General features: G+C 42.9%; 4 protein-coding genes across 4 annotated transcripts; 3 read left to right on the top strand and 1 right to left on the bottom strand.

Annotated features, from left to right (window-relative positions):
* Positions 1 to 5393: 5393 nt before the first annotated feature.
* Positions 5394 to 11347, top strand: LOC307233385 (metalloreductase STEAP4-like; the record flags this gene model as incomplete). The annotated part of the gene is made up of 10 exons (XM_080004712.1): positions 5394 to 5594; positions 6078 to 6185; positions 6273 to 6343; positions 6466 to 6553; positions 7364 to 7642; positions 7787 to 7881; positions 8404 to 8514; positions 8758 to 8800; positions 8897 to 9061; positions 11087 to 11347. 10 exons carry the CDS (start codon positions 5394 to 5396, stop codon positions 11345 to 11347), a joined length of 1422 nt encoding a protein of 473 aa, XP_079860838.1.
* Positions 11348 to 19688: 8341 nt separating this feature from the next.
* LOC307233384 (uncharacterized protein) lies at positions 19689 to 28667 on the top strand. Its single transcript, XM_080004711.1, has 11 exons — positions 19689 to 19731; positions 19873 to 19930; positions 20883 to 20985; positions 22292 to 22589; positions 23091 to 23301; positions 23877 to 23884; positions 24709 to 24771; positions 24929 to 24986; positions 26937 to 27039; positions 27123 to 27420; positions 27896 to 28667. The coding sequence occupies exons 2-11, from the start codon at positions 19876 to 19878 to the stop codon at positions 28124 to 28126; spliced, it is 1428 nt and encodes a 475-aa protein (XP_079860837.1). The 5' UTR covers positions 19689 to 19731; positions 19873 to 19875; the 3' UTR covers positions 28127 to 28667.
* Positions 28668 to 37059: 8392 nt separating this feature from the next.
* Positions 37060 to 42841, top strand: LOC307234281 (C-reactive protein-like). The gene is made up of 5 exons (XM_080005922.1): positions 37060 to 37100; positions 37249 to 37306; positions 38196 to 38298; positions 41346 to 41643; positions 42203 to 42841. Exons 2-5 carry the CDS (start codon positions 37252 to 37254, stop codon positions 42431 to 42433), a joined length of 687 nt encoding a protein of 228 aa, XP_079862048.1. The 5' UTR covers positions 37060 to 37100; positions 37249 to 37251; the 3' UTR covers positions 42434 to 42841.
* A 4583-nt stretch (positions 42842 to 47424) lies between these two features.
* On the bottom strand, positions 47425 to 53759 carry LOC307233383 (metalloreductase STEAP4-like; the record flags this gene model as incomplete). Its single annotated transcript, XM_080004710.1, has 9 exons — positions 47425 to 47688; positions 49505 to 49675; positions 49810 to 49963; positions 50080 to 50174; positions 50319 to 50597; positions 52371 to 52455; positions 52826 to 52896; positions 53047 to 53154; positions 53538 to 53759. 9 exons carry the CDS (start codon positions 53757 to 53759, stop codon positions 47425 to 47427), a joined length of 1449 nt encoding a protein of 482 aa, XP_079860836.1.
* Between the last annotated feature and the right edge of the window lie 12257 nt (positions 53760 to 66016).

Genomic DNA, 66016 nt, shown 5'->3' with positions numbered 1-66016 from the left:
TGTGTGTGTGTGTGTGGGGGGGGGGGGGGGGTGTTGTCTAGGCCCCTTGTCCTCTCATGTCCCTGCCCCCTAGGAGTGCTGTTTTTAGACACGGCCTTTCAGGTTGTGTTTGGTCATGGACTGTTAAATTGAAAACATAACCTCAAAAAAAAGTAAGCTGGGGGGTCGAGGCTTGGGAGGACGCTCGGCGCCTGCGGGGTGGGGGGGGGGGGAACATAGCGGCTGCGGCGACACGGAGGTGCTGCAGCAGGGAGGAGGAGAAGTTCAGCGTACCAAAAAATGCAGACAACACCAACCCCCCCCAGACCTCAAACCAGCCGCTCGGTTTCCTCTGGGGCCCCGAGCCGCTCCCACCCACCTCCACCCACGGAGGCACCACTGCTTACCGCCCTCCCCACTCAATTATACCCTCGTCTCCATTTTTCCCCCTTTTCCTCGACATCAAATAGCACTCTGGAAGAATTCTGTAGCCTATGAATAATTCACCTCCATGACCATGCACTCGGTTAATAATTTCTGGGGTTATTCATGTATCTGATAATCCCTTACCTTGGGAGCATCTGAACTGATAAATCTATTATCTCGGAATATGGTTTGAGAAATTTTTTTTTTCACCTTCTCCGGTTTCCCTGCGTTTTCGCCAGGCTCTCTGGGCCCCGGCTCGGAAAAAAATGTTCATTTTCCCAAATATTGGTTTATCTGACACGACGGAGCTGAAACGCACACCTACTGTAACAATTTTATTATAAGATAGGGGGGAACATCCCCGGAGCGTTCTGATTACAGACAAATGACTGTGGTGATCTTGTAATAATGTGTTTACACACAAAAATAAATAAATAAATAAATATATATATATATATATATATATATATATATATATATATATATATTATGGGATTACAATAGCTTAAAAAAAACAAAACGAACACGTTTCTGTTGCGGGGAGTCTCATTTGGTGCAGCAGAATACATTAGCATAGACGAGTGGGCTCCGAGGCGCCCCCGTGTTTTGCTGAGACAATCAGATATTTGCTCTGAGTAAAGCCAATCACGGTAATGGCTCCGGCTTGGGAAAACCGGAGGCTACAATCATCACCCTCTCCTCCAGGAGCCGTTTTCTGCTCTGACATTTCTTATGTGATTGCTGCTTCATTCTAATACCGTCTCTCTCTTCTCCTCTTTTTTTTTGATCTTACCACGTCTTCTGAAGGCCGGACTGGCCTTCTGGTTCCGAGGAAGCCGCCGAAAGTCCGAGCTTTGTTCTTGGGGCCGCGCCGGGACGTGGAAACCCGGGGTGTTCGCCGCCGCCCCTCCGGGTGGGGAACTCTGGGATGGAGGGGGGAAAGCGGGATCTCCGGCTGCCGACGGCCCGCCAATTACCAGAGACATATTACCTTTTACCTCCGCACCGTTTTCATCGATCGTACTTAGACGTTTGCTTCCCTCGTGTTCTGTGATGATTAAGCACAAACGTTTGTTTGCTCATCAAGCCTGAAACACGATTTACATTGAGTTAAAAAGATGGTTCAGTAACAAGCGATTAATTATCCACGATATTGAGTAATCAGTATGCAAATTATCAGATGAGGAAACAATACTATCTGTTACTGTCTGTACCTTGTTTACTCTTGTGTGTGTGTGTGTGTGTGTGTGTGTGCGTGTGTGCATGCGTGCGTGCGTGCGTGTGCGTGTGTGTGTGTGTGAGAGAGAGAGAGAGAGAGAGAGAGAGAGAGAGAGGGCGCTTTTATACAGAGATCCCACAATACTGCCGTAAAGGACACCGGTCAATATTGTGGCTTTGCTTTTCTATACCGAACAAACAAACATAATGTGTGATTTGAGATGGCATGCCGGCTTTCCAGATCAGAGGCCTGATCATGGGACGTGACGTGTAACACAACGCCAGCCTCTAGTCTGATACTGTACATACACGTCGGGCATCAATGATGGAAACCAGGTGATCGATAGCCGATCACCAGGGGTTGCCAGTGCTATAGCCCCGTTTACCGTTTCTCCAAAAGAAGAAAAAAATCTCTGTGCATCCCGTGTCAGGCTCCGCAGAGCCTTTGACACCCTTCGATGGGAATCGGCATGAGAAGTACAGACAACGAAAAAAATTTGGTTACAATCATCCACTTAAAATAATCAATTTCGCCCAGACAGTCGTGACCAGGGCCATTTCCAGCTTTTTGGGGGGCTCTTTGCAAAATGTTGATTGTTCACTGTTGTCCCCTTTCTTGGGCTCCGAGTGACCTGGAGGCGTTGGAAAGCTGAGACTCAAACCCATTTGAGCTGCAGCTTGACACCATATGTCAATCTTTTCTATTAATTACAAGGTGATAATTATATTTATAATTGCGCCTGTTAAAATCATTAATATTTTGAGGGTTAAGGGGCTTTGAACATTATACTCATGCTTAATGACGGCCATTCCCTTGCTCAATTATGTGTGATTAGTGGCTGCACCAAGTTGTGGGTTGATACCATTAATTACACAGCTTTGGTACACTTTATAGCCTTTTTTGACCACTCCAGAATGGGGGAAAAATGGTCAAAAATGTCCCCCAAAAGGACCGCATGGAGACCATAACCTTAAAAAAACACTTTGGAAAACTTAATGCTGTGTTGCAGTATCAAAAACTTTGATTAGTGGACAGCTTTGTGCGACTATTTTCGGAAAAGGGCTCAGAAAAAACCCCATTTATCTTCAATGTACCCGTACATCCCATACATTCCTGAATGGTCTAGGTGTCTAGATTCTGGGTCTAGGGTTTCATTAGGCTGTGAGGATCCTAGAGGTCACAATAGGTCATTTTATACAGTGAGGTCCAGTTTAAAAAAAATGCTCTCATTTTTCTACAAGTCATGCTGTAAAGTTGAGACTCTTTCCGTTCTAATGAGCCCAATTTCATTCAGATACCTTGATGTGAGAGGTCAAGGGACCCGTTTCATTCTTGCCAAAAAAGATGGCCGATTTTGTAGCTATGGAATAAGCTTCCACAGGTTGATATCGGTGGAAACCTCAAGGTCTCTTTCCCATTCCATGCTAGGCAGAGATAGAGTTTTGTCTGTTTGCAATAAAAGTTTGTTTATTCTGGAAAAGGGATTTTTTTTTAAATGACCTATACGATGAGATGTTCAATCATCGGAGGTGGTCGTAGGATGTTGTTCATTCATTTCAGTTTTAACTTTTAGAGACTGCTGCAGGAAACTGTGGCCGCCGATATTAGAATTTGGGTTAAGGCTAGAAAGGATTTAAGATGGTTGTAAGATGGTTTCAAAAATGTGTTTCAGATGAGTAACTCCTTGTCTTTTCCAAGACCTGGAGATTTATTGCTCTGTTTTTAACCGCAAAATCCGGGATGCGCCAGATTGAAGCGAAAAAATTGTGACTACCCCAGCTGCCGGCTCAGCGCCGGATCAACAAAGGGGCTGCAGAGAGAGAGAGAGAGAGAGAGAGAGAGAGAGAGAGAGAGAGACAGAGCGAGAGAGAGAGAGAGAGAGAGAGAGAGAGAGAGAGAGAGACAGAGAGAGAGAAAGGGAAAGCAGTTTGAGCTGTACTTGTCTTTGCGTAAATATATATTTTGACTTCATTGAAAGGTCCACACATGTACAGACCACACAAACAAACAAACACACACACACACACACACAAGCACGCACACACACACACGCGCGCGCGCAGACACACACAGACACACACGCACGCACACACACACACGTACATGGCCGAGCTGAGGGAGTAATTACACCGTAGGACAGGCCAATAGGCCTGTGGTCGACCTCAACCCCACAACACTGGAGCTATTCTGGAACTCTAGGAGAACAGGAAGAGATCAGATCCATCCACGGCAGAGCATTAAGTGCAGCTTGTGAGGTCAAACCCGAGAGGCTTGGATTAGTCTTTAATTGGGGGGTTTGTCTGTGCACCCAGATGAATCAACTTCGACCGGCCACCAGGTCAGTGACGCGTCGTGGTCGAAGGTTGGCGTCGACGCCGTATATTTCTACGCGGTTTGTGTGCACACAAACCGCGAGGAGGGGCTCTGCTCTTGAATTTCTAAAGAAGCCTAAGTTATGAAACCCGTATTTGGAACACACACACACACACCCACGCACACACACACACACACACACACATACACACACACACTGCACGCTCCATCACAAGTATGTTCTAATCCCTTTGTTTTGCTGCTACTTGTCTAAAATTGAACAATTGTGAGCTATTGTTCACAACGTTTTACAGGAAAAGTCATTTTAGTTCATATTCATGAAACTGGGAAACTGTGAAATGAAAGTGTCTAAGCACACACACACACACACACACACACACACACACACACACACACACACACACACACACACACACACACACACACACACACACACACACACACACACACACACACACACAGGGAGGAGTGGTTTAGTTACCCAATCTATTTACCCATGACCTCAACTGAGTCCAGATGTTCACTGGGAACTCACATCTTTCACAAGTTAAACACAAAAAAATGTCCCGCTCTGATCTGCTTCATGGTACGTTGTGCCTGGTTGGTCCCATGAGGCAGGTTTTTTGACAGAGGATACGTCTTAACATGTCATTTGTTATCACTGTGACAGGGTCACGACTGGAAACGGTTAACACAAAGTAGAATAGAGGAGGGAAAAAATATCCTGGCCTGGCTGAGGAATTTCTGATATGAATGTGTTTTCGCATTTTCTTGCCAATATTTTAATCTTCCCTCGAAAATAACGGAACAGGTTGGGTTATTCAGGAATTGCACAACCAGAGAAAAGTTGTTTGTGGAAATAACCTTCCTCTAAGACCACATTCAAGTTTGGCAAGCTGGCACACACACACACACAGCACACACACACATACACACACACACACACACAGCCACCCCCACACACACACACCCCCCGCTCTCCCCCCCGCACTCCCCCCGACACAACCCCTCACACACACACACACACACACACACACAGCCACCCTCACACACACATGTCCCAACTTTCCGCGGGGAGTTTTCCAGTCTGGCTGAAAGTCCACCCCTCTCGCGGGTGCATAAACTGAGCGAGTCTGTCAGGCACCGAGTCATGAATAGAGAAGAAGAACAAACACAGTCGCTCCAGAGGCAGACAGCCGATTTGCTTTTGCTGTTTTTTTTTCTGGGAGCCCAGAACAACAGTAGCTTTTGAAGGGTGTTATTTTAAGACAAATCTGCTGTGGATCTAAACACGTCACGGCGTTATATTTGAACGCGGCCGCTCTGGTTTTAAGTTCCCGGAAGAGTCCGGTATTTTGTTTTGGGTTTTATTTCATGTTTTGACCACAGAAGATCTTCCAGCCTGTGACAGTGTGTGGGCACGACAATGAGTGTCATGTCAGGTGAGATGAAGCCGGTGAGTGTGCCTCTGTGTCCTCTGGCCATGGCCTCCAACCCGGAGAAGGAGCTGCTGTGTATCTTTGGGACGGGGGACCTGGGTCGCTCTCTGGGTCAGCGTCTGCTCCAGACGGGCTACAAGGTGGTGTACGGCAGCCGAAGACCGCACAGCTGTGGCCCCCTGCCGCAGGGAGCTCAGGTACACAGCAAATCAGGAGATGATATTCCCGGTGTCTTTCGGAAAAACTCTTCATTTCGATTTTCTCTCAGACTGACAGCTGCTCCTGTCCCCGGTGTGTAAAGTGTGTTGCCAGAACTGGGACCAGGCCAGGAAAACGCAAGGCTAAATGTCAACATTATTTATTTATTTTTTAGAAGTGGAGGAATGATCCCAATCGTATTTGTTGAAAATTACCTCAGCGGAAAATTATTGTGTGGCTATGACATGTGGAGCTTAACGTTGGTCAACACCAATTTGATCAACGCCGTGAATCTGGATGAGTAATGATACAGATAGTTTGTGTGAGTGAAAGTATCTTCGTCAATGGGGCCATTTAGCCTGATATTTAATGGTCCTTCTAACCACTGTCCATGTGTGTGTGTTTGTGTATGTGTGTGTGTGTGTGTGTGTGTGTGTGTGTGTGTGTGTGTGTGTGTGTGTGTGTGTGTGTGCTGTCAGCAGGTTATGAGCCATGCAGAAGCCGCCCACTTATCCAGTCTAGTTGTGATTTGTATTCACAGAGAACACTATGACTTCCTGCAGACGCTGGCACCTCAACTGAAGGGGAAGGTATCTTCACATGCACAAGTTACTGATGAGTTATATCGTATAGTGTTTTACTTTTTATGAGCAGCGGTTTTGGGTGTGTTTTGCCAGGTGCTAGTGGATGTCAGCAACAACCACAAGACGGGTCTCTATTCAGAGGCCAACGCTGAGTATCTGCAGAGGTGAGGGGAAAATATATAATGATGGATGGAGGAGTGTTGAGACATCCCTTGGGACACGGGTAAACTTAACCCTCCTACAATGTGTAGAAAGTGGAACAGAAAAGCAATTGTCGTACCTTTAGGCTGGTGCCAGGAGCCTCTGTAGTGAAGGCCTTCAACACCATATCGGCCTGGTCCTTGCAGAACGGACCGTCAGATGCAAACAGACAGGTACTGTCTCGTGCTAAATCCGCCTGCCTTGAATTGTGCTTCTTCAGGGATGGATAAGGTATTTAAAATTAAATTGAATAGCTCGATGGTTACTAGGCTCCTGTATAAGTATATAGTGTATAAGTATGTATGCTGTAAAAAAAGAGCAAGGGAAGAAGAGGGAATACGCCGCATACCTACGTATACCTTCTTCTATACCACTGGATCAAACTGAATCCAAGCAACAACAGCAAAATTCAGCCTCGTGATTTGTAGAACGAGCGCCACTGAGGCGTCTTAGTGCTGTATCTTTGATTCAATTAACTCCAGCGTCTCTCTGAGATCTAAGCTTTCCTTTCTGCGGTTGCCTCCTCCCTCTCCACTGGAAAGTAGCTGCCTAGAATTTCCTGTTTTAGTTTGATCTGTTTGTGAAATCCCAGAGGGCAGTTAAACACAACAGAAGTCTCTGTGTTTGGGAGTGTGCCATGCATTTGCGTGCATGTGCACGTGTAATATTATGTGTGCGTTCTTCTGCATGCTTGTGTGCATAAGTGAGTCTAGCTGTGCGCATATCTGACACAAAAGTGTCATATACTGTATGCACATATGTTGACTGAGAATTTACCTCTCAATCCCAGCTAAACTTAGACTGCTTTACTTTACGAGCTCACGGACGCTGCGGTGTGGTAGCATGTTCAATCCTCCTGAGTCGAAATTCTCCTTTCATCTTTGTTCATGTAATTTCATGAATATAAATATGATGAAGACACATGAGCCACACACGGGGTTTGGGAAATGCTTTGGCAAGCCTGTGTGTGTGCATATTTCCAGGTCTACCTGTGTGGGGATAGCAGCGAGGCCAAGCAGGCGGTTGCAGAGATGGCCACTAGGCTGGGCCTCAGCGTCCTGGACAAGGGCTGTCTGTCGGCAGCCAAGGAGCTGGAGGACTTCCCCCTGCAGCTCTTCCCCGCGTGGAGGCTGCCGCTCTGCCTGGCCGTGTGCCTCACCGCCTTCTTCTTCTTTTACCTGCTCATCCAAGACGTGGTCTATGCATATGTGGAACAGGACAAGGACATCTCCTTTCGGATCATGGTGTCCCTGGCCAACAAGGTTTCACAACTTTGCATCTCGCGCACTGTAGCCTGTTGCTCTGTGTCTTGCACCTTGGACCCGGTGTTCCCTTGAAATAATGAAAATGGCAACCGTCACATTCCTTGGCAGCAATCTGTTCCCTGTTTGTCCTCCATCCTTCAGGTGTTTCCCATCGTCTCTCTGATCATGCTGTCTCTCTGTTACCTGCCTGGAGTTCTGGCCTCGTTCATTCAGCTCTACAGGGGGACCAAGTACAGGTCAGCCAGCATACAGTAATACACTAAATCTAACATTAAATCCCTTGAACTGATGCTACATACAGAAGCCAAGTCCAGCCAAACAACTTCACACACCTGCCCCTACACTTAAGGAGAGTTTACCTCGGACAGCGCCGCCATTTATCTCTATGAACCAGATCCAGAGCTACCAAGCTGGGACAACCACCACAAGTATTTCACTGAGGTTATCAAGTGGGCAACCTCTTTGAGTGATGTTGTGTTGAATTAGGCCCGCTACACCTCCAGAAGGTTCTACAGTGGGTTCTGGCAAACCCTCAGTCCCTAATTACCACCACCAATCCCAAAAGAGCCTGCACCACTGGCAGCTTTAAACCTACTGAAAGGCACTGTATGGAACAAACCACCATTCATCACCCGAAACAGATGCATTAAAGGGCAATAGAGGTGCATTACTATTTTGTTTTGTGTCAATTGTGTATTGTGTGTGTTTGTGTTGTAATGAAGACATCACACAATGTAAATATAACAAATTGTCTCCAGGAGGTTCCCTGGTTGGCTGGACCACTGGATGCTGTGCAGGAAGCAGATGGGGCTAGTTTCTTTGGGTTTTGCTTTCCTACATGTGCTCTACACACTACTCATCCCTATACGGTACAGTATGTCACCCTGGCATCACACACTCAAAACCATGGAATTTTTTTTCAATCACAAGGCACCATAAGAGGACACCTGTAGATGAAACACAGCATGTCTGTAATGTTATAGCAAAGCCATGTTCATTTTTATTGAGTTGAATTATTCCCTCTCAGGATATCATAGATCCGGTGAAGAGACTGCCAATGCATTTTATGAATACAAATTCCTCCAAGAGTAAATTAATCATTTTGTCTCCAGATACTACGTGAGATACAAGGCTGGGGAGCGCGTGGTCTCCCTGGTAAGTTTGCGACCGTCATCAATATTATGCGAGTGCAGAGAAACAACTTCGTCCCAGCCTTTTTTTTTGGACACCCTCTCCGCCTCTCGTTGTCAGATCAGAGGCAACAAGACGACAGAGTTTGACACCACCGCCGCCTGGAGAACAGACTCCTACTACTCCATCGGGATTCTGGGATTTGGTCTGTACGTCCTGTTGGGAATAACTTCTCTTTCCCCTGTCAGTAACGCTCTCAGCTGGAGGGAGTTCACCTTCATACAGGTTTGTGTGTGTGTGTGTGTGTGTGTGTGTGTGTGTGTGTGTGTGTGTGTGTGTGTAGGTGTGTGTGTGTGTGTGTCAGTGGGTCTTTGTGTGAGTGTATTCTGTCCGTGCATGGGAGTGTATCAGCACATTTACAATAATGAGCGGAATGAGTTGGATGGGAACCCTCCCTTGGTGTACATGCTTGCAAAAAAATTATGAGAGGAAACATTTTAAAACAAAGACTTTGCAGATCAAGCCAATTCTTTCGACAAGCTTCCATCGTGGCTACTGAATGCATTATCGCATTATTGGTTGAATTTAATTATTGGTTGTATGAATTATTATTGATACACTTATAAATTATATAACCTTATGCATTGATATAAACAACGTTTGCATCTTGCTCCCGTTTGCCTATTTCATTCAGGCTCCAACTAAAATGTTTTAGTTTCATTCTGCACTTCAAACCAAGTCATTCCCAGCTGTCGAAATAGCAGGAAAGAATTCAATTAAAAAAGGTAATCAACCTGACCGAAGAAAAAAGCCGGAAAACAAACTAAAAAAACAAAAAACACCCAAAACCTCTTCAATTAGTTGTGTAGTCTTTTTTTTTTACTAATCTGACCAACTTAGATTCTTTGTTTTCGTTGTCTTGCCTTCAGTCCCCTTCTCAGAGAATGATTTTCACTCCTCGGCGTTTCTCCAGACATATTAGTGAGGACTGTAGACTCGACTTTGGCCTTTGAAGTTGTATTGACTTTATCGTCCTGAAAAGAAATTAATCAACTTAGCATTCAACTTAAGCACAATATTTTACCCAGGAATTTGCATTTATATTTCATTCGAAGTGGTATTCACCTTTGGAAATGAACTTCCTAAGAAAAATGTTTCGCATATGCATATCCGCCGAGCTTATTTTCTGCATCAATCCAAAACCTAATGGGAAAGACTTTTGGCAAGGGAACCTATGACAGCGCTATCTTCTGGCCACCAAAAACACATTATCAATATGGCTTGGACCCCACAAACTTTAATCAATCTCCAACACAAAGCGTCTCTGGTCTGAGTTCAAACTAACCGTGAAAATCACAGAGAACACCTCAGATGGACGCTGGACTCTCTAGTCTAGTTTGCTCTGATTTCGTCCAACTTTAGTCTGAATTCCATCGCTTCTGGCTTCACTTGAAGTTTTGAGTGGCGTCGCCTTACTTGAGAAGACATGAATGTTTTGTTGGTTGTCCATTTATTTTATTTATTTTTATTTTTTTCTGCATTGGTCGCTGAAAAATGAACTCAGATTCACTACTGGGAACACACTCATTCATAAATGTAACTGGGTCATGACAAGCTCATTTTCGAATTCCATCACCCCTCCTCCCCCTGAACTCCAGCCCAAATTAGAGCAGTGCTTTAAATGTTAAGTTATTCATCAAATGTAATTTAGAGGGCATACATTATCCTTGGCCATAAGTCTTGAGATTGTGGTGTTTGTGTGTGCGCGCGCACATACGCCCGTGCGTGTGTGTGTGTGTGTGTGTGTGTGTGTGTGTGTGTGTGAAATCTATGTGCCCATTGGTGCATTAATGTGTGTCCATGCATATTAATGTATGTGTGTGTGTGTGTGTGTGTGTGTGTGTGTGTGTGTGTGTGTGTGTGTGTGTGTGTGTGTGTGTGTATTTCATGTGTATGTGTATACACCTACATACTGTTAGTGTTGGTTGCAGAGATGAATATGCCTACGCATGCACATGCATTCATCTCTATGTATTTGTGTGTGCGTGTGTGTAAGTAGGTTCACAGTTTGTTTCTTTAAAGGTCAAACTTCCACACACCAGCTCATTAAAGCTATTACACAACAATTATGATTGTGTTGTGTGTAGGGACCTGGAGTGTGTATCTTAGTGTGTGTATTGTGTGCACATGCCTTGTTCCGTGTCTGGTCTCCCTTTTCCCTGCTCCTGATTCTGCTCCTCTGCTCTCTCTTCAAACCTCCTCCTCCTCCTACTCCTCATCCTCCTCTTCCTCCTATTTTTCCTCTTCCAGTCCAAGCTGGGTCACCTGACGCTGTTCCTCTGCACCCTCCACGTCTATCTGTACGGCTGGGACCGTTTCCTCAACCTCTCCACCTACAAGTGGTGGACCCCGCCCGGCTACATGCTGTGCCTGGTGGTGCCGTCCGTGGTGCTGGTCCTCAAGCTGCTGCTGCTCCTCCCCTGCGTGGACCGTAGCCTCACCCGCATCCGGCAGGGCTGGGAGAGGAGCGAGCCAGGAGGGGACGGCAGCGGCAAACCACTAATAACATAGCGGGAGCATTCAGACACACACACACACACACACACACACACACACACACACACACACACACACACACACACACACACACACACACACACACACACACACACACACACACACACACACACACACACACACACACACACACACACAGTGGTGTACATAAACAAAGCAAAGATATTTTGTTACTGTCACAGTAGTGAACTGTTTTTTTTTTTAGGTAGTGTGTAGTTTTGGTTTTGTCCTATAGATGTCTCCCTTGTTTTCCTGAGTCTTCTTGTTTTCCTCCTCCCAATTGTTCCATGTCAATTACTTCATTGTGTTGACCTGTCTTTAGGTACTTAAGTCAGTAGTCGGTTTCCTCTGTGTCAGTTCATCTTCGCACTTGCTCTGTCAGTCTGTTCCTCGCGGCGCTTGTGTGTATTTGTGAGCAAGTTAAGATTTCCTTTTAAGTTTGATCGAATTCAAGGCCTGCCTTTTTTGCCTGCCTGTTCGTCTGCTCTGATCCCCCTGATTTTTCTTTTTTTTTAATCCTGCACCCACCTCAGGGTCCTAGTTGCATGGTTCTGCATTTGGGTCCTAGTTCTGAACTCTTCCATTATGAACTGACCTGACGCTGATCAAGGAGTCACCATCGGATGGCATGAACAGCAGCTCAACTGTATTGCCAAGGCACTCCAGGAGATGGCAGAACACCATGACTTTGTTTTTCTAGACATAATGGAGCAATTTTGCAGCCTTGCTGACACCTTCCAGCAATGTATAGTGCCCCCCCCCCGGTTCCAGCTACTACATGTTTGTAGTTGCCCTGTTGGACGCCTTCTACCATGTGCTGACTACATCGAAGACAAGCTTGCATCTCGGGAGCTGCCTCCGGACTTGGGCTCCCTCACCACCATAGCCATCCGCGTAGACGTTCGGAAACGTGAGCGTCAGAGGGAGATGAGACGGAAATTCCCACGGGCTCAAGGATCCCCACTCTGCCAGGTTATCAATCCAGCAACCCCTCGATTTTCGTTCCTGCGTCCTCTCGCCCTTCCTGCCCTGTGTGCCCACCCAGAGCACATTCAACTGGGAAGGACCAGTCTGACTCCTGCTGAGTGACATAGGAGGGTCCTGAACAAGTGTTGCATGCACTGTGGTCAGCCTGGTCACTTTGTGTCCACCTGCCCCGTAAAGAGGGGGCTCGCCAGTAGAGGGAGAATACTGGCAAGCCAAACTAGGTCCTTTTTGCCTGTCTGCAGCTCTACCCACCCAGACTCCCTCTTCCGGCAGTCTCTCTAGAGAAAATGCACTACTCATGATCCAACATATTGTCCAAATTCATGGTCTCCCCACCGACACCTTCTCAGATCATGGTCCTCAGTTTTCTTCTGTATTCTGGAAGGCTTTTTGCAGCGTTCTCGGTTCATCCGTCAGTTTACTGAGTACCGGCGGCAGGCGGTCCCAAGCACCTTGGCAGAAGGTGCGGCTTTCAATCTGGATCTTTGCGAGGAGTCACTGGAAACTGACATCCAGGTTCATTGGTCCCTTCCCCATCACTGTCCATGTCATCAATCCTTCTGCTGTCAAGCTCCAGCTCCTCTGCACTCTCCGTATGGAAAAAGTACTGGAAAGCCTTACATCGGAAACTCCATCACACTGAACATGAACAAGAACAAGAGGTCACCACAACTGAAGCAACTGTATTAGAAATCAGTGTTTCAACTTTGCAACAAGGACCCATGTTATAATTAATGATACTTTAATTCATATAAGTTGAATAATTTGTGGTTTCTCTTCAGAAGGAGTTGGTTTTCCAAATTGCAAGAATCCAGCCTTGCTCCTTATGGGCAGAAGACAAGTCGTGCAATGCTGAATAGTCTTGTGTGTGGTCAGCTTCACAGATAGGTTGCAGACAGCTGGGAAGGATTTCAGCAAGTCCATGTGATCTGCTGAACAGGCCAAGTATCCGTCCAGTCGTTTGGTGCTATCTTGTGTGTGACACGTCTTCAGAGCAGATAAGAAGTCCTCTTCATGGACGGCGTCACCGAGCTGCAGGGAGGGTTCTCCCACGTGCACTTTGATGTATTTGATTCCTGAAACGCAGGGAGGATGAAAATATAAATGATGCTATCAGGAGAACTCCCCCAACATATCATGACCCCAATCTAAGGTTTTCAAGGGATAACACACGATGTCTTTGAGACGGGTTGTGCTGCTACTTCGTTTTGGTCATGTTATTCTAAATTTTGGTTCAAATGTGTGGTTCTCCAAACTGCAAAGTACAACATGTACGCCAATAGACATATTTTGATTGTGGCCTCATCCTTTTTCTGTGTTGTTCGGAATTCCAGAAGAAGAATCGCAGCTGCTATCAACTCGCGGCCTCCTGACATATGGCCAAAGTGATTATTTATTCAAAGCTATGGAGCATTCACCAGAGGCTTACAGTACTTCAATGGCAAATTGATTCAGTCACGTTTGTAGGTCAGCAGGTTGATCGTTGGAAGTAGCCACCCCATCTGGTCATTGGTTGCTGCCTGCAAGATGGTGTGACTGGATTCATGGTAGTGGCATACTCTGCGATTAATGCAAGTTCAACTTTGAACAACTTCAAAGTTGTTGCCTGTCATGCCCCAAGAATTTCGATGTACCGGATGACCTTGTGTTGTACTTTACAGTTGACAAATAAAACACTTTGAACTTTGAACTTTGAACTTGATTGAACCCTTTGACGAAAACAAAAATACTGTGTTTTTGAACCTATTTAACAATTTCATCTAAGTTTCTCAAGTAATCAGTGGCTGCATGGCTACTCAACCAAATGGGTTAATGATGGTGTACTACGTATGCAGTGTGACAATCACTCGTCCGCAAGGAATTATGATGAATAAGAAAACATACATGATCCTGACTTACATCGGAACAGTTAAGCCTGTGCAGAAAGCTGTGATGGCCGCCTCTACCTTGTCTTTCATTATTCTGAGTAGTCTTTCCACAGCCAGGAAAATGGAGTTTCATCTTGTACATCTGAATGGATGTCACTTAAGGTGCCCGCTACCACATCAAAGGTGTGTGAGCCTGTTTGCAGGGGCAATACAGTCGCATCTGTTGAGACTGTCAGGGTCTATGCAATGGGCTGTTACGCCAATGAAGCTCTGTCTTCTGACAGACCAGCAGTCGGTGGTGGTGGCGATATGGTCAACTCTTCTCATAGCCTCAGTCATCACCTTCTTCCTTACCGTGCAGGAGTCATCAACCTTTGAACGCAGTGTGGGCCTTCATAGAATTTTCGGTTGAGCTTCCTTCAAAAGCAGTGATCAATTGGGCAGCTTTTTTCATATTTAGTCTTGAGTTGTTTGATGACAACTCAAAACGTTTTAGTCCAGTTTTAGTAGATGAAAAGTCATTACATTTTAGTCAACTTTTAGTCATTACTTTCATTCACTCTCTATAAACAAATTCAATTCGGCTAATCCAAGTATCGGAAATTGGAATCCAGGTGACAGGTTGTATCCTAGTGTTGAAATTCATGAAGCAGCATTTTACTTTCTGAACACTTTTGCTTGTATAATATCCGGATTCCTTACCTTAGCTGGATATCTCTTGCAGAGACTCTCCCATCGATGCGATTCTGCTGTGCTGTCTTTGCTGATCTAATAAGGTAAGGATAGGGCATTCAAGAAAGTCACGAAACAAAACTTCTTTCTTTGGCCATTGTGGTTGTATTTATTTCCTGAAACTTTAAATTAAAGTGGAATGAACACACATAAAGCAATGAATGATAAACACAGATGCCCGACTTGACCTTGTCTGCAGTGCATTGGAGAAGATGCATATTATGTCTGACTATTTACAAATATAATGAGGTAATTTTATGTTCCAGTCTTGGAACATAAAATTACAGACTTGAGACTCGATTTGAATTTAGCCCGGTGACTTGGGCCTTAGTTCATTAATAATCCATTGTGGAGTGCAAATGGCTTGGAGGATCTTGCCATTTGTATTCTGGGAATTGTTGTTTTCTGGGAGGAACCTGCCACGCCGCCTTGCGCTACCAGCGCAGTTCCACGAGATAAGTGAGAGCTTGTGCCACCCTCTCCTTGTATCCCATAACAACACGGAGATATGTTTTCACGGAGAACCATACTGTATACCACACACACACACACACACACACACACACACACACACACACACACACACACACACACACACACACACACACACACACACACACACACACACACACACACACACACACACACACACACACACACACACACATTATACTGCATTGCCTATTCTACAACAAAGCCAAGTTTACTTCACTGGTTATTGATATCTTCACTTTGGCTCCGCACAGTGTCATTTGTCACCGTTGTCGAGTTGAACTGTTGTGAGCTGCTCTTCTGAATACATTTTTGGTCAATAGCAACTGCGCAGTATTCACTGGTTCCATCACTGATATCTTTTTAGATTGAGATTTCTAGATTTATTTTTCTTACTCTGTTATTTTCTGCCTCTGTCATTCACCGTGTCTTCCCCGCATGTCTCCACCCCCCCCTCTCTCCCTCTCCCTCTCTCTCTCTCTCTCTCCCTCTCCCTCTCTCTCTCCCTCTCTCTCGCTCAACATCCTCTTGTCCTGTCTCTGAGCTCGGTGGGATCCACATAGTTTCTCCCCCAGCTGTGTCGTTGAGGGGGCCTCCTCCTCCTGTCTCGGCTTCTCCGTCTGCTCCCTCTCCTGGGCTCATCCCTCCGGCTGCTCCCGCCGCCGTCCTCCAGGAAAGCCTCACTCTGCGCACCGGGCTTTCGGCTTCGTCACCAATGGATCCCGACACGTCGGTGGAGGCGGCCACCGGCGCTCTCCCTCCCTCCCCACAGCACCAGATACTGTAGCAACTGGAGGTTACGCTCATCGTGGGCCTATGTATGACTATTGTGCCTGTGTGCAGTGTGCTTTTACTGATGAGGAGGGGACGGACGGAAAGGGGAGAAAGTCATTTTCAACTCTTTCCCCCACAGCTCCAACATTACAGTCTACTGTAATCAGAATCTGAATCTGTTTGCTTGGCCAAGTCATCGCAGGAAGTTGGTGGTAAACAAGCAAGAGAGCTATCACTAAACCCATTTAGTTTGGACCCAATGTGTTTATCATCCAGTCCGAGATTGAATTTGCCAAACTGTTAAGTCTAATTGGCAGTATGGTTGCTAGTACTTTTTGCGGGTATAAATATAAATATGTACATGTCTAGAGACTTACTACAGTGTCTAAAGTCAGGTTATTATAGTTGTTTTTTTTACAATACTATCACAAGTTGAATGCAACTATACATAAGAGAGCACTCTTAAATTAAACACTGTTTTACACTAAACTTCATACTAACTAATGTAACTAACCTATACACTCAAGGAATGCAAGGGAGCTATGAAAATAACCTTTATCATTATTTTATGCACACCCATAGCAGGAAAAAAGAAAACAAACAATGAAGGCTTAACAGGAAGGAATACAACATGATAAGATATAATGTAATCTGATCATTTACAATTATGTCTATAAACATATCAGATCAGATAAGTAAGTACACTGTAAAACATAATGATGATATACATTGACTGAAAAAAATTGTATAGTCACAAGAAATTCATAGCAATTTACAGAGTATGTTAAAGAATAATATCAAACGTGAGATGAGGGTGAGGGGATTTATGCACAAAGGCGGAATAGTAAGTGAGGAAATAAACAACTTAAATTCTTAAGAAATGATTTAGCACACAACAGCTCAATGAACGCAGAAGAAGGAACCAGGAACTGTAAATATAAATAGTATGAGCTGTCAGTGGTGAATGATTAGTGTGTCACTGTGCTGGTAAAACACCAAATACCAGTCAAGTATTGTCAAAAGCGTCATACGGAAACATATGAACGTTTGATTTATTTTAATTCAGTTAAAAAATGTACAGTAGCTCAGGATTAAGCGAAAGACGTTCACTCACTTTGGGTTTCTTGTCGTCTGAACGGATCTGATTGTTCTTTGACTACTTTTTGTGTTTATATCTCTTGATATTTTGAATTATGTTTCTTTCTTATTTTCTTTTGTTTCTCCAACATTCTTTTCTCAAGAGGTATCCATTCGTATTTCCTTTAGACAAGCTGGAATCCCTTCCACCCGTGATGGTTTTGAATGACGCGCTCCCATTTTGCACGTTCAAATCATCCAGTCTGTACTGAAATAAACACGATATAAAGAAATGTTAAGGCACATACTGGTAGTTGCGATAAATGTACCTCATCACTAGTAAATGCTAAATTATTGTTCTCCATCATTTTAAGATTTCTCTTTTCTGCATTTTTCTGACATTCAAGGACCTCTGTGATTATTTTCCCCACCGCTGTGCTATTTTCTACTTTTTTATTTTTGTAATTTTTCAAAAAGTGTTCGTAAACCATAACTTATATGTGCGAGTGCATTGCACCTCGGGAGACGTTGCTCAGTACCTGCAGATATCAGTGTACATTTACAAAGTGCCACTGTCCCCCTAAGTGGTTTTGTACAGAACATATTATTCAAGATTCAAGATGAGAGGTTTATTTGTCACATACATATACAGTGGGGCAAAAAAGTATTTAGTCAGCCACCAATTGTGCAAGTTCTCCCACTGAAAAAGATGAGAGAGGCCTGTAATTTTCATCATAGGTACACTTCGACTATGAGAGACAGATTGGGGGGAAAGAATCCAGGAAATCACATTGTAGGATTTTTAATGAATTAATTGGTAAATTCCTCGGTAAAATAAGTATTTGGTCACCTACAAACAAGCAAGATTTCTGGCTTTCACAGACCTGTAACTTTTTCTTTAAGAGGCTCCTCTGTCCTCCACTCGTTACCTGTATTAATGGCACCTGTTTGAACTCGTTATCAGTATAACAGACACCTGTCCACAACCTCAAACAGTCACTCTCCAAACTCCACTATGGCCAAGACCAAAGAGCTGTCAAAGGACACCAGAAACAAAATTGTAGACCTGCACCAGGCTGGGAAGACTGAATCTGCAATAGGTAAGCAGCTTGTTGTGAAGAAATCAACTGTGGGAGCAATTATTAGAAAATGGAAGACATACAAGACCACTGATAATCTCCCTCGATCTGGGGCTCCACGCAAGATCTCACCCCGTGGGGTCAAAATGATCACAAGAACGGTGAGCAAACATCCCAGAACCACACGGGGGGACCTAGTGAATGACCTGTAGAGAGCTGGGACCAAAGTAACAAAGGCTACCATCGGCAACACACTACGCCGCCAGGGACTCAAATCCTGCAGTGCCAGACGTGTCCCCCTGCTTAAGCCAGTACATGTCCAGGCCCGTCTGAAGTTTGCTAGAGAGTATTTGGAGGATCCAGAAGAGGATTGGGAGAATGTCATATGGTCAGATGAAACCAAAATAGAACTTTTTGGTAAAAACTCAACTTGTCGTGTTTGGAGGAGAAAGAAAGCTGAGTTGCATCCAAAGAACACCATACCTACTGTGAAGCATGGGGGTGGAAACATCATGCTTTGGGGCTGTTTTTCTGCAAAGGGACCAGGACAACTGATCCTTGTAAAGGAAAGAATGAATGGGGCCATGTATCGTCAGATTGTGAGTGAAAGCCTCCTTCCATCTGCAAGGGCATTGAAGATGAAATGTGGCTGGGTCTTTCACCATGACAATGATCCCAAACACACCACCCGGGCAAAGAAGGAGTGGCTTCGTAAGAAGCATTTCAAGGTCCTGGAGTGGCCTAGCCAGTCTCCAGATCTTAACCCCATAGAAAATCTTTGGAGGGAGTTGAAGGTCCGTGTTGCCGAGCGACAGCCCCAAAACATCACTGCTCTAGAGGAGATCTGCATGGAGGAATGGGCCAAAATACCAGCAACAGTGTGTGAAAACCTTGTGAAGACTTGCAGAAAACGTTTGACCTCTGTCATTGCAAAGGGTATATAACAAAGTATTGAGATAAACTTTTGTTATTGACCAAATACTTATTTTCCACCATAATTTGCAAATAAATTCTTTAAAAATCAGACAATGTGATTTTCTGGATTTTTTTTTTTCATTTTGTCTCTCATAGTTGAGGTTTACCTATGATGAAAATAACAGGCCTCTCTCATCTTCTTAAGTGGGAGAACTTGCACAATTGGTGGCTGACTAAATACTTTTTTGCCCCACTGTGCATGCGTTCATACATATATACAGTGGAATGTCTTGCTCTACCGATCTGAAATACCAGCAATGATCGTCAGGGTGTGGAATCTGCTGCGTTACTTCCCTCTTTCAAAGGTATAAAACAAACTGAAACAGCCAGACAGCAACAGGAGGAGGAATTAGGAATCACAACGTAGTGAAATTCAGATCAACTACAGGTTAAGGTAGAAAATAAATAAAACAAAGGCGACTTATAGCTCAATTCTCTGCTAATTACCTTTGTTTTAATCTCTCCAGTTATTACTTTTATCTGATACTTCAAGCATTTAAGGAACATATAATATTATTGTCTATTTTATTTGCAGAAAATGAGCTTCACACTTCTGCTGCTGCTGCTGTCAGGATGTGCTGCTGTGCCTCAAGGTAAGCTGTGTTGCTTTTTATTGAACTGGAAAAATTATTTCACCTACAGGACTTATGAAAATAACTCAAATATGTACATTTTTTTAAATAAAATACAAACAATTACTCATGTTTTTCTTTAAATTCAAAAGCAACATAATGTGAATTGTTTTATTCAATATGTACAATGCTTACTGTAATCTTTATAATGTAATGTTCTATCAATTCGATTTAGAATTACCGTAAATTATTTGAAAAGTTAATTATAAAATAAATATAATATTTTATAAATATATGAATATATAACAAATATGTAAAAGCTGTAGATTAAAGTATTTTACTGCCCATATTACTGCTTAAATGATAGGTTTTCTATTTTTCAACTAGGCCGTCTCACCATTTATAACTGTATTTATAACACTCGACTATTGACAAACTCTCCGCTTGCTGCGACCACTGTACTTACAAAAAACAAAAAAAAAAGGAAATTCTTCTTTTCCAAAATGGAATTAGTTATTAGTCAGTCTTTACAGGTTATATCTAAACAAAATGAAAAAATAACCAAAAGGTATTTCATCTTTTTGTTTTTTTTGTTTTTTACAAAAAAAGCCTAAAAGTATCCTCGAGGCAATTTTTTCAAACCTCTAAAAAGAAAGAGCTGATAATGGTTATGATTGACAAATCTGTTTTTTAATCCATTGTAGGTTTGTTGCAGGATCAATATATATTTCACACCGTGCTTTTGGAGAGGAATGGTTTCATTATCAGCTGGAGTTTTGAATGAAAATTATATCAGCTGGTTTCTCCAAGTGTGAGCAGCTTGGTTGGATCAAATATCGTAGCAAGCAGAGCCACAACAATGTCAGCACAGCATGTTTTTTGTAGCAATACAATTATTGGCATTTCCCTCTAAAATTGCACAGCATTATTCGACTTTGCTCACTCTGGTTGACTTGTCGTTTTGTCTTTCCAGATCTCTCGGGTAAATTGTTCAGCTTCCCACAAGAGACAAACAAAGCTCGCGTGAGGCTGATTACAAACAGAAGTGACTTCCAGGCTGTATCCGTCTGTCTCAGGTAAATGGAATGCATTATGCAGTGACGTGTGGTCAGGGTGTCCTCCCACTACCTATTTCCTACCCGGTGATGAGAAGAAGAACATTTTATCTACACGGCATAATAATATTTGATTAGCACATGCACATGGGAACTTATTTTCTTTGGCGGGTGCTGTCAAATATACAGCACAGGCATGGTAGCATCAATGCCTGTGCTTACATGTGAACTTCTAAAGACGAAAAAAAGCGAGGACTGTCCATTTGTGCACACGTTACAAACAACATCCACTCCCTGTCAGTAACCAAAAGCAGTAATGTGCTGTGACCTCTCAGTCTAGGTAGGCAGAAAAAATATAAAGACATCGGTATCGGTATCAAAACAAAAAAAACCCCAAATATGGTTGTCTCTGCCCATTGGTAGGGGTTTAGAGAGGGAGATGGAGTCTTTCTGGCAGTGGTTTGTCAACATGGCAAAGGTTTTTTATTGTAAAATTGAACAGAAAGGCTGGCTGGCTAAAAAGATAAATAATATTCAATAATGGTTTCGGGTGAGGAGGGATGACGTTCTGATGTGGCTCCTGGTCGGCTGGCGAGCCCTGTGTGCCGATCCCCCTCTGCCAGACAGACAAACATTGACAAAGCTCCCTGCTCTCAGTCTGACCAATCAGCACCGCCGGGGTGTTGATTCGGCCGATTCGAGGCAGCTGGGCGGCCGCGGGAAAGGAAGCCATGCTGCTGTCTGCAGCCGCGACTTGACCACGGCCCTTGGTCCGCCACACCAACAAATATAAAATGTATTTATTTAATTGAATATAAATTTATTAAAATGTATCTTGAAGTTATGCAGCATCATTGTCCAACCACTCACAATTCATACAGTCATACATCCAGCGGCAAAGCGCGTTCAGCGTGGACATGCTGCAATCCACCAAGCACATACGTAAGAAATTATATGAAGTCTCCATTCCTAATGTACATTTATCCAAAAAGGCAGTGTAGCCCGATGCCTTTCCATGTAGATGTTGAACGGACTGCGCAGGTGCCCTGTGACGCAACTGCCAGTGAAGTTGTCAGACACGCCTGGCGCTCCACACAGCGCTCCAGATGCAAGCAGGAAGCTCAAGGAGCATCCAGAAATGACGGGTGCTGCTGTCCTGCAACACCCTCAGCACCCCCTTCCCATGCCTATGCTGCTATGTCAATTATATATATAATTTCATTTTTTCTGCCTATCGACACTGACAGCTCATGGCACTGGCATTGTGTCATATCCAGTAAAAGGAAGGATGCAATAGAATTAAATTTTGTGTGTTTTCTTTTTCCAGGTCCTTCACAGATCTCAGCCGAGCACACAGCCTGTTCTCTTTGTCCACGCCCTCTGCTGCCAACAGCTTCCTGATTTTCAAGAATGCCGCGCCGGGTGAGATCGAGCTGGCTGCCAAAAACATTCCAGCAAAGTTTTATGGACAGGATTACAAGCTGAACACGTGGCATTCGCTCTGTGCCACCTGGGACTCCAAGACCGGACTGGGGCAGCTGTGGCTGGACGGACGGGGCAGTTCCAGGAAGTTCCTCAGGTTTGGCTCAAACCTCAGAGGAGCAACGTCAATAATCTTAGGACAGGTATTGCTCACTGTTTCTCATCTCAATACTCTGGATTATATTTTTTCAGGTGTCTATGTATGTGTTTTTTAGGTATCTATTATGCCTCTTATTACATGGCTACTTACTAAAGAAAATAATACATTGACACAGAATATTGATTTAAAATTATTTTATACAGTAAGTGTGCCTAGTTGAAGAGGTCCTGCTTAGAAAATAGTCAGCAACATTCCAATTAATGCTGTGTGAAACGAGCAACATGAATCCAGTCAGAGAAGAGGTTGCCTGTGGCAACAGTCATTATTAACAGACAGCGGTCATTATTCAGAAACAACTGAAAGCTGATTAGCGCTATCGACCAATCAGAAGTGAACATCCCACTGAGCCGTGTTATCAATACACAGTATATAATTCACATAAGCGATGAAATATTCTTCTCTCCTTTCAGAATGAAAGCATGAGGAATACAGTTCACCACAATTGTCATCATATATTATCCTCTGCCGAAATTGATTGTTCCAGGAGCAGGATGCCCACGGCGGCAGATTTGACACCAAGCAGTCCTTCGTGGGCATGATGTCTGAGGTCCACATGTGGGACCACGTGCTGTCGCCCTGCGAGATCCAGCGCTACGCCGACGACCTCAACTTCACTCCGGGGAACGTGCTGAACTGGAGAGCGCTGGAGTTTAGCATCGTGGGAAGGGTGTTGGTGGAAACCAAGCAGGAGGGCTGTCACTAAAAGCCACTTCATCTCCACCCAATGTGTTCGTTATCTAGTCCAAGGTTGAATTTGCCAAACGATTTTAGTCTAAGCTCTCGTCCGCACGAATACGGATCATTTTGAAAAGTTAGTATTTTGCATTTTCTCTGCGTTTCGGCCTCCCTGTTCACATGAAAACAGCATTTTTAGATCACTGAAAACTGGAAAAGGCCTTCCAGGGTGGAGATTTTGTCAAAACTTTCAAAACGGAGCTTCTTGAAAACGCAGACATCATGACCTGAAATTGCACATTTGCGCATGCGTCAGGAACCTACCAGCGACGGCCAACGGCCATTATGATGTCCACTATTCCTCCATTAAAAGTTTCAAAGTCTGTAACTTTAGGAATCGTGCCCATACAGTGTTGTGTATGAATATTATGAAGAAGCTCAATACGCATGCTCCTAATGCTCTTCTGGGGTTTTTGACATAAAGGTTTATGAAATAATATCATCCCCTACTGGCCTGGAATGCATATGTGAGCGTTTTAAATCGCTTTTGCGTTCTCTTAAACAAGTTAACAGTTAAACTCCGTACTTTTTTAAGGTGGCAGGGTGTGGTGGCTTATTGTTGCTCTTATTAGCTGTGGGTATAAATATGACTCTAGAAGGGATATGATATACAGGATGAATAAATATCTATACAATAATATGGACATGTGTAACAATGCATGAGGTGGTACAAATTTTACTGTTATTAATAAATTACTAGTGTCTAAAGTCAAGTGTTTTTTTCTGTAATGCGATGTGTGAATACAACTATGCATAATAATCATAATAATAATAATGATAATAGTTATAAAATAATTTATTGAAAAATGGAACTTATGATTATTTTTAGTGAGTTCACAAATCTACAGTAACTGCAGATTCAACAAGGCCTCTGAGAAGTTGACGACTCTCATACGCATACAGGCACACACACACATTGTTGTCTTTCCCAGGTTCCTTCCTGATGACTCAGGCTTCCAGAGCAGCCAAACCCCTGTTTTTCTTCCTCAAAAGCGGCGATGAAGCAATAAGCAACCAGAGTCACTTCACTAGAATGTAACGAACATACTTGTGATAAATGTACCTCATCTTCACTGCTGTGCCATTTGTTTTTTGTTTATTTTCAATAATTTTTCAAAAATAAAAAACATTTTATAAACCAAAACAAATATGTGCAAGTGCTTTGCACCTCGGAAGACATTGCTCAGTACCTGCAGATATCAATGTACATTTACAAAGTGCCACTGTCCCACGCAGTGGATTTGTACAGAATAAAATATGCTGCATTAATCCTGCTCTACTGATCTGAAATACCAACAATGATCATTTGGGTGTGGAATCTGCTGCTTTACTTCCCTATTTGAAATGTATAAAATAAGCTGAAACAGCTAAACGGCCACAGGAAGAGGAATAAGGAAACACAACACAGTGACATTCAGACCAAGTACAAGGTATGATAGAAAATAAATGAAAACAAAAGGGGCCTATAGCTCAATTATTTCTCTGCTAATTGCCTTTTTTTTTTTCATTATCTCTCAAGTTATTACTTTTATCTAATACTCCAAGCATTTAAGGGACATTTAATATTATTGTCTATTTTATTTGCAGAAAATGAGGCTCACACTTCTGCTGCTGCTGCTGTCAGGATGTGCTGCTGTGCCTCAAGGTACGCTGAATTGCTTTTTATTGAACTGACAAAATAATTTCACTTACAGGACTTGTGAATAAACTCAAATATGTCAATTTATTTTCATAAAATAAAAACAATTACTCTTTTTTTGCTTTAAATTCAAAAGCAACATATGTGAGTGTAATGGGAATTGTTTTCATGTTGTAATGCTGTAATCCTTATCAATGTATGTTTTATCAATTATATTAAATTCTGAGTTATTGTGAATTATTATTTGAAAAGTTTATTATACAAATAGTTAAAAGCTGTAGATTAAAGTATTTAAGTGCCCGTATTGCTGCTTAGGTTTGCTATTTTTCAACGTGGGCCTTGTTAAAATGTTGGTCACCCTCACTATATACTGCACATTATAACACCTTACTAGTGAGAAACTAACCGCTGCAGCCTCTCACTGTGCTTCAATGAAGTCCAATTGGGCAAATGGAAAAACTCCTTATCGAAAACGGGAAGTTCACAATAGCCAGTGTTGAAATAATTGACTGATAATAACTGAAATAAAAACAAAAGTGTGGTTGCAGTGTGATTTTAGCAGCCACACCTGTCTTGGGTCTAAGTTATTGACCACATGACAATAAAGTTGACTTGAACTTGCTTTGGATCCACTGTGGCAACTGCACAAAGAAGCACTAAATAAAATGGGATAACATTTTGAGCAAAAACACCCTAAAAGTCTTGTAGAAGAATTTGGAAAAGCCTTATCATATACACAAGAAAAAGGTAACGGTCATAATGAGCATATACTGTATGTTGTTAAATACGTTTGTTGCAGTGTACTTAAGACATTTAGCACTGTCCTTTTGTCTTGCAATGTTACTTCATCAATTAACTAATTCATATTCTTACTTAGTGTAATTATTAATGTATTTATCTATTTACTTACATTTTTGATGTAAGTAGATGGACAGTGGTCGATGTTATAAGAGAGGTTGGAGAACAACGAAAGCTATATTATCTATCGATGTATTATACAAGAAGTTATGCAGTATTATTGTCCAACCACTCAAATTTCATAGTTATTCATCCAGCTATAGATCCAGCAGCAAACAATCCAAGTCAATACACAGACTTCATCCGGTTAGAAGTCAAGATGTTGGCATCGGCACCAATTTATTAATTATTTTATTTTATTTATTTTTTTTTTTTTTTATAATCAATAATCAACATAACAATTCAGACTCGACCATAAGACAAGTAGTGAGAGAGGAGTAGAGGTGTTCAGGGGTCGCCCAGAACCAGACCACCCGAGGCCTCGACCCGGGACCGGCACCCGTTCGGGTCTACCTATTATTATCATCGCCTCGGACATGCATCGGGTTGGTTCTGTAATATCCGGGGGGAAAACAGGTCGGGTATTTATTTTTATCATTTTAATTAGTTGTTTCTTATCTGCTCTCTGGACAAATTTGCCGTGATGAATTTGGGATCCGTGAAGACCTCTAGCATGGTGTCGACGCACCATTAACAACCACGGCAATGCAGTACACTCAAGGTTTTTGAAGTTGACGTGACGACATCAGGCGACGGCGTGAGGTCATGACGTAATTCTCCCAAAGGCTGTGTAGCCGGGTGTCTGTTTTACATGCAGATGTTGGATGATATGCACCAATACAGCCGGAGAGCACCGAACGCTTCAGTCAGTGCCCTGCGGACGCGCTCCCTACATTTCAGTGCTGTCGCTGCAAGCTGACATATTGGAGTAAAGATTATGTATAGATTTGACATGTTAAAATGTGATGATGTGCTAATATAATATTAGCATGCTGTGTTAATCTAATGATATTATTATCAGAGGGTAGGCTCACAGGTACATGCAACGCCAGCACCACATGTATTTTTAGCAGTAAAATTACTGGAATTTCCCTCTTAAATTGCACAGCATTATTCGACTTTGCTCACTATGGTTGACTTGTCGTTTTGTCTTTCCAGATCTCTCGGGTAAAATGTTCAGCTTCCCACAAGAGACAAACACAGCTCACGTGACGCTGAACACAAACAGAGCTGATTTTCAGGCTGTATCAGTCTGTCACAGGTAACAAATGCAACGTGTTATATAATATTCAGAAAAAGGCAGGGTGCCAGAGAACTCATTTAGTGTGGGGATTATTTTTTCAGGTCCTTCACAGATCTCACCCGAGACCACAACCTTTTCTCTTTGTCCACACCCTCTGGTGCCAACAACTTCCTGATTTTTAAGCCTGCCGCAGCGGCCGTGGTTAACATGTATGTTACAAACCTTCCAGCAAGCTTTGCTGGACAGGATTACAAGCTGAACACGTGGCATTCAATCTGTGCCACCTGGGACTCCAAAACCGGACTGGGACAGCTGTGGCTGGACGGACGGCCCAGTTCCATGAAGTTCTTCAGCTCTGGGTCCAACATCAAAGGAGCCACGTCAATAATCTTAGGACAGGTAATAAGGGATAATGTATTTCCCTTCGATCATTATTAAAAAAATAACCACAGACAGGGTGATCAGGGTCTTGCATCACTCTGAAGGTGGTTATGTATACATTACATTATTACTAAATAAAATAATGCATAGCGATGGAATATTGATTTGAATTATATATAAGCCATTATTTTTTATTTCTTATTTGTATTAAAAAATAATAATTTAAAAAAAGTTTAAAAAATTATGTTATAACCTGCAAGTGATTCACCAGACCAACCACCCCACCCAAGACAGCCATGTCCAAGTGCTCCATCAGCTTCGTGGCTACAAGCACCTAACAGCCTCTATTCAGTCTATTCATTTTTAATTTCAATTTATAAATGTTCGTGAATGAGGCCCAATGAGAGCACGACGAATACAACTGACCACATCTATTATCACACTGTGCCACAATTCAAAATTTTTATATATTTTTAATCTCGGCCCCTTCCAGGAGCAGGATTCCCACGGCGGCGGATTTGACATCAAGCAGTCCTTCGTGGGCATGATGTCCGAGGTCCACATGTGGGACTACGTGCTGTCGCCCTGCGAGATCCAGCGCTACGCCGACGACCTCAACTTCACTCCGGGGAACGTGCTGAACTGGAGGGCGCTGGAGTTTAGCATCGTGGGAAGGGTGCTGGTGAAAACCAAGGAGGAGGGCTGTCACTCACTAAACCTGTAAGGGCCCGAGACACGAGTGTCTGGTGAAATGTCGGAAATATGTTTTATAACATATAAGATGAGAACACAAACAAAATGTGTGTTGAAGAACTATTCTAAATTCCCTAAAACAAAAGCCAGGGTCGAACCAACAGATCAGAACAGAATTAAACTAAACTTACACAAGGACTCAAACCATAAGAGACATAGCTAAGTCACTCCCCGAGAGACAAACATGGGGAACATTTAGAACTTTACATTTAGATAAAGATTATACTTAAATTAAATTATAAAATATATTTTTACAACATACACACTGAACAACCGCACGCCCCCGCTTTTGTGTCAAGTCGGTTTCGTCCACTGACCTCCTACTTGAATTTAGCTTTGCCCCTTTTCAGGAAGCAAGTGATCCTTTCAGACAGAGGACAAGTTGGATAATAAAATACGAATAAGAAAACGAACGAGCGAGTGAAGGAAAAACAGCTAAATTGACAAACGGAGCGTGTGCTCAACTTAGAAAAAGCATCAAATGCCAAACCACGTAATAATAAAGGTATGAGAATGATGTAAGAAACAACTCATGTGTCATGTCGTTATTTGGAATAAAGCCAGATAAACTCTGCAAATAAACTGTCATTTCGTTAGTGTATTTCATATGACAAACCTCTATGTGGCTGATGATGCAGAACCCGACTTCATTTAGACCAGCGTTTCCCAATCTTTTCAGTCACGGCCCACTTCAAAATCTCAAAAGTGTTCGCGGCCCACATCCGGCCAGAAGTAATATGGGAGCCAAACAGTGCGTTCCCAGACAACGTATATTTTAACATTCTCATACATACAGTGCTGTAGTGGTAAAACAAAAAAAGAGGTGGGTTAAAAATTACCTTATATCTATGGAACTTTGGCGTCACGTCAGGTATATAGTAAGCCCGGTCTGAAGGCGCAGTGTTTTGAATGTAGCCTAACGACTCATGCCAGCGCTGATCGATCGATCATGGAAGAAGAAGAAGAAGAAGAAGAAGAAGAATCTTTAATTATCACGCAATACACCACACTACAACACATGCACACACACACACACACATGCACATGCTTTTGGATGGTGGCCGGTGAAATGAGGCCTCTGCATTACACCCATCCTGGCTTGTCCTTCCTCCAGGGGGCAGCCAGGAGCAGTGGGCAGCATCCGTCGACGTGTCCAGGGACCTGGTGATGAGTGTCCATCGCTGGTCAGACGATGATGTGTGCATGTTTTTGGTGGGGGTCCTTACTGACGTCAGGTGGAGGAAACCCCATGTGAGCACGGGGAGAACATGCAAACTCCACACAGAAAGGCTCCTATTTGGGAGATAACCCGCCCGGAGCACAGTGCCAACAGCGCCCCAGGTGGGAGTCGAACCCTGATTCTCCTTTGTCAAGAATCTGTCCTTTGACAGATTCTCAAACAAGTCAAAGTTTGACCGGTCAACTCGCCATTTTTCCACAAATCCATTTTTCTTATGGTTGCTTCTATTTTATTCTGGACATTGAACATGGTCACTGCTTTTCCTTGGAGATTGAGGTTGAACCCATTTAAGTGGCTGAAAATGTAGGACAGGTATCCCAATTTAGCCAGCCACTCAAAATCACTGAAGCGATGTACGAGTTCAAACTTTGTGTTGAGAAAAAAACACCCTCACCTTATCACACAATTCAAAAAGTCACATCAGCACCTTCCCCCTTGAGAGCCACCGGACTTCGGGATGTAACAGAAACTTCTTATGATCATTGCCCATCTTGTCACATAAAACAGGAAATACAGGTCATTGCAGTGGGCAGCTTTTGATGAAGTTGACTCTGACCGCCTCATTTAGAATAGTCTTTAGATCTGCAGCATTTTCTTTACAGCCAGCGTTGCTCTGTGTATACTGCAGTGGACAGATGCTACGAGTGGAGCCACAGCTTTCACCTGGGTGATGACTCCACTGTGCTGGCCCAGCATCACACCGCCCCCATCGGTGCTCACTCCCAGACATAAGGACGAATCAATCCCGTTTGAAACTATGAACGCGTTCAGAATGTCAAAAAGGCACTCAGCAGTTGAAAGCGTCGGTAAATATTTGCAAAACAGGAACTTTTCTTTTATCATTGTTTTCATACCTTACACAGGTTTGACAGATTTGTGATGTCTGTCGATTCACCCAGTTGGAGGGCATAAAAACGACGTTCCGCACATTCTCTGCCATCTCGTCAATCCTGCATTTGACTTAGATATCAGACAATGAGATGAGGTTGGTTGGCTTGCATGCCTTCTCTCCCAACATCACCTCCACGATCACTTTTGTGGCAGGAAGAATTCAATTCTTCCCGATTGTATGCGGCTTACCAGGATTGGCTATGAGTCGGACAACTCAATAGGATGCTTCCGCTGCCTTTGCGTTCTCAGTACCCGCACATGACTTTTTGATGACTTTCTTCTTGCCCTGATACTCATTGAGTTTATTATCGAAAAATTCAAGCAGCTTGGACATGTACTGTTGGTGTTTTGTCTCGAGGTGACGGCACAGTTTACATAGCTTCAGAGCTCGTTTGATAAATTCTCAGAACACACCACGCACAGCGGTAATAGTTCGTCCTTGTGCCTGCCAAAAAAATCCTCATGATAAATATTCAGTGTGATACTTTCTCCGAACCTTTCTTTTTTGTTTGACAGGCGGTAAATTCCCGCCTGTCTGATGTCCCGTGTTACTTTTCTTTTCTTTTCTTTTCATTTCTTTACTTTTCCTTTCTTTTCTTCCTCGTTTGTAAAACATCACATTGCAATTTCATTAAAACACCTACTATCTAACTTACCTAAGTTTTATCTATATAGATAAAAATATTTCATCTATTTATTATTTTACATTTACTCAAGGTTATTGGAACAGTTGACAAGGACATTTAACAATAGGTATTTTTTTCGAGGTGGCATTCATGGGTGTAACTTTGGTTTGAGAAGTTGGGGGGGGGGCAAGTGGGATATGTGGGTGGGGAGGGGGAGGGGGCTCTCCGTAAGCTGCCATGCGTAACACAGAATGGATCTTTTTTTTTGAATCACAGATTTTTTTTCTTTCAATGAGGAAACTGAGTTACATAAATATCTCAGGAAAAACAGGTCTCATAACTAGTAATTGCTCAGACAATTCCGGGAAGTCACAATTATCTAATATTATTAACAAGAAGCTGGACATGCTGGACATACCTCTCTGAGACATTTCCGAGAACAAAGCCAGCCTTGATTTCCGATTTAAAAACCTCCATGAAGTGTCACACAACGGAGATGGAGGTTGTAAAAAAATATAATAAAATAATGAAAGAGTCTATCCTGGATATCCAATCCAGAAGTATGCGGGACAACCTCAGCTTTTCTAGGATCCCAGAGAACAATACCGAGACACCAGAAAACATAGTGAAAGACTCCCCCCACACCGCCCTGAATCTTCCCATAGACACTGTGAAGCAGATCACCTTCCAGTGGATTCACCGACTGGGACACCGCGAGGGGAACTGTCCCCGCTCCATCATTGCTAAGTTTGAACACTTCAAGCACAAGGAGCTGGGTAAAAGCAAAGCACGGGAACTAAAAGGAACCATGCTGGGTATGAACGACCAATTCCCCTGGGAGATCAATTTGCATCCTATCTATGTCAGGATCGAAAATATTGCTCACTCTCATCATCTCACCTTTCTAATCCCTCCCTCCCTACTTAGCTCATCATCTTACCTTCCTAATCCCTCCCTCCCTACATATCCCATCATCTCACCTCCCTAATCCCTCCCTCCTTACTTCTCTCATCCCCCTTACCCTCTATCAACTCTCTCACTATATGTAACTCTGGAATGTTCTATGTTTATCTTTGTCTATTTGTAATTTGTTTGTGTAGATATATATCCCTACAAACTTCCTGCAATACTAAGAGTAAAAAGGAATGTAAAGGAGGAAAACTCAGTCTTATCTATGGGAAAACATGGGCACAGTAGTATAGCTACTGCCTTGACACACTGTGCTGCTGCATGGGAAAACTACAAATCCACATCCATCACCCCATAACTAACCTCAATGACATCCATTAAGTTTGTTACAGTAGTTTGAATGTGGCACGCTTGGGCTCACCAGCTAAACATAGAAAAATCCTCAGTCACCTCATCAAAATGAACCCAAGCTTTTTCTGCACTATACAACTCGAAAAAAGAGGTGTTTCTATAAAAGTATCACATATCAGAATAAAACCACAATATCAGACACAGAAGGGCATTACCTAATGATTAACGGAATTTTAGGTAACATCAAATTAACCATAGCTAATATTTATGGCCCCAATGAGGATGACCCAAATTTCTTTCATAATATATTTATATTATCACTCTAGAAATTCTCTGACTCAATTATCATACTGGGGTGGAACTTCAGACCGTTCACAAACCAGAAATAATCACAAGCCCTGGCGTTCAGCAGACACTATTAAACAATATATGAGCGATCTTGCTCTTGGCTATTGTTGCCGATCAAATAATCGATATAATAGAGAATATACATATTTATTCACCACCCCCCCAAAGCTTATCTAGAATTGACTTTTTCTTGACAAGCAACTCTGTAATGTCCAAAATCACTAATCCTGAAATTAGTGATTAGTCTCAACCTCATAAATTAAACCAACCTGAACCCTCCTGACAGGTGGGGGTTTGACACCTCACATTTGACATATAAAGAATTTAACCATTTATTTTTCAGAGAATGTACTCCCTTCATTGAACTGAATGACTCTCCAGAAATGTCACCATCCATCCTCTGGGAAGCTCAGGAGGTAGAGCTGATTGTCTATTAATCTAAAGGTTGCTGGTTTGATCCCAGGCTCCTCCTGCTGGCATTCTGTAGTGTTTGAATTATTGTAAGTTGCTTTGGATAAAAGTGTCTGCTAAATGTAAATAATATCAAAAGACACAATTCATGCAACAAAGAAGAGCAAATTACTTTGAATTCAGTGACAAATCAGGTACATTTCTTGCCAATTCAATTGAAACGCGATAGAGAAAAAAACACTAAGCCATCAAAGATCCACAGGGTAGGATCACATACAGTACACCCCGTAAGACATCATCAATAAAATAATCAGAGACCTTTATAATAAGGTATTTCACTCACATTTATGAATCAAATATATCAAACATTAATTCTTTCCTAGATGATATCAACCTCCCTAAACTTTCCACAGAGCAGGCTACCACATTAGATCAACCACTGACTTTAGAAGAACTCAGTAAAGCTCTGTTCTCTATGCCCAACAATAAATCACCTGGATCAGATGGCTACCCAGTGGAATTCTATACAACACTTCAGGCCACTTATATCCCAATTATTCATCAGAATGATTACATAGATTAAGTCAACCTCCACCATCCCTCCACACATGAATACTCCTCTCATTTTGGTTTTGCTCAAACCCAATAAGGATCCAACCCTCATCCCCAGTAATAGACCCATAAGCCTAATTAATTGTGATTTGAAGATTATTAGTAAAAACCTAACCGACAGAATTGAAAAAGTAATTTCATTCATAATTCACCCAGACCAAACAGGCTTTGTCAAGGGCAGAAACTCATCCAGCAATATGCATCGTTTATTCAGTCTGATCAGCATATCTCAAAGAAACAAGGTAAATACTGTTATTGCCTCTTCAGATGTCAAAAAAAAACATTTGACAGAGTTAATTGGATATATCTCTTTTCCACCATGAACACATTTGGCTTTGTAGAGTCACTCATTCAATGGATCAGAATCCTGTACAACTCATCATCTGCTGCACAGCGTTTCATTCTACAACCCAGCACAAGACAAGGATGTTTGGTCTCCCCTTTACTATTTGCTATCTTTATTGAATCCCTCACGGCGGCCATCTGTCAAAACTGTAATATCGTTGGCATACAAACAGGAAACTGTGTTTATAAAATCAGTTTGTATGCAGATGATATTTTGTTGTACTTATGGAACCCAATATCATCCCTACCGGAAGTGTTCAATCTTATATCTAAATTCTCAGCTATCTCAGACTATTCAATAAACTGGACTAGAACCACGGTCTTTCCATTCAGTGGGGAGGACTCGAATGCTGTAACCCAGAAACTTCCCTTAACCATCACAACGGGCAACATTAGATACCTTGGTGTTGATACCTCCACCAATCTGTCAGATTTGTTTACGCTTAATTTTACTCCATTGCTCAAATCCATTGAAGAAGACCTCATTCAATAAAACAACCTACCCATCTCACTAATAAGTAGGATAGCAGCAGTAAAAATGAATATAATACAAAAAATATATATATGTAATTTTCACTGACCCAAGTGCAACCAACAGTACATTGGTTAAATACTCTCAACCCAATAATCAATACATTCTATTGGAAATACAAGAAAGCAGGAATCAAATTAGCAACACGACAGAAAAACAAAGACTGTGGAGGCCTAGCAGCCCTAAACTTCAGATACTACTACTGAGAGAACCATCTTTAATTCATAATTAAATGGTTACAACCAGAGCAACAATTGGGCCATGGATGGTGAGACAATGAACAAACGGAATGTTAGGAGTTATCAATATCTGATCTCCCATTTCTAACTGAATCAATAAGGAAACATGATTGCTTTAAAAACCCATTCATCGCAACGACTTTGTCAGCCTGGAGGAGATTCCTCAAACTCAGTAGTCACACACTATCTCAAAACAATTTGGCACAACCCAGATTTTCTGGTTAAAAATAGACCAGTAATCTTCAGGTCTTGGATAAGACAAGGAATTACTCATCTGGAACACATATTTTTAAACAATTTGCTTATATCCTTCCCAACCTTAACCCAAAGGTATATCGGGGGCCACAGCTTCCTTCGATTCCTTCAACTACAGAAGTCCCTTAAATTAAAAAATAAAATTGACAAAGAACATCCTACAACCACCTCCGATGACTGAACATCTTACACATATACTGTAGGTAATATAAAAAAAATCCCTTTTCCAGAATATAATAACTTTTATTAAAAACAGAAGACACTTTATTTTTACCTACCATGGAATGGGAAAGAGACCTTGCTGTTTCCACCGATATGAACCTGTGGAAGCTTATTTGCAACAACACCTTTTCTATAACCCGCAATTCCAAAATGCAACTCATCCAATATAAGATTCTGCAGAGAGCTTATATCACCCAACACAAAATGTTCAAAATGGGTTTTGTGGATAAAGACGTTTGCTCTCACTGTTCCCTTAATACCAGAGATGACTACTTTCATGCCATCTGGCTCTGCCCACCTATCCAAACATTCTGGACCAACATCACCAAGAAGCTATGGTGGCTGGCGTCTGTGTGTTGGTTTGAGGCATTGTTGTGGGTTTGGGGCCTTGGTTGGTGGCAGGGGGTGCAGGTTGCGGGTTCAGGTCATGGCCCTGTGGTTGGCGGGTTGGCACGCCGCTGGGGTCACCACATTGGGCACTGGGGTTGTCACCAAATGCCATTTCATCTCCATCCGATGTGTTCGTTATCTAGTACAAGCAACTTTAATCCAAGGCCTCGTCCACATGAATACGAATATTTTTGAAAAGTTAGTATTTAGCGTTTTCTCTGCGTTTTGGCCCCCCTGTTCACATGAAAACAGCATTTTAGGTAACTGAAAACTGGATTAGGAGTTCCAGCGTGGAGATTTTTCAAAACTTTCAAAACTGAGCGTCTTGAAAATGCTGACGGGGTGGGTATAAAAATGGCTCTGGATGGGATATGAGATACAGGATTAAAAAATATCTATACAATAATATGGACAATGTATAACAATGCATTAGGTTGTACAAATATTACTGTTATTGCTAAATTACTAGGGTCTAATGTTAAGAGTTTTTCTTCTGAATTGTGATGTGTAAATACAACTATGCATAAGATAACACTATGAATTTAAACATGTAATCTGATCATATATGATCATATGTGTATAAACATATGATAATGGGAGAATTAAGCAAACTGTAAAACATAATAATAATAACAAAAAGTATAATAATAATAATAATAATAATAATAATAATAATAATAATAATAAAATATTATTAACAGAAACAGAAAGTCTGATTATTTTTTGTGAGTTCACAAATCTACAACCACTGCAAATTCAACAACGCCTCTGAAAAATTGATGACTCTCACACACACACACACACACACACACACACACACACACACACACACACACACACACACGCATCAACTTTCGAAAGGGTCACAGTCTGAAATTTACAATTTAACCATTTACACCATTTCAGTCTTTGTTCTCTGAATAGATCTGATTGTTATTTGACCGTTTTCCAATTGATGTTATTAATATTGTTTTCTTTCCCAGGTTCCTTCCTGATGACTCAGGTTTCCAGAGCAGCCAAACCCCTGTTTTTCTTCCTCAAAAGCGGCAATGAAGCAATAAGCAACCAGAGTCACTTTACTAGAATGTAACGAACATACTTGTGATAAATGTACCTCAACACTAGTTAATGCTAAATTATTGCTCTAGATTTCTCCTTTCTGCATTTTTATGACATTTAAGGACCCCTGTGATGTTGTCTTCACTGCTGTGCCATTTTTTATTTTATTTTTAAAAATAATTTTTCAAAAATAAAAAACGGTTTATAAACCAAGACAAACATGTGCGAGTGCTTTGCACCTTGGGAGACATTGCTCAGTACCTGCAGATATCAATGTACATTTACAAAGTGCCACTGTCCCACGCAGTGGATTTGTACAGAATATAATATGCTGCATTAATATCCTTAATCCTATTACCCATCCTCTACAGATGGGTAATACCTGATAATTTGTGTGAGAAATCAGCTGCTTTACTTCCCTCTTTCAAAGGTATAAAATAAGCTGAAACCGCCAAAAAGCCACAGAAGGAGGAATTAGGAATCACAACGTAGGGACATTCAAGACCAAGTACAAGGTAAGATAGAAAATAAATTAAAACAAAGGGACTTATAGCATATTTATTTCTCTGCTAATTGCCTTTTTTAATCTCTCCAGTTATTACTTTTATCTGATACTTCAAGCATTTAAGGGACATTTAATATTATTGTCTATTTTATTTGCAGAAAATGAGGTTCACACTTCTGCTGCTGCTGCTGTCAGGATGTGCTGCTGTGCCTCAAGGTAAGCTGTGTTGCTTTTTATTGAACTGACAAAATAATTTCACCTACAGGACTTGTGAAAATAACTCAAATATGTCAATTTTCTAAAATAAAATACAAACAATTATTCTTTTTTTCTTACTTTAAATTCAAAAGCAACATAATGTGAATTGTTTTATTCTATAGGTACAATGCTTACAGTATTTTTTATAATTTAATGTTCTATCAATTAGATTTAATGTGAATTACTGTAAATTATTTGAAAATAATAAAATAAATATTATATTATTTAAATAAATATATAGCAAATATTAAACAGACCGTCCCACCATTTATAACTCTATTTATAACACTTGACTATTGACAAGTGTCGCTTGCTGCGACCACTGTACTTTAATGCAGTCTAATGGGGCAAACTTTTAAAAAATAAAAAAAGGAAATTCTCCATTTTGAAAATGGAAATCTGTTATTACTCAGTCTTTTTAAGTTATAACAAAACAAAATGCAAAAAGAAACAAAATGTATTTCATCAGGTTTTTTTAAAAAGTATCCCGAGGCAATTATTTTAAACCTCATCTTACACAAGAACGAGGTTATAATGGTTATAATTGACATATCCGTTATTTTATCCATTGTAGGTTTGATTGTTGCAGGATCAAAATATATTTCACACCGTGCTTTTGGAGAGAAATTATTTCTTTATCAGCTGGAGTTTTGAATGAAAATTATATCAGCTGGTTTCCCCAAGTGTGAGCAGCTTGGTTGGATCAAATATCGTGGCAAGCAGAGCCACAACAATGCCAGCACAGCATGTTTTTCCTAGCAGTAAAATGATTGGAATTTCCCTTTAAAATTGCATAGCATTAGTCGACTTTGCTCACTCTGGTTGACTTGTCGTTTTGTCTTTCCAGATCTCTCGGGTAAAATGTTCAGCTTCCCACAAGAGACAGACACAGCTCGCGTGAGGCTGAATACAAACAAAGCTGATTTCCAGGCTGTATCCGTCTGTCTCAGGTAAATGAAATGTATTATGCAGTGACGCGTGGTCAGGGTATCCTCCCGCTACCTATTTCTTATCCTGTGATAGGAAAAATAAAACTTGTGACCCACCGCAGACTTAAGGTACATTTGGTGGCTTTTGACTTTTTTTTTTCCCGCAACATTTGGAAGTGAAGAATCAGAGCTTCAAAACAAGGTGTCACTTGGCAAATCCAGCAAATATTTCTTATTAATATTTATTCTTATTATAATTTAAAGCTTTGACTGTTAATGACAGGGGTGTGGAAAACTGTGATTCTGAGATAATCACCTTCAAAGTTTTCCCCCACACTTGGCTTTATTCAGGCAGCTCCCAGAATGCAAATGGTTGGAGAACCAACCCAGCCGCAAGGCCTGCTGAATGGAGACTTGACAACCCGCTGAATGGGGCATTATCTGCATTGTTCTTGTGTTTTGAGGGAATGGTAAACAGCGTCATCGACCCACAACATCTTTTGTTTTTAAAAAAGGTTTTATTTAACAGTTAGAATATGCATGTTTTATAAAAGTGGAGTTATTTAGTACTTTAAAAGTGTGGACACAACAAAATGTAGAGTCTATCAAATATGAGTCTCTGTATATCAGCCTTGGTGTGTCATTCAATATATAAATGTGTGTATGCCAAATCACTTCAAAGTGGTTGGAGTTATTATGTATGCTAACCCCAACCCTACCCCAGCTACACTCTGAGAGCCTGTTTGGGGCCTCATTTCATTTTCTTTTCGCCCCTGGCTGCAGTTGCGGGTAAACTTGAGAATCTTGTGCATTACTACTTGTCCATAATCTGCATCACCAACCTCAACGGACTTCATCATGTCATCAATTTCTTCCGTTATAACAACAACAGGCGTGTCTTCAGTCTCCTCCAGCGGTTCTTGAAAATATTTAGTTTCATCGTCAAATTGAGGTTGAAATCCACTGTTTGAAATGTTCTCCAAGTCCAGGGTAACGCCGGTATCAGTTTCAGCAGCGCTGTCGTTCTCTACGTCCCTGTCGGAGAATTGACTATCATCGCAAAAAATGAAGTCCAGTACGTGCTGCTTACACTGACTACAATCTATCGGACTGGTCAGATTAAGGTCTGCTATATGATTGAGATCTTCCTCCACCCGCTTCGGGTAATCCATAACAACACAGAGACGAAAATGTTCATAGACAATTGAAACCGAAGGAGCCTCGTCTTGTTTATGGAAGTGATGTCAGCATTTCCTCTTCGATAGCATACTGTACGTTGGTACATGCCCCCTCCACCATAATGTCTGTGTGTGTATGTAAAAGTAGTACGATTTAAAGGTTGAACTCTATCATAACGTTTCACATTGTGACTTCACATCACATGTAATATGGAGGAATGATCTTCACCTGGACTCTCACTGTAAAGGAAACGGTTAATCGGCGTTGCTCAGCGCTGTTCAAAATATGTTGATAGATAAAAAAAATAAAATAAAAAAAACACACAAAGGAAGACAAGTCTGGAAAAATGGAATTTTCCTTCTAGAAAGGTTTTTCAACTAATTTGGCTGCTCCAGGCCATTTTAAAAATATGCGAGATAGTGGGTTTTTCTGAGGTTGGTCACATTTAATCTAGACGGCATAATAATAGTAGATTTGCACATGGGAACATATTTTTTTGAGGGGTTCTGCCAAATATTCAGTACAGGCATGGTAGCATCAATGTATGCGCTTACATGTGAACTTCTAAAGCCAAAAAAGAAACAAGGACTGTCCATCCCTGCACAAGTTACAAACAACATCCACTCCATGTCAGCAACCAAAAGCAGTAATGTGCTGTGAGCTGTCCGTCTGGTTAGGCAGCAAAAAATTATAATAAAAATACAAATTAAAAACAAAAAAACCCCAACATATATAAAAAAATATATATTTACATATTTATATAAATTATAACATTTATTTAATTTAAATTTAAATGTGTTTAAATGTATTTTTTAGTTATGCTGCATCATTGTCCAACCACAACTCGCAATTCATACAGTTATCGATCCAGCCGCAAAGCACATTAATCCACAGTAGAAGTCAAGATGCTGGTGTCGGCACCAATAATAAACACAACAATGCAAACTTGACCGTTAGAGTAGTAGTAGTCTGGTGTCCAGGTGTTCAGGGGTCGACCAGAACCCGGCCATCCAAGGCTCAACCCAGCACTGGCACCCGGTTTGGGTCCATCTTTTATTATCACCTTGGACATGCATCGGGTTGGCTCTGTATTTCAGTTTTTCTCAATTGCTCAGACAATTCCGGGAACAACTCACTATTTTGTCAACTCTTCACACACAATTTTAAAAAGTCACACCCAAAGATACAAACATCTAACTTCTGGGTCCCAATCCTTTGTTTCCAAATGCAGCAATCTTGTAACTTCGGCATTGTTCGGATCCATTGGCCAGAGCAGCCAGTCCTTCTTGGTGTTCCACTCGGTGAAAAGACTTGTAGAAATCTCCTGCCACTTCGTTTGGTGAAGATTAACAAGCCCGGTGTCTCCCATCACTCAGAATCATCACTTTTATTCAAATTAAAGCCTTGCAATGTTTAAAGGTCGCTAAATTCTCCCATCTTTTAAGCGAGTGGAAAAGTAGTGGAAACGCTTCAATCCACCAAGCACATACGTAAGAAATGATATGTAGTCTCCATTCCTAATGTACACTTATCCAAAAAGGCAGTGTAGCCCGATGCCTTTCCATTTAGATGTTGAACGGACTGCGCAGGTGCCCTGTGACGCAACTGCCAGTGAAGTTGTCAGACACGCCTGGCGCTCCACACAGCGCCGGGCACTCCGCTCCACACAGCGCTCCAGATGCAAGCAGGAAGCTCAAGGAGCATCCAGAAATGACGGGTGCTGCTGTCCTGCAACACCCTCAGCACCCCCTTCCCATGCCTATGCTGCTATGTCAATTATATATATAATTTTTTTTTTTCTATCTATCGACACTGACAGCTGGTATTGTGTCATATCCAGTAAAAGGAAGGATGCAATAGAATTGATTTTGTGTGTTTTCTTTTTCCAGGTCCTTCACAGATCTCAGTCGAGAACACAGCCTGTTCTCTTTGTCCACGCCCTCTGCTGCCAACAGCTTCCTGATTTTCAAGAAGGCCGCGCCGGGTGCGATCGAGCTGGCTGCCAAAAACATTCCAGCGAACTTTGATGGACAGGATTACAAGCTGAACACGTGGCATTCGCTCTGTGCCACCTGGGACTCCAAGACCGGACTGGGGCAGCTGTGGCTGGACGGACGGGCCAGTTCCAGGAGGTCTCTCAGCTCTGGGTCAAACATCAGAGGAGCCACATCAATAATCTTAGGACAGGTATTAAGGGATAATGTATTTCCAGCCGGTCATTATTGCAAAATAACCGCAGACGGGGTGATCAGGGTCTTGCATCACTCTGAAGGTGGTGATGTATACAGTATTACATGTCTACTTACTAAATAAAATTATACGTAGCGATGGAACATTGATTTGAATTATATATAAGCCATTTGTTTTACTTATTTGTATTTTCAGTATATTGTAAAAAAAAAAGCAGCAACTCAATCACCAGACCAACCATACCACTGTGTCCAAATCCTCCATCAGCTTCGTGGCTACAAGCACCTAAGAGAAGAAGAATCTTTATTCGTCACAAGACACACCGTACTACAACAACACATGCCTATATACACACACACACACACACGCACATGCTTTTTGGGTGGTGGCCGGTGAAATGTGGCCTCTGCATTTTTCCCATCCTGGCAACCTAACAGCCTCTATTCAGTCTATTCATTTTTAATTTCAATTTATGAATGTTCGTGAATGAACCCAATGAGAGCATGACGAATACAGCTGACCACATCATTTTTTTTTAAATCTCGGTCCGTTCCAGGAGCAGGATTCCCACGGCGGCGGATTTGTCACCAAGCAGTCCTTCGTGGGCATGATGTCCGAGGTCCACATGTGGGACCACGTGCTGTCGCCCTGCGAGATCCAGCGCTACGCCAACGACCTCAACTTCACTCCGGGGACCGTGCTGAACTGGAGGGCGCTGGAGTTCAGCATCGTGGGAAAGGTGTTGGTGGAAACCAAGCAGGAGGGCTGTCACTCCCTAAACCTGTAACGGCCCGAGACACGAGGGTCGGGTGAAATATCGAAAATATGTTTTATAACATATAAGATGAGAACACAAACAAAATGTATGTTGAAGAACTATTCTAAATTCTCTAAAACAAAAGCCAGAGTCGAACCAACAGATCAGAACAGAATTAAACTAAACTTACACAAGTACTCAAACCAAAAGAGACATAGCTAAGTCACTCCCCGAGGGACAAACATGGGGAACATTTAGAACTTTACATTTCGATAAAGATTATACTTAAATCATAATATTCAAATAAAAAATATATTTTTACAACATACAGACAGAACAACCCCACCCCCCGCTTTTCTATCAATTTAGCCTCGCCCCTTTTCATCGGCTCACCCTTCCAGGGGAACTAGGAAGCAAGTGACAGTAAAGGAAAAACAGCTAAATTGACAAACGGAGCGTGTGCTCAACTTAGAAAAAACAATGTCAAACCACATAATAATAAAGGTATGAGAATGATGTAAGAAGCAACGTATGTGTCATGTCTTTATTTGATATGAATCCAGACATTCTGTGAAAAGGCTGTCATTTCTTAAGTGTATTTCATATCACAACCTCTGTGCGGCTGGTGATGCAGAACCCGACTTAATTTAGACCCACTGTGTATATTATCCACTCCAAGGTTGAATTGGCCAAATTATTTAGTCAGGGCCGGCAATGGCCTGGGGCGCTGTTGGCACCGTGCTCCGGGCGGGTTATCTCCCAAATTGGAGCCTTTCTGTGTGGAGTTTGCATGCTCACGCAGGGTTTCCTCCACCTCATGTCAGTAAGGACCCCCACCAAAAACATGCACCCATCATCGTCTGACCAGTGATGGACACTCGTCACCAGGTCCCCGAGCGCATCCACGAATGCTGCCCACTGCTGCCCAATGTTAAACGTTCTCTGTTGGATGCTTCTATTATATTCTTTACTTTTCTTTTCTTTTCTTTTCTTTTCTTTTCTTTTCTTTTCTTTTAATTAAAACACCCACTATCATTTTTTTTTTTTATCTATCATTTTTTTTTAATTTTACTCAAGGTCATTGGAACAGTTGACAAGGACATTTAACAACAGGTCTTTTATTTTTAGGTGGCATTCAAGGGCGTAACTTTGCTCTCAGAAGTTGGGGGGGAGGCTGCCCTTAAGCTTCCATGCGTAACGTGGCACGGATCGCAGGGTGCGTTTTTTTTCTTTCAGTTTCTGAGGAACATAAATACATGATCTCAAATAAAAACACTGGGGGTTTTTTTTGGTTTTGTTTGGAGAAACGGGGGGAATCCGCAGAAGCGGCACAAATTGGTGGAGTGCTTTCAATGCATACCATTACATTATTTATGACATAATTATGTTTTTTTAAAGGGGGGGACCGCGCTGCCACCACCCCCGTAATTTCCGCCCCTGGTGGCATCATGATGATAACATTAAAACTTTTCCGTCATAGGAAATAGGATTACTAGACGTTCCCTTTGAGACCGACGGCGTTATGGCCCATCTGCCGTCAACTCTGGGAAAATTACAATAATTACAAGGGAAATTATGGGCGATGACATTATGCGTTGTTTGAGAAACAACTTTACGGGAGTGCTGCTGGGAGAGCGTTGATGAAAAAGTGCTAATTGTGGTCAAAAACATTAGAATGTCAATACAATTCACAAGCGTGGAAGCAGTGACCCATTTGAACAAAACCTCATAACAGCGACGGCTACGGCACGCTCTAGCTGCCTACCGTGAAAATTTGTACGGTAAGAACATTCGATTAATATTTGAGCCGGGTCGGGCGCTGGCGGTGTGGCGTGGATTCCCCATTGGTAATCTCTTCCCTCTAAGCTCCAGGTTTATTCCAGGCCAACGTGTGCACTCGAGGTGGAGGAGAGGTTCTGTGGGCAGATAACCTTGTTGTGGTGGGACAACTTTGCCCACACACACACACACGCAGAAACCAACCACAGGCGCAGAAACATACAGTATATACATGTATTTTTAGATAACAAGACACCAAACCAGTACATACAGCCAAAATATTAACACCACCTGCCTAATATTGTGTAGGTTCCCTTCGTGCCACCATAACAACTCTAACCCACCTAACAATGTTTAGATGCTGTAGGTGGTAGGTGTCAAAGTAAGTAACCCAAGGTTTCCCAGCAGAGAAGTTTTTCTGACTCCTTTCTATCACATTTTTTTTTCTTTTCCCACCAATCAATGAGCATCAATGAGCCCTGGGCCCCCCCTGACCCTGTCACCGGTTGTCCTTCCTTGGACCACTGTTGGTAGGTACTAACCACTGCATACCAGGAACCCCCCCACAAGACCTGTCGCTTTGGAGATGCTCTGACCCAGTCGTCAAGCATCACAACGTGCTCCTTGTCAAAGTGGCTCAGGTCCTTACGCTTGACCATTTTTCCTGCTTCCAACACATCAACTTCAAAAACTGAGTGTTCACTCGCTGCCTCATATATCCCAGGAAGAATCAGGGCCAACCCGATGCATGTCCGAGGTGACAATGTTGTTCACTTCACCTTGTTGTGGCTGATCAGTGTAAAAATGTACACTTTAAAAAAATTATGCGAATAGAATTTGGTGAGTTGATGTGAAAATAGATATTTACATATCTATCAAGCATGTCTTTTTGTAGAAAGGTATTTCCTTGAGACGCAAAAGATAAGGACAGTGATTCCATGAAGGCCGCGAAATAGTACATTTCACAATGCAATGTGATGTGTTTGTATCATGGGAGGGAAGACAAAGGTTATTATTTTGAATTGAATTTCTTTGTTGAATAGAGGTTTAAACAAAACACTGCAACTTTTCTGCTGATAGTGCTGTTTTTGGGTAAGCAGCATGCCCGTGCATCAAGATCGTTGAGACATTAAAGCAGAGTTGTACGTTCTCCAGCGTTCATCAGACCGTTCTGTCATGGCGGTGCAGAAGAGGAGTCAATGTATTGAAGATATCAATTTAAATGAAAGAAGCCGTTTGTAATAACTTGGTGAAAAAAAAACTTTAAAAAAAGCCTCTTGTGGGTGGATTATATTTGTCATTTCATGACCTTGATTTAAATTTCAAATGATTTGCTGTACTCTAAAAACCTGTTTGGCAGCCTTGGTAGTTTACACAGGTCAAATGCAACCTTTGGATTTATTGTGTCCACATTTCAAAGCTCAAGCTCGGGAACTTTAGCTTTGATTTGGTATTTTCAAGGCTTAAATTTGTCGGGGCAGAAAACAAAGATTAATTCAGTATAAATATACTTTGTCGCATAGGAGGCGTACAAACACAACTTTACCACGTTTTATTGCTCTTTAATATTTTGATCAATGCATTCAATATGATACTAAAACACACTAAATCCACAAATAAATTACATTTTAGAGGTAATTCCTCAGCTTGGGTGTATGCATGTGTGTGTATATATGTATACATAGATATAGATTATATATCTATCTATATATATATATATATATATATATATATATATATATACACCTCTTGAATGAGTTTTATGCTGTATTTATGCTCCCATTGAGGCGTTCTCTCATGGCTGGACACACATAATCCTGTTACGGGAAAAACACGGCTGCCTCGGCGTACGAAATTAAACGTGAGTGAGGATGATAAATGTTCGGCTACTTGTTTCACAGTTTTTTTTCTTCGTGCTGTTACATCTTAATTTCTCCCCAAGGCTGTGCGAGGATACTGTATCTCATTTCAACATCTGCACAGCCCACTGTACTCTGTGGCAGGAAATAGCCTAAAAATCAAAAGCAGATCTTTTGGTAATGGGAGAATAATAGACGGTGTGAGGGGGCGCATGAGATTGCAGATAATAGATGCCAGATAATAAGATGTCTTGGGGGGGGTGTCTCTTCTCTTCTTCGTAGCGCCACGTTGTTGTCGTCGCGCTTAAACTCTGCCGTGTACACACACGCCTTATCTACAAGATAACTAATCTCAAATTTACCCTACCCGGCGTGTGTGTGTGTGTGTGTGTGTGTGTGTGCGCGCGTGTGCGCGCACGTGTGTGTGTGTGTCTGTGTGTGCTAGAAAGATGCAGATCAATAACCTGCTGTAAAGAGAAAGCAACCTGAGGGAAGCAGAAGTGAAACCGCCGTCTATGTGCTGCAAAACAATAGACTCCTCTGGGAATCTATATCGGGCTTTTCCCCAACATTCAGCAGAAGAGAAAGAGCACCAACATGAAATACTGTATGTTGTGTTAAAAAAAAACAACACACAAACAAACATCTTCCTTCGAAAAAAAGAAAAAAAACATCCAGGGGAAGGTACTTTTGGCTAAAGTAAACTATTTAAATAACGTCCCAATAATCATTTCAAAGATTTTTGTCTCTCCTGTGGTTACCCTAGACAAAGGATTCACAGGGAGGCAGGATAACTCTATATGCTAACCACTATAAAAATATGTATTTTTTTCAGTACCACATATATTGAATATATTATTATATTGTTATAACCATTTTGTTTTGTACAGATTTTATTTATGCAAACATACACAATATTCTATGTGAATATTGATACAGAGGTTTATTATTCATTGTTAACTTTCGGGTTTGTTATATATTGTCAACATTTTCCTGTTTATTTTTATAGTTTGTTGTTAATTCTTTGGTTCATTGCATATTGCAATTTATTTCCAATTTTTATTTTAATAAATTGATTATTATGGTCTATTGTTTGGATGTGAGTCGCTGCTGCACTGTAATTCCCCTCCGGGGATGAATAAAGTATTTATCTAATCTGTTTTAAAATCATTATTTCCACAGAATTACAAACACACAGGCCAAGAAAGAAATTTCACAGCATAGTTCCTTTTTCTTTCTAACATTTCTAGTTAAATACAAAGTAGAAGTTTGTTTTCCAAAAAATAAAAAGACCCTTACTTCCAAAAGGATCAGTCACAAAAATCAAAGTTCACTCATTCAGTTTGACGTCCCGTGACTTTTCTCCCCAAGGTCCCAAAGAGCTCAGAGTTCGGTGGCCCTGGTCTCCCCGCTCCCTCCTCCTGGCTCGCTCCTCTCCCAGCCCTGCCGGATGCGGGTGAGGCTACGATCCACGCAGGGGAGGAGCAGCAGCAGCTTGAGGACCAGCACCACGGACGGCACCACCAGGCACAGCATGTAGCCGGGCGGGGTCCACCACTTGTAGGTGGAGAGGCGGAGGAACTTGTTCCAGCCGTAGATGTAGCCGTGCGCGGTGCAGATGACCAGGGTCAGGTGACCCAGCTTGGACTGGAAGAGAAAACATGACATCAGGAGTCTCGCTATCTTAAGCCGTGTGAACAAAATAGAAATAGAGGCATTATTAAAATTTAAAAAATCTACAACTGTGAGCTGTCATAAGGAAAATGGTCAGGGGCTATGTAAAAGATGTGTGCTGACCAGTAACTGGGCTAAAACTCGAGACCTTAAATAATTTACCACATGGCAGTTTATTATAAGCAGATACAGTACATACAGTTTGTTTTATTCCAGGGGTGCCATGCCACGAAAAAAAGTTTGGGAGCCGCTGGTCTCGGATGATAACACTCCCTACATGTAAGAGGCTGCATGTGCTTATGTCCTCATTTTTATTCTGCAGGTAAGCAACTTCTCCACTTATAGAACAGACCTAATGTAGGATTTTGTTTTAAGACAAAGTATTTCTTCAATAGATGCTGAAAGCATGGATGTTTTTCATGCTTGGCGAATCTGCTGTGGTGGTAAACCAAGCTAAAAATACATAGTTTCACAATCACTTCAGAATAATTGGTATTAGCCCCAGTGGCCTCTGAGTTTGTTGCTATTAATTACTTGGATGATGTGATAAATACAATACAACAAAAGCACATTTATATTCATGGTTTGTGGTAATGGACTGCATCCCCACAATGTTAATCGTGGTACTAACAATTTCACCAATTAAGTAAGGGCCTAATCACATGCAGCATCTTTCTAGCACACAAATCCACAATATGAAATGTAGACCCACTACAGGCACACCTTTTAAGGTGTTATCCAAGTACTGACATAGAAAACACCTCAACATTACGCATGAAAAGTTACGCACAAATAATGACATTTTGAGTTCTGTTGTCTCTCGCCTCACATTTCTCTATCTTTTCTTTGTCCGCTGCTTTGGCATTAAACCCCCGGCACGGCACGAAATCTGATCGAGCAAATCGCTGTTTGCAGAAGGCGCAAGTCATAATTCTAGGACAACGCAATTCATAGAAACAGGAAAATATTAAATAACAAAATAAATATTGCCACATGCTAATTATGCATGCAGCTTCACTTCTTTTCGCTGTCAAGGTTATTTTTAAATTGTGCTTGAAAAGCTAACTGCCAAATCCATAAAATTGTATTTTAGTGGAGAGAGGGAAATTCTGTTTTAAACTGACATTGATACCGCTTGCACACACCCAAGTGGCCCGGATCCATTTTGCCCGTGCTATAGGGCTCTGTGGGTGAACCGGCCCTGAGAATAGTTGCTTTTTGTCACCAAAGATTTGATTAGATTATCATTTGACAACGATGTGAGCACAAGCTCACTGAACTCATTCAACCCAGCAGCTCATATAAATTGTTATCTGTAAGTTTATCCTCCACAGCTTCACCCGTAGGATGATAAAAATAAAAAAAATCTGCATGACTTTGACCCATAACTCTTCCCTCTCCACTCCCTTCCCTAACTATAACCATGGGCCTGACCTTCACACAAACACACCTGTGACCTATATTAACAGTCATCTCGCTGGGGACTTTATATACAGGTATCATAATTCTTTTTAATGGATAATTTAACATTTAAAGTCCAGGGCTAAAGTTAGTCACTCTTGCACACAGTGCGCCTGTGTTAGGCACTTAGTTAACTAGCCCCAAGGGAAATATATTTGGGGGGTGACATATTGGTTCCACTGTGTTTTAATGGCCCTGATTCAACTTCATTTGGAATTCTGGTGGGCAAAGGTTTCACTGATAGTATGCCCAAGGCTGATATAATCTCTGGTCTTAAAGGTGAACACAGACACACACACACACACCGGCATGTACAAGCTGCACTGACCTGAATGAAGGTAAACTCTCTCCAGCTGAGAGCACCTCCCACCGAGGGCAGGGATGATAGCCCGAGCAGGACATACAGAAAGAAGCCCAAAATCCCAAGTGCAAAGAAAGAGTCTGTGGCCCAGGCCTCGGTGTTGTCAAAGTCAAACGGAGTGGTCTTGTTATTCTTCATCTAGGAATGGGAAGACACGAACAGGAAAGACAACCGCTGTGTGGCGACTCCCTCTCTGGTGGATCCAAAAGCCTAAGGTATCGTTCCAGTGGACATAAATGTGGACACAATGCGATAGCTATGTGCAAGTCTACCTCGTCCACCACGCGTGAGATGAGTTTGTGTCTGACAGCGTAGCGTATTGGGATGACGAAGGTATAGATGACATGCAGAAAGGCAAATCCAAGCGCGAGCAAACCAATTTGCTTCCTGCACAGCAACCAGCGGTCCAGCCAATTGGGGAAGCGGCTGCAACAGCACAAATCGTACATATCACTTTATTCTACGCCGTGTAGGGGTGTAGAATCAGTGCAACTCCGCCTCAAGGTACTAAATGTGAGCTTAGTCCGGGCTCGGTGTCTGACCTGTACTTGGTCCCCCTGTAGAACTGAATGAACGAGGCCAGAACTCCAGGCAGGTAACAGAGAGACAGCATGATCAGAGAGACGATGGGAAACACCTGAAGGATGGAGGACAAACAGGGAACAGATTGCTGCCAAGGAATGTGACGGTTGCCATTTTCATTATTTCAAGGGAACACCGGGTCCAAGGTGCAAGACACAGAGCAACAGGCTACAGTGCGCGAGATGCAAAGTTGTGAAACCTTGTTGGCCAGGGACACCATGATCCGAAAGGAGATGTCCTTGTCCTGTTCCACATATGCATAGACGACGTCTCGGATGAGCAGGTAAAAGAAGAAGAAGGCGGTGAGGCACACGGCCAGGCAGAGCGGCAGCCTCCATGCGGGGAAGAGCTGCAGGGGGAAGTCCTCCAGCTCCCTGGCTGCCGACAGACAGCCCTTGTCCAGGACGCTGAGGCCCAGCCTGGTGGCCATCTCTGTGACCGCCTGCTTGGCCTCGCCGCTATCCCCACACAGGTAGACCTGGAATCACGGATCACAAACTAGTCTTAGTCGTATTTTGCTTATACGTATATGGGGGCAGCAGGCCGTCTAGTAAGCGGGAGGTTGCCGGTTTGATCCCCGGCTCCTCCTGGTAGCGTGCTGATGTGTCCTTGAGCAAGACACTTAATCCCCTAACTGCTCCCCAGTGCCTCCATAGCCTCCTGCTCCCCAGCAGCCCACTGCTCCTGGATACGTCAGCTACTAGGATGGGTAAATGCAGAGAAATTTCAAATTTCCCCGTTGTGGGACTGATGAGTGTATAAAAAAATGTTGACTTGGTGGTAATACCAATTGAGTCACTCTTTTCCCCTCAACAGTGCTTTGGAAAATGAGCTTGACTCCTTACCTCTAGTAATCACATTGACCTTCTACCTTGAATATAACCAGCTGGCTATGAATCAGCTTCCCACACATACCTGGAGCAAAGAAAGACACATCGGCATCTATGTGCTGTCTCCACCTACAGCGTCTGTGGTCAGATAAGATATTGAATCATTCGTCCTTTTTTCTATGTGCTGTTGCAGAAAGCAGGGATATTGTAGATGGAACTTGGGGAATTCTCTGTCAGCATATTCATGCATCTTTTCTTTACATCTGCTGCACAAACAGGAATCCCAGGAGAACATGTCTCCACCACGCCGTGCCTTATTGCTTCATTCACAGCTCTGTGATAAGAAGATTGAGCAGTAAAAAAATGAAAAAAAGTGAGACAAAGATGCAGGGAGACAGGCGGAGGAGTTTGACAGGCACGCAGTATAGTGGGTAGGATTGAGTGTTTTTCCCCCCCAGGTGTGTGTTTAAGTGGACCGGGCAGCCAGCCATGTCTCCCTACATTACTGCACCAGGAGCAGCGGGGGGGACGGCCGACAGACCAAGTCTCCATCTGAATGTAAATGTGACACAGCCACCGCCCCGCTGTGGATCTAATCAAATCGCCGGCCAGGGAACACCGCATTGTTCATACCTACGCTGCTTCCAACTCATTAAGACACACAAATACAAACAGATGCACACAGATGCCTGTTTTTTTTTTTTATTATTATTATTGAAAATGGAGCACTGCAGTGGGATCTGTGTGTGTGTGTGTGCGTGCGTGCGTGCGTGCGTGCGTGCGTGCGTGCGTGCGTGCGTGCGTGCGTGCCTGCGTGCGTGCGTGTCTGTGTTTGTGTGTTGAAGGGGATTCGAGGCAGATTCAGGTTTGGTCTCCAGAGGTTTCACTGTGTTTGTGTTTCTCTTTGTAGCTGCTATTCGGAAGCTCCAATAAATACTGGTCTCCAGTCTTTGAAACATCATATAGTGCGTTATTTTCTAGTTTGTTTAAACAACCGCTGCCCTTGTTTTCCTGCCAATTGTACAGTAAGGGAACCACAGAAAAGTCAATAACGTGCACCCAAACAAATGCAATCAATAGGTTAACCAGTTTTGACATTGCCGACAGTTTCCTGTTCATTTCCCATTATGAAAAAGCCTCCGAGAGCCGTCTGTTTTTTTTTTTGTTTTTTTGTTGTTTTTTTTCCGTATAATCCCTTTATTGTCGTCTGGATCAGATTCACTTTGGAAAACATCCATCCCCTCTTCATGAAAGGATCAAGGTGGTAATCATCCACTCTGTTATTGCCATTGCTCTGCGTCTTATTTTTGTTCCTTCCCGGTAATTCGAAGCCCACTCTAGTGCACGACGACTTCATGGCTCTCTCCTAACCCCCGAAAATGACATATATCTTTTTTAGAGATTCTCTGCCGGCGTCTCACCTGTTTTCCAGCCAGAGGTCCGTTCTGCAGCGCCCAGGCAGACAGCGTGTTCAAGCCTTTCACCACGCCGGCTCCAGGGACCAGTCTGGGAAATGTACGACAAGCACTTTAACTGCCATTATCTCTACTTACAAGTGCCCGACTGGAGAACAGGAGACCTAAACATAGTCAGAATCAATGTTTTCTCTAGACTTGCTTTGGATCGATAGGGTGTCCCTGCTCAGCCTAAAAAAAAGAAAAAAAAAAAGATTTTATGACTGATCTCTCACTTATCAGAAAAATAGTTTTTGCCCCATGTTCCTTGAGAGACTCTTAGCAGAAGGCCGAAGCGTTGCTGGCCAAAAAAAAAAATCGTTGTGGACTCGGGAAGAGATTTTTATATTGTGAATGATTTTTCGGTGACGTTACCTTAATAATTGTATATCATTTTGGATGGAAACGGTTTACTCTCTTACCGCTGCAGGTACTCGCCATTGGTATCTGGGTAGATGTCCTTCTTCAGGTTGTTGCTGAGGTCAACCAACACCTGGTTGGACACATAAGACACAGACACGTTCCCAAACCATCTCCCTGCCCTATCCTTCCTCGTGTTTACGTCAAATGAGGAAGCTGCTCTATTTTTAAATTGCGGCGGTTTAATTTGCGATCCGAGAATCATAACGTGGAACCAGTTCACCTTTCCCTTGAGTTGCGGTGCCAGCGTCTCAAGGAAGCCATAGTGTTCTCTGTGGACACAAATGAAGATCAGACTGGTTGAACGGGCAGCTGCTTCATGGCTCAGCACCTGCACATCACATCAAATCACACACACACACGCACACACACACACACACGCACACACACACACACACACACACACACACATATATATGTAAACATACAAAGAGAGAGAAAGAATAAAAATATGTATTAAATGTATAAATATCTGTATAAATTACACCAAGAGAACAATGTATGCAGATCACACACACACACACACACACACACACACACACACACACACACACACACACACACACACACACACACACACACACACACACACACACACACACACACACACACACACACATCACACACATTATTAATATACTAAAACAGCAGACACAAATAATTACACCCAGAACAACCATAGAACTCCACACAGTTTTTTGACTGGTATTGTACCTGAGCTCCCTGCGGCAGGGGGCCACAGCTGTGCGGTCTTCGGCTGCCGTACACCACCTTGTAGCCCGTCTGGAGCAGACGCTGACCCAGAGAGCGACCCAGGTCCCCCGTCCCAAAGATACACAGCAGCTCCTTCTCCGGGTTGGAGGCCATGGCCAGAGGACACAGAGGCACACTCACCGGCTTCAACTCACCTGACGTGACACTCAGAGCTTCTGCCATCGTCTTGCCTTCTATTTTCCAGAATCCATGTGAGCACGGAGCTGGATATGAGCTTCGACTGGTCACTGTTCCGGCACTGCCTTAACTTATAATGTGTCCATGGGTATTAGATAACATTTGTTTATTACACTTGTTATCTAAATCTAAAGTCACATGTATGTGGTTGTGTTTATAATGATGTGCATGTTTGTGTGGCCATCGTGAGTCATAGTCCAACACAACTGCAGTACTTCGTCTTATCTAGTAGGAGCTCACCAAGAGCAGGTGGATAGTAAAACTTATCTGAAATATATCATGTTGGCTATGATATCCTTAAATCTGTAAAAAGTTTAACCCGTCCATAAAAATGTTCCATGACTCACTCATCAGACCTTCATAGTAGCCAAACCTGCAGTGTCTGATCCTGGAGTAACGGTTTGAGCTGCTGATTACTCAATTCGGGAAACAAGAAAAATACAAATAATTTCTGCTGTCACCTGTATCCCCAAAATCTGCGGGCCTCAGTGACCTCACATAGAGGACAGGTTCATCAGGACTGCATTTGTGGCCTTCTTGATCTCCACGGGCGGTCTCAGGATCAGTGTTGGCATTGTGTGTGTCGGACCATAGCTCAAATATAGCATACAATACTTTCGTCAATCAAATGTTGACGCCAATGCTACTTTCATTAACCACAGAAACGTGATCAGTCCCCGTGAAGAAGCTGCAGCCCCTTCATCTCCAGGTTACAGCGGCTCTCTGTTGCTTCCTGTTGTTTGAGATGTGCGGTGGTAAGACGCTCAATGTAAATGGGAGTCTTGCTGACGACACCAAAGTTTATTGTCAAATGTCAGGAAGGTGGTTGGGCGGGGTCAAGTTGAAGGGGAACATTTGGAAGCAGTTCTTCATAAATGACTCACTGGCCCTTTAAGAGTCTACTCCAATTCAACAAATCTCACATCAGGGTCTAAACCCCGGGTCTAGGCCGCCCTGTCGGCGATAATACTAGGGCTTTTAACACTGATTCTGCAACGTCACTCTACCCTGGCAACCATACAATAAACAATACACCTACTGAGTTTAAAAGAGCTAAAGAAACTTAAAATCGCCGCATCAACCGCGAGAAACAACAGCGCCCAGGGAATGCGCTCCGGATCACTGTCTCCCAAACAGAGTGATCAGTCACACTAATGCCCATTTTACCCTGTCAGTCTTGTGGTTGCAGTCAGCTGTGTCCAATCGCAGCCTTCTCAGCAGTACATTCTGCACAGGCTTAATGAGCAGCCAGTTCAACCTCAGTGTCCACCTTACAGGCCTGGGGGGAAATACAACTCAGGGAAAACACGCAGACAGACTGCGATCCACAACGTGCACACCTATCCACACAAAAAACGATTTGTACATTATAACAAATAATTACTATGTCCATATGGAATATCAATGTTAAATGTATATTTTACTATAGAAAAGTGTTTACTTTATAACTACTTTGTAAATCTATTTGAAAAAATGTGAAAATAAGACGAACTAACTAAATCAAATTAGAAATCCCTTAAAAAAAAACTAAAAAACAAGAATGTTAAGGATACATGATTTTTTATATTAAAGTAACAATCTTGATTAGTCTCAATTTGTTTGTGCTCCTATTATTTCTTGCTTCCCTAACCAGCTGATGCTGATTTTTACTCTGTTGTGTGACTATGAGCGTGGGAGACAGATTAACAAGCTCGCAGACAGCTTACATTCAATTTGTCTAGAAAGAAAATTAAAAAAAAAACAACTAGAGCAGATTGGTGAGAGCTGTATAGAGCTGGTTAACAAAAGTATGAGGGGAGCAGAAAACAACAGGAGAAATACTATCGCCAGCAGAGAGCCATTCCGTTATAAAACCCCGCAGGAGATTTCAGAGACGATCGATTATCATTCAGCAATAGACGTGGCTCCCATCCAGAGACCATGTGCTGCCATTCGTCTATTTTCCTTCTTGGAGTGTAACTTACTTGTGACACATAGCGGTTGGGGAATGTTCAAACAGTGCCAGTAAGGGTGAAAACGACTATGAATCCAGCTTATCCAAACATCATGTATCCGACAGTAATGGAGGAATACATCAGTAGGTAGAAGGCAAGAATTAAGAATGTATTCCTGACTTTATGACTGTGACCACCCACAGGATTCTGTTTGGATAAATTAGGTTCTACTTTACTGCCAAGTGATCTCAAATTTCCCTTGGTAGTGATATGGGCTGATGGCACCATGACTTAAAATAGACATTTTTCAAAAACTTTGATTGTTATATGAATTTATATTTTCAAAAATGAGTGCACAACCATACTTAAATATTTCCAAAACCCTTTGGTTTTTAAAAAAAATCAAATGATAGCATTTTCACTTCCCCAGAAGTAAAAATGCTTCAACAGCACAATTGATGTTATTTATTACTTAAGATGTTTAAATGTTACAACATAACTTGTTGTATTTTGTCAAATTGAGGGTTTCAAGCAAACACTTAATGAACATAATGCAATCTATTTCCTTTGAAGACCTATTTTTGTGCTCATGTTGTGTTAATAAATCATGTTGTTAATGTTAATGTTAATGTTAATGTTAATTATTTATTTAATTCAAGTTTATTTTATTGTTTTATCCAAAAAACAACTAAATTAACATTGAGATAAACATGATTATAATTTGATATTTGACATTTCTAACATGACATGTATGAATTGACAGTAAACCATTCGACAAAAAACATCTTAAAAAAACATTTTCAAATGTTTCAAAAGGATATTTTTATGTAAATTTCCAATAAATATACATTTCAAAAATAAATCATGGCTAAACATAACACTGATTAACTGAAATGGTCCATGTAAATTATTGACATGGAGTCTTGTGCTTATGGAGCTGTGAGTGATACAGTGTAGATCCAGACAAGAGAACAGGATAGTGCAAAGCAAAGGACATGACAGGACAAATGCAATGCAAATGCAACAATATAAGAGCATCCTCAAATCGTAGTGATGTCGGGCAATTCCAACCAAAGTAGCAACCACCAAAATTCCGGAACTATGAAACGACACAAAAGATTTAATGGTACGAACGCTTTATGTGGCGCGGCCGCCATTCGACTAGCGATTGGAACCGCAACCCTCTGGGAGTCGAATCTCTGGGGGGGGAGGGCTGCGGTTTTTCAATTTCAACATCAGAAAGTGCTGCCATGTGCGGGACCCTCAGCCCCAGGTTCATTATCTGCTTAAAATCCAATGTCCCCACCTAACTGCTGGCGATGGTCTCGCAGAAGTCTGTCCGTACCTCTAAGGGTGTATATGTACAGTAAGTGCATGTGAGCGTGTGTGAGCCTGGGAATGTGTCCCTGTGAATGCACAAGTATGTGGTTTGTGTGTTATGTAGTGTGTCATGGTGATTAAAGCCATAGAGCGTCTCCGCTGTGATCCACGCCAGCCCGGAGTTGTCCCCCACGGCGGATGTGACAACCTCGGCACAGAAAGAGCACAACATCATCATGCTGGGTGAACAGACTGTTTTGCACAGAAAAATATGTCCGTGGCCATAAAAGCAAACCCATTGAAATCCCAATGCAAATATACATATTAAGGCGATCGGAAAGATATTTATGGGAGATGAGCTCTAATAGCGGCACATTACCTCCGAAGCTTTTACAGTCGAGTCCATAACTAAAGCATTAATGTCTGCCTGGGGGGACATCGCAGCAAAATGAGAAATCATTTTAGCCCTAACCTTTAAGGCATTCATTCACTTGTCGCACAGTTAGAATAGACCCCAATAGCGGATCTACTCCAATGACTCATTTACGAGCTTTGCCTGAGGGACATCACTCTTTCTATTTCCATGTGCATGTCTCCCTGCACATCCTCCGTCTCCCCCTCTCTCGCTCTCTCCCTCTCCCTCTCTCGCTCTCTCGCTCTCTCTCTCGCTCTCTCTCTCGCTCTCTCTCTGCCCCCCTCTCTCTCCCTGCCGTGCCTTGTTTTTCCACTCCTTCCCTGCGTGCCCCCGCTCTGCCTCAATCTGCCTCTCATTTCTTGAATCAATACCTCAACAAAATCAACAAATCAATTTCATTTAAGTTGGCAGTAATTATTCCGTCAAAGGTGAGGGCTTTCCATCTGTTTGTTTGTCTTTGTCTCGCACGCGCTTTCAATCCGAAATTGGTGCCTCCGTGCTCTCGGGGGGCATCCGCCACCCACCCACACACACACACACACACACACACACACACACACACACACACACACACAAGCACGCACACACATAAATCATACATCGACACAGTATCAACATTGCGCTCCGCCAGTGAGGCACCTTACTCCAGGAGAATCCGGAGAAGATTTCAAAGAATGTGCACGCGTCTTAATTGGGCTCTGGCTTTGTTCTGATCCAGGAACATCTTGCGACATTTAACAGTCGCTTGCTCTGGGACATGTTTACACCACACACGTGCTGAGCAGACATTTTTTAAATGTCAGGCCAGAGCAGCAGATTATAGCTCAGTTCAGAAAAGTAGGGTAGCAACTGAACAGCATACGTATTAAACGGCGCACGCTTTCATCTTCCACTTTCACTAATGCCTCGGCGCGTTTCCATCACCTGGTAACGGCTCGACTCGACTCGGCTCTACTCTCGTCTGGTACCAGGTACTTCGTTTTCCACCGCATAGTGCGCCCTCAGTGTAGCTGGTCGTCATAGCGACGCAGCCATCGTCAACGCGACGCAAACAGGAACAATATATCGAAGGGATGGTGTTCTTGAGTCCCGGTACGTGGCTGCTTGTCACAGCAAGGAGACATGCTGTATTTTTCAGAAGAGGCTGAAGGCAGCGAGACCAGAGAGTGCCGAAAGAAACAGGAGAGTTTGGGTTCGTGCCGGATGTCTCGTGTCGCGCAGTGAGGATTTTCAGTAACGGTTCTCTCTGACCAATCAGGAGCCTGCAGTGTTTTCGCCTCACCTGTCGGTATTGCCTCAGCTTGGAACCTCGATGGAGGTGCTCCCAAAAGAAAAAGAACCAGGTACCAGGTGCTATCCACCACTTTGGCCCGATGGAAAACCAAAAAAAGAGCCGGTACCTTGTTGTGGAAAAGCGGCTAGTATGTGCTCATTATAATGAGCACATATGCTGGGGCATCACGGTAAGAAAAAAAAATACAGCTACTGCTGCGTCATCACCGTTTTCCTGAAAGGGGAAAGAAAGAGAGCACACATTTTGATACATATGGTTGCTTTTACGAGGGAATCAGTTGAGTTGATCTTCGGGTTGTTATGGTGCTGACACTGAGAGAGAGAGAGAGCGGGAGAGAGGGAGATAGAGGGAGAGAGAGAGAGCAAGAGAGAGAGAGAGAGAGAGAGAGAGAGCGAAACAGAGAAAGAGAGAGAGAGAGAGAGAGAGGGTGAGATTGAGAGAGGGGTTGAGGCTGATAGAGGAAGAGAAATAGCAAGATAAGGAGAGGTGGTGGTGGGTCGGCAAGAGACAAAGATTTACAGAGCGGGAGACAGAGAAAGAGAGAGAGAGGGAGAGAGAGAGAGGGAGAGAGAGAGAGGGAGACATGCACCCCAGCCATGGAAGAAATAGCGTTTCGGAAGAACAAAGGCAAGAGTCTCCGGCAAATATTCCGAGAAATATTTTATAAATATTCCATTACTGGCATTCCAGACAGACACGCTCGGGATGTTCATTAGAAAACTGTTAGGATGTGATTTGGGGAATATCAAAAACAGTTTGGATGCAAGTGTAGCCTGGTTCTACAGATGTTTGGCTTTGATGAAATTTTCTGCTTTAAGGCTGAAGAGAGAGACAAATGTAGACCTGTGGGTGTGTGTGTGCACGCGTGTGTGTGTGTGTGTGTGTGTGTGTGTGTGTGTGTGTGTGTGTGTGTGATCCATATGCATGTATTTTAAACACCATTACATACTGTAACATGCAGAAACGTCTCTGAAACATAGAGAAGCCTCTCTGCTATCTCTGCTCCGACATGATGAGCATCGGCTGTTTGAAGCGCTGGGATTTTATCTGGTGAGCCGAGCGGCATAAATCACAGGTTGGGCGGAGCTACACGAAAGAGAAAAAAAAACGATCTAGTGATTTCCTCATTTCCTCACGACACTCTCTGTGTCATATCGTGTTAGGGGATACGTCCAGCGTGCCTCCGCTAAGACAATCACGGGGAGTCATGTGGAACGGTGCCACTCCTCCCTCTCCTTCCTTGAAAAGCAGGCTTTGATTTAATCTGCCTTCCTCATCTTCATACACCCAACCGCGCTCCAAATCCAACCCCCTGCCGCCCCACAACCCCCAACACGACTCTCCTCCCTCTATGATCTGAAAGAGATGAGACATGATCGGCAGCATTTTGGCTGCCATGGCGGGGAGTGGAAGAGATTAAAGTCTCTAATATATCCATGTCACTCCGTATGACCGTATCTCTGACAAACAGCCGCGCCGCCTCTCCGCCTCACCATGCCGCGGTTTGGGGGGAAATAGGATGCACCGTTACGGGGCTTGACGTCGGCCTCGAGAATTTCTTGCCTCATTTCCTCAGCTCGGCTGACACAAAAAGTCAAATTCACACTGAAGACGGGCTGGGGGGAAAGAGAGCAGGATGCAATTTGCACGAGCACAATGGAGATCACGGATGATTTATCCTTGTCTATATCCAACTTACGACTGTACTGTTTCTGAATTTTACACTGTCTTATTGCTATTAAATCGAATATATATTGGTATAATAGACAAACACACACAGAAACAGCTGTGCAATTTATTATATAAAATAATAATATAATGTAATAATGTTGTATATTAGGGTTGTAATAACTGTAATTACATGCAAACATTGGAACAATTTCATAATAACATAGTAGTAATGTATACCTGCTCATTCATTATTATCTATGCCTTATTATTGTATTCCATAAGTACATCCATCTATATTTATATGTTATACCCAAAGTCATACACCATAGTGGCACTTATCCCCATCTATTGCCTTCTAACTTAACTTATCTTATGGATAGAGTCCCTTTTTGTATACTCTGCATATTATTTTTATTCAATTGCCTGTACAGCACTGTACCAACCTTTAACACAACTAATTCCTTGTATATGAAAATGCACAAATAAATGGTTCAGATATGGATGTCTGTGTGCCTATTTTACTTGTACTTTTTCCTGTATCTGCCTCACTCTGTGTACAGTATGTGAGGCCTGCTGGTCAGACAGTCTGTGTGCGCTAATGTCCATCTGAATGGCCTCCAATTTTCTAAATAAAAATTGAAAATGGATAAGTCATCTCGAACAGAAACATAATTTCTATGGATTTGATGCCTGAATTGGAGTCCATTGTGATGTAAATGCCGACGCTTTCTTACTTAAATTTCTCAATAATTCCAGAGACAAACAAGCTGGCGTCTCTGCGTTTCCTGCGCCCATGGAGAAAATGCAACCTCACATACCGACAGTGCTGATAAGACACATTGGATTTACTGGCATTCGGCTGTCACACTCTTCTTTAATAAAAGAAGAAAATTATTCATTGTCTTCGACGCTAATCTATTATGTCTGTAAAATCCTGCTTCTGTTTCCAGCCATATTTTATTCCATTATGTTGCATTGTACTGAACATTCCTTTGCTGCTAGTCCGCGTTGTGTCTCTGAATGGCAGATGGCTTGAAATTGCTGATAACACTCCTGCATTTAGCAGAAAAAAATGAATAAATTAAGATTACAGTTTGGTGTAATAATCTGCATGAATTCTATGTTTGTGTGTGTGTGTGTGTGTGTGTGTGTGTGTGTGTGTGTGTGTGTGTGTGTGTGTGTGTGCGTGCGTGCGTGCGTGCGTGCGTGCGTGCGTGCGTGTGTGTGTGTGTGTGTGTGTGTAATCTTTTTCTATAAGAAACAATTTCTTGAGTAAATATTTCCTTTATGAGATAGATGTTTACCATTACTGCTTCCAGTAATGAAATTGTGAAGTGTGCTCCCCACGTGCGTGCATATGTATATGTATGTCCATGTCAGCGTATGTTTGTGTGTGTGTAACTTCTGGGAGACAGTCTGGAAGACAATTGGGGAGATGAAAAAGGTAGGGGCAACCTCGAGGGCACGTACGTAATGGGGACCTGGTGACACGATAGACACAGACACTGCCTTCTACCGCCGCCGATAAAAGTCTTGATTTTTCCACCCGAGTCCTGTTCCTTGAATCAAATGATTGGAGGAGATGACCAAGCCTCATAAGACTCGGTCGCTTAAAGAGTTAAGCCCCTTTGGACTTGAGGGTTCAATGCCGAGTGAGCTTTTGAAAGGGGGGCCCCCCCGAGGGCGTGTTTAAAAGCGCCCAGAGACCACCACCAACCTGGAAGGCAACCTGACGGCATGATGGTTCAGGTGCTTCAAGTCCTGATTATTCCATCAAAAACATAATGTAAGTTTCAGTGAAACATCAGCTCATACCACACAACATACCCAGAGCACCCCCATAATACCCAGAGGATATTATGTGGGTGTCTTATCTCTCTGAGCCAATAAGTCTACTGAGCTTGATCATCTCCTCCAATCATCTCATTAAAGAAACGTCTGCTCCGGAGAATCAACACTTGAACCAGTGAGGAAAGCCTCGGAAGGCTTTTAAACGCGAAAAACAGAACTTTGGACCCTCAAGGTGTCCGACAGCCACTCGTCACTTTGAGCCACCAAATCTCTGCAAGTTGTCTTCTCTGGTCATTAGATTTGAGGAACAGTGGCGTTGGTCACACCACAGGGTCCTGCTGGACTCCCACTCTGAGATGATGCCCACCCTAGAGTGCCCCTACCATAGAGAATACATTGTGTAGTGCCCTCTCAAGCCTGGTTTACACTTCCTGATTTTTCAAATCTTAACACATGTTGAAAATGTGAAAAAACCCCAGACACAACGACATATCATGATAAATTGAATAGTTTTGTTCCTATAGTGTCCAAACAGCGCAAAACCCAAACAGCACAACACACACTAACAGACTCCATGCACCAACGACCAGAGAAACAGAAACAAAAATGGATGACGTCATGGAGATGGCGTCAATAGGGAGTGTAGATGCTGCCCAGATATGTTGTCGTTTTTGGCTTTGTTCTGATTTTTTCCCCCCTTTCCCCAAAAATGCTCTGGGCACACTTGAGAAACACAAACTCTGAAATGCCATGTCCAAGATCGTTTTAATAGTCATTGGATCGTTTGAAGTGGGTAAATAACAATCGGCAAACATTATAAAAGAACATCAAGATTATAAAGTCTGTTTGTGTGTAAGAGTATTTTAGTGTAAAAACGAGTCACTTGTCATTATAGTTCAGAAATATATCATTTCATGGGAACACATGTTATTAATGACTTGCAGGGGGTCAGTTTATTCACACACATACATGTGTTTGCCAGTGTGTGTGTGTGTGTGTGTGTGTGTGTGTGTGTGTGTGTGTGTGTGTGTGTGTGTGTGTGTGTGTGTGTGTGTGTGTGTGTGTGTGTGTGTGTGTGTGTGTGTGTGTGTGTGTGTGTGTTGTCTGCTGTTGAGTGTGCAGTGTCCTTGGTTGGAAGCAAGTGAAAAATGCAGTGCATGCAAACCTGAAATGGCATGTGTCGGCAGGAACAGGGGCAAAACCACACATCAGATGATGCAGTCAGCAGCTAGATCAGTGAGTTTCTCAATGTGTGTGTGCGCGTGTGCGTGTGCGTGTCTGTGTGTGAGTGTCTTTGTGTGTGTGTGTGCTATCGTACTTGGTATGTACACAGTATCTACCCAGGTCACATCTGTACACGATTTCTGTGCTGTGCTGTGTTGTTTTGTATTATTTGGGAGAATTAGGAATGAGAATGTGTAAAAAAAAAAAAAAAAAAGTGTACTTGTTTCGTACCATCTTCCACCATGTGCAAATTACAGTGATAAAATATTCATTTTGTGAAAATTGACCCCATTTACTAAAGCACAGATGGGAGAGGGAGGGAGATGTAATTTTTCATTTTTGCATCAATTGCAGTTTCGGTGTGAGAGAGATAGGGAGAGGAGATGGGGGTTTGGAGGGCCGGAAAGAGAGGAGACAGAAGAACCAGAAGTCTGGGTTAATTGCTGTGTGACCACTCTGAGACCAGTGCACTCTGACACGTCAGAGGTTTTCTGATTTGTTTTTTTTTTTTGGGGTGAAATATTGTATAATTAGTCTGAATTCCATTGCAGATGACCTTCATATTCAGGAGAACACACACACAGACACACACACACATGCACACAAGCACACACACACACACGCACACACATTGTAGCGTGGAATATTGTCAGCAGCGCTGCCGACATCGTCTCAGTCACTTTGCTCTTTAAACCAAAATTAAGAGACTGTTTATTAGAAATCTGGTCATGCATCTTGTGTATAAGAATTGCATCCACCATAGTTATGCAATACTTTAATCAAATGGTTATGTAAATAACATAAAGGATATTTCTACACTTGGAGAAAGGTTGTAATCATATCTTGAGAAACCTTTTTTTTTTTTTTTTTTTGTAATTTGGTCCAAATACTTCAGATTTCATTCATTTCAGGTTTCCCCATGTGTGCATGTAGAAATTCAGTTCGGAATTTGGACATGCATAAGACTGTGAAGACTAAGGGCATTCCGCACATAATCCCTGAATACTGAAAAGAACATTTTGGCAGACGAGGGGGCGTGGTTAAGCCATGGGCTGGTGCTGTGGTGATGACGTTGCTGGCTTCTTCCCGCCGCGGTGCAGCTGTACCTCCTAATCAGCCCCATTAGGGCTGATTGGTCGGACCCGGCTGGAATAATCTCCTTGTGTTCTTTTATCTTGCAGTGGGGATTGCCCGGTGCAGGACTCTGGAAGCCTACGGACCAAACGGAATACAGGCCCTGATTAATGTTTGGATATTTTATGTTCCCGTTTTGGCCAGCGAGACTTTCTGTTGATAATTATTCTTTAAAAATCATGGCGCCCCACTGTCAGAAAGACTCCGTCTTCCTCCTCCCTCCCTCCCTCCCCTTGGTTCGGATACAACCTGGTCCTGCACCGGCTGTAGGGGCCCGGCGCCCGGAGGCACTGCCACAGCACCACTGCCTTCTTCGGGAGGCAGCAGCGCCAGAGGGAGGAGGGGGTGCCAGAGCACACCGCGACCGACAGCCATCCCACCGCATCCGACTGGGAGCCAACAGGAGGATCCGCCCCGCGTCCGGCCCCAGGATCCACAGGCTTCGCCGGGTCCCCAGCCCATCACCGCGCCGCGGAGGGGAATGTCCAAGGGTCTGCTGCACCCGCCCTCAGCTCCCATGCGGGGCTCGGCAGACGCCCAACTCGTCCCAGCATCCCAGAGGAGAATGTCCGAGGGTCCCCTGCGTCTGCCCCCAGGAGCCACGAGAGGCCCGGCATGACCCCGGCCCCTCCTGATGGCTTGGTGGGGAATGGCTGGGGCTCCTCCCGGCTCATCCGGGACACCCCTTTCCTGCAAGGTTCCCCTCCTGCCAGCCTGGGAAGGGCAACCACCTACCAGGTCCTGTGGTGCCGTGGGATGCTGTCCCATGCCTCTAGGAAAGGGTGTTGCAGCTGCAGGAGACCCAACCATGTCTGAAATGCCCCATGATGGAGGTTGGACAGGTGGCTCGGGTCGCTGGTCTGCTGGGCCACTCCCCCCAGTCGGGAAGGTGCCTACTACATACCGATATGAGTACAAGGGAGTATACATCAGGCTTTGCTGGAGCCTCGGTAAGGACCCCCACCAAAAACATGCACACATCACCTGGTACCAGGTCCAGAGCCAGAATGAGTGAAATGCAGAGGCCACATTTCACTGGCCACCCAACACATGTGCATGTGTGTATATATATGCATGTGTTGTAGTACGGTGTGTCATGTGATGAATAAAGATTCTTCTTTGCAGACAATGGCAACACCTGGTCCTACGCTTTGGTGGAAATGTAACAGGTGTGAGTATGGGGATATTCACACGTATCGGATGGTCTGGCTTGAAATTTGTTACAAGAGGAAAAATCATGAGGTGAACGCGAGTTAAACGCTTTAATGAGGGAGGCTGGGGGAGAGCACTCACGGTCAGTAGAACGATGTAAGTTTTGCGTGGCACGTGGTGACACTGAGGAGTCGTTACTGATTGCTGCGGCCTCAGGAGTGGAGGAGTGCCCGCTGGGGTCTTCCCCGGTCCCAGTGGTTTCCTCCAGGGATGATTTTCCGCTACAGCACAGTCGGGGGACAATACC

Source organism: Zeus faber, assembly GCF_960531495.2.
Source record: "Zeus faber genome assembly, chromosome: 8".
Lineage (NCBI taxonomy): Eukaryota > Metazoa > Chordata > Actinopteri > Zeiformes > Zeidae > Zeus > Zeus faber.
Note: the sequence above shows the minus strand (reverse complement) of the source record. Positions and strands in the feature narration are given on the sequence as shown.

Coding starts and splice junctions, on each gene's coding strand:
- LOC307233384 (XM_080004711.1), top strand. CDS start 19,876: ATGAGCTTCACACTTCTGCTGCTGCTGCTGTCAGGATGTGCTGCTGTG. Junction 27,040..27,122: donor GCTGTATCAGTCTGTCACAG/GTAACAAATGCA, acceptor TTATTTTTTCAG/GTCCTTCACAGATCTCACCC. Junction 27,421..27,895: donor CGTCAATAATCTTAGGACAG/GTAATAAGGGAT, acceptor GGCCCCTTCCAG/GAGCAGGATTCCCACGGCGG.
- LOC307234281 (XM_080005922.1), top strand. CDS start 37,252: ATGAGGTTCACACTTCTGCTGCTGCTGCTGTCAGGATGTGCTGCTGTG. Junction 38,299..41,345: donor GCTGTATCCGTCTGTCTCAG/GTAAATGAAATG, acceptor TTCTTTTTCCAG/GTCCTTCACAGATCTCAGTC. Junction 41,644..42,202: donor CATCAATAATCTTAGGACAG/GTATTAAGGGAT, acceptor GGTCCGTTCCAG/GAGCAGGATTCCCACGGCGG.